A 72,089-nucleotide genomic window follows, 5' to 3' on the forward strand; every position below is an offset into this window, starting at 1 on the left:
AATGGGAGGAAATAACTGCTCTATACAGAGCTGAGAAGAACAGTGTATTCCCACCATATACCTCTCGGTGTGTCTGCCTCCGCTTCTGGTTTAGTCCAAGTCGTCATCATCATCAGTATTTGCAGCTGCTGTCTATCAGGTCTGCACGAGCCGCATTGGCGGAAACAAGTCTTCACTGTACTCGGTAAACGTTAGATCGCCTGACTCTCCGGGATCATACATAAGGGCATATGTAACTGGATTCTGTAGTGGAGCAAGAGGTGACTGGATCTGATACTGGGGCTGGATGGTGACTGACATAGTACTGGATCTGTGTGGTGACTGGACATAGTACTGGATCTGGGTGGTGACTGGATCTAGTAGTGGATCTGGGTGGTGACTGGACATAGTACTGGATCTGGGTGGTGACTGGATCTAGTAGTGGATCTGGGTGGTGACTGGACATAGTACTGGATCTGGGTGGTGACTGGATCTAGTAGTGGATCTGGGTGGTGACTGGACATAGTACTGGATCTGGGTGGTGACTGGACATAGTACTGGATCTGGGTGGTGACTGGATCTAGTACTGGATGTGTGTGGTGACTGGACATAGTACTGGATGTGTGTGGTGACTGGACATAGTACTGGATCTGGGTGGTGTCTGGATCTAGTACTGGATGTGTGTGGTGACTGGATCTAGTAGTGGATCTGGGTGGTGACTGGACATAGTACTGGATCTGGGTGGTGACTGGATCTAGTACTGGATGTGTGTGGTGACTGGACATAGTACTGGATCTCGGTGACTGGATCTAGTACTAGATCTGCATGGTGACTGGATCTAGTACTGGATCTGGGTGGTGACTGGATCTAGTACTGGATGTGTGTGGTGACTGGATCTAGTACTGGATCTGCATGGTGACTGGATCTAGTACTGGATCTGGGTGGTGACTGGATCTAGTACTGTATCTGGGTGGTGTCTGGATCTAGTACTGGATCTTGGTGGTGACTGGATCTAGTAGTGGATCTGGGTGGTGACTGGATCTAGTACTGGATCTGGGTGGTGACTGGATCTAGTACTGGATGTGTGTGGTGACTGGACATAGTACTGGATCTCGGTGACTGGATCTAGTACTAGATCTGCATGGTGACTGGATCTAGTACTGGATCTGGGTGGTGACTGGATCTAGTACTGGATGTGTGTGGTGACTGGATCTAGTACTGGATCTGCATGGTGACTGGATCTAGTACTGGATCTGGGTGGTGACTGGATCTAGTACTGTATCTGGGTGGTGTCTGGATCTAGTACTGGATCTGGGTGGTGACTGGATCTAGTACTGGATGTGTGTGGTGACTGGACATAGTACTGGATCTCGGTGACTGGATCTAGTACTAGATCTGCATGGTGACTGGATCTAGTACTGGATCTGGGTGGTGACTGGATCTAGTACTGGATGTGTGTGGTGACTGGATCTAGTACTGGATCTGCATGGTGACTGGATCTAGTACTGGATCTGGGTGGTGACTGGATCTAGTACTGTATCTGGGTGGTGTCTGGATCTAGTACTGGATCTTGGTGGTGACTGGATCTAGTAGTGGATCTGGGTGGTGACTGGATCTAGTAGTGGATCTGGGTGGTGACTGGATCTAGTAGTGGATCTGGGTGGTGACTGAAACTAGTACTGGATCTGCATGGTGACTAGATCTAGTACTGGATCTGGGTGGTGACTGGATCTAGTACTGTATCTGGGTGGTGTCTGGATCTAGTACTGGATCTTGGTGGTGACTGGATCTAGTAGTGGATCTGGGTGGTGACTGGATCTAGTACTGGATCTGGGTGGTGACTGAAACTAGTACTGGATCTGCATGGTGACTAGATCTAGTACTGGATCTGGGTGGTGACTGGATAAGGGTGGTGACTGGATCTAGCACTGGATCTGGGTGGTGACTGGATCTTGTGCTAAAGCTTGGGGTGAGGCTGCAACGTCAACAGCCCGGCTTGGATCCCCAACATTTGGTCTTCTTGAAAAAAAAGGTGTTTCCTATGGAATAATTGTCATTGTATCTCTGGAAACAGAGAGCGATCTCCCGGTCACACTCACAGGTCTGTCTGGCGCATCCACCGAGATCCGGATCAACTGTGGGGAAAAAAAAGAAAAACGTATGAGTCGGTTATTTAGATCTTCCAGCGCTCAGAAGGCGCCGAGTCATGTGCTGTACTTAGAGGACATGCTGGACAACGTGAGTAATGACCCCGTATAACGCACTATGAATAGAATATATATATACTTCCTGACACTTGATGAATAGGCCTCTCCGTGTGAAGGCCGTAGGGTTCTTTATCTTTTGATAAACAGTGTTAAATCTGTTAAAAGGTAAATAAAACTCTCCAACCCCGTTACCAGACACATTTTTTCTCACCAAAAATCCTGAAAATCAGTATGTTCTCCATAAACAAATGACAAGTACATTTTAGTTACACATCCCTCACCTGGTCTCTCTTATACAGGTCAGTTTATCTATAGGAAACCCCCGTAGATACCCCGGATTTAGTGCGTACGCATGAGCCGGCATCAACAAATGCGCAGTGTGACCCTGTACTGGCTGGCGATCTGTAAGACTCCTCCTACCGATGCCGGCCCTTAGCGCCAGGGAGCTGAGCATCGCTCGTCTGCCCATAGCTCCAGGGAGCTGAGCATCGCTCGTCTGCCCATAGCTCCAGGGAGCTGAGCATCGCTCGTCTGCCCATAGCTCCAGGGAGCTGAGCATCGCTCGTCTGCCCTTAGCGCCAGGGAGCTGAGCATCGCTCGTCTGCCCATAGCTCCAGGGAGCTGAGCATCGCTCGTCTGCCCATAGCTCCAGGGAGCTGAGCATCGCTCGTCTGCCCTTAGCGCCAGGGAGCTGAGCATCGCTCGTCTGCCCATAGCTCCAGCGAGCTGAGCATCGCTCGTCTGCCCTTAGCGCCAGGGAGCTGAGCATCGCTCGTCTGCCCATAGCTCCAGGGAGCTGAGCATCGCTCGTCTGCCCTTAGCGCCAGGGAGCTGAGCATCGCTCGTCTGCCCATAGCTCCAGGGAGCTGAGCATCGCTCGTCTGCCCATAGCTCCAGGGAGCTGAGCATCGCTCGTCTGCCCTTAGCGCCAGGGAGCTGAGCATCGCTCGTCTGCCCATAGCTCCAGGGAGCTGAGCATCGCTCGTCTGCCCATAGCTCCAGGGAGCTGAGCATCGCTCGTCTGCCCTTAGCGCCAGGGAGCTGAGCATTGCTCGTCTGCCCATAGCGCCAGGGAGCTGAGCATCGCTCGTCTGCCCTTAGCGCCAGGGAGCTGAGCATCGCTCGTCTGCCCATAGCTCCAGGGAGCTGAGCATCGCTCGTCTGCCCTTAGCGCCAGGGAGCTGAGCATCGCTCGTCTGCCCATAGCTCCAGGGAGCTGAGCATCGCTCGTCTGCCCTTAGCGCCAGGGAGCTGAGCATCGCTCGTCTGCCCATAGCTCCAGCGAGCTGAGCATCGCTCGTCTGCCCATAGCTCCAGGGAGCTGAGCATCGCTCGTCTGCCCATAGCTCCAGGGAGCTGAGCATCGCTCGTCTGCCCTGGCGATAATTTATTGATAAATCTGGTGGAAAACTAATTTTCTATCGCAGTGATAAACAATCTCGGTTATCACCCCAGCGCCATAAATTAGACCCTTCGTCTGTGTTGTTATCTGATCCTCTTATTGATCAACGTGTGGTGAGATTTTGTGTTTATAAGATTAATGTAGAATAATAGAGAAGCAGGCGGCATCCTGTATTATCTTTACACACTGATTGTAAGCTCTTGGGTACAGACTCTCCCTAGCACGTGATTGATCAGTATTACCGCATGTAAGGTTCCCGTTCCTGTAGGAGAAGCGATAGGGCACGATGATTGGCTTGCAGCCCATCGTGTACAGATTGTCGTAGCAGCAATCGTGAGTGTGACAGCACCTGGTGGGGGTCAGAGAACGATTTATATTACAACCGCAAAGGAAAATAGAGGATAAAAATACAGAATAATCTAAAGTGCCTTAAATGTGTCGCCCTAAAACACTCTAACCTTCAAAAGGGCCGAACGTTACCCTGAATCTCAGTAATACGATAAAACATTACATTTAATCAATGAAAGAGACACCTGTCTGTAATAACATATCATCAGCATTATAAACAAGTGTTACAGGCTACAACAAACAGCAGGAGGGAACTGGGGGCCACAGACGAAGGCTCGGAGGGCCGCATTCAGCCCCAGGGCCGCTAGTTGTCCATTACAGCATTAGACATACTGAGAAATCTTCCCTGGTGGCAGAAATGGATTAATATGAAAATAAAAGTATTTCGTCACAGAGGAAATAAAGATAAAGATCAGGAGGTAAAACGTCCGTTGTTCTGATCTACGTAATCCAACGAGAGGGTTTCCTCATATCCCAAATTTCTGTACTCACCAGTCAATGTCATCAATGGGCCAATCTCGGCCCCCGGGACCACAGTGACACCCGTAGTACAGATAGGATGTGAATGGTAATCTCCCCGTCACTCTATGTACCATGAACCCAAACTGCATAACGCCACCACGCGACACCGCCACCAACACTAGACAGGGAGAGGAGTGTCAGCTCTTGTGCTCAGTGACTCAGCAAAGGGCAGCAGGAGGATACAGTCCACAGACAGATAAGAACTAAAGCAAGAGACCAGGCAATGAATTTTGTAGGAAGTAAACTCAGTCGTAATCCGAGGAGTATAAATCCACAAACACATTTCTATGTATATAATGTATAACATGTGATATATCCGTGTACTTATTACATTCCTGGACTTACCTGTTCCGAGGAGGAGAAGCAGAATGGACGTCATGTTCCACTAATAACGGGAGATGGACAGTGCTGAGCTTCTCTGCAAGAAAAGGAAACTGTACATTGTTATTCTAGAAGTGTCTGGATCACGGCATATATCCGAAGACCTGCTCATCACAAGTCAACCTCTGTTACATATCGCAGAAAATAATAAAGATAAATTGTAAATATTGATGGTGTATTATTTCACATAGATTCCTGCAACGTCTTAATGCTCTGACACGGAGCAACTCTCCGTCCAATGCAGATATCGCTGTATTGTTATACAGGTAAATGGTGAAACGGACCCCAGAGACAGAATTATTCCTCACCTGAGCACTGTGAGAGATCCTGGCAGCTCATCCCCTGTTCTGGACGGATAATCCTGCAAAGTTATCAGTTTTCAGGTGGGTGGAGTTATCCTAAATGTCACAACTTCTCCCCAGAGTTACTAAACAGTCACTCCCTCTGTGTCCTGTGCTCTGTGAGACGGTCTTTAAACAGTAACATTGTGATGATTACTTTGATAAAACCAGGTAACGTCTCAGAAATGGACTCCGGGGGGTGAATGTATCAAGCTGCGATTTTTTTCAGCGATTTCAAATCACCGTTGATCCAAAGTCGCCGTATGTATTAACCTGCGATTTTGACATTCCAAAATCCAATCTCAGGCGATGTGTGCCGATGTTAAAACACCTATCCCACCGGCGGTTTAGTCAAACTCGCCCGAGATTTAACAGAAATTAAAAAAAGAATGCTGATAGAGATATCTGGACATTCTTAACATCATCATCAACATTTATTTATATAGCGCCAGCAGATTCCATAGCGCTGTACAATTAACATTACTGGAGACACAAGACAAGTTTTAATTACGAGGGTAATCATGATTTCTTGTTTACAGGGGTAAAAATTATTATTAATTATCTTACGGGGGCCAAATTATTTTATGAATAACTTAGTGGACCTAATTTCATTAAAGATTATATGAAAGAGATTTTAAATTTTATTATAGTGGCATAATATTCATTACAGTACGGTATAACCAGTGTTTTTTATGTCATATAACTCACCGGCACCTTTTTTCAACGGATTTTCCAAGTTTAAAAAATAATTTTTGAACATTTGATGTTTGGTCCACGTGGACTTGATTCGCCCTATCGGGCGTAGCAGGTTGGCGGAAAAATCATTAAAACGGTGCATGCGGGCTGCTTGTGTGTCGAGTCCGGTGCATGCGTGCTTCGTCCACGCTGGTTGGGATGGCGCTGCTCGACTTGCGGCGCTGCTCAGCTTGTGATTGGTCGTGTGGTCATGCGCTGAGAGCTTACTGCAGGCGGCGACCGTTTTGTTTCGTTACACAACTGACGTGTGTGTGTACAGTGATTGGCTACGTGATGTGCGTTCTGGCACCTTTTTTCGTGCAAAAAAAGCATAATATAACTGTATATTTTTTTACTGGTGTGGCAACACTTAATATTGCCAGATGGGAATACCATTTAAAGTACATACTTGTGGCACCACAAGTGGCAGCATGCACACCATAGAGTTTCCAATACAAACCAAGGCTAGTGAGGACTTCTGTACTAATTACAAAGTGTCACCCAAATAAAGTGCAGGCCGACTAAGCCCATTAAAAACATGTCTAGACGTAAACCCATCATGCAAAATAGCAAATGTAAATCATGTCACAAACAGATTAAGATGGACGGGACCGGCCAGTATTCAGAATATTATCTCAGTTAGAAAATCACAGTGATCACAAAATAAAGTATCAATGTCAGAAACTAAATGAACTAATATATTATTACAGCATTGTAGCAAGAGACCCACTCAGATGATTGGATAAGTAATAAACTAGTTCTCTGGAATGGTGACCAGCAAGGGCATGCACAGAAAAGTACACATTAGCTAAACAAACAGAGAGAAAGCAAACAATGCAACAAAAGACAAAAGGAGAAAGTGATTTCACTGTCTGAAGATGAATCCGAAACCATTATACCGGACAATGAGCTGGTGGGAAAGTTGCTGGAGTTTATCCGCTATAACAGACGAGCAGCATTGTCAGGAATATAGGAGAACAATGCACATTCTTAGATCACCCTGGGGGACTGGAATCAACAGGATCATTTAATTTTTAGCAAATCTGATATATCATTCAAGAGTCTGTGCATAGAATTATCAGACAAATCACATATCCAACAACACTACAATGTTTTCAGCTGATTATCAGGCCAATCACACAATAAAAAAAAACGTTCAGCCCTATATCACATACCGTATTTTTCGGTCCATAAGACGCACCTGACTATAAGACGTACCTAGTTTTTACAGGAGGAAAACAGGAAAAAAAACATTCTGGCATAAAGTGAAAAATATGTAGATAGTCCTCTTTTCCGGTAAACGGAGAATACTCAGGTGGTGTGCAATGTAGCCAACGTGTATCACCCCACTCAGCGGGGGCTTCCTCAGGGCATGTAATGAAAAAATGACGTATGGCGTGAAGTACACAGGGATCCTCTCACACTACCCTCCGATCCCAGTTTTCTCTGCACTCTCTGACAACCGTCACATTGATATACAGGGGTGTCCCGCCTTATAATGTTGGGTAACGGTGTGTCTGGAGGCACCTCGTAAGAAACATGTCGGTGGAACTGATCTTTATTTCCTTCCTGGAGTATCAAAAATCTTTGGACCCAGAGTACAAGATGCAGCTGAAGTCTTATAGATAAAGATGGCGACTTGGAGACAGACAGCCATTTGTCCTTCAGAGAGTCTTGTTCCGAGACGCAGTCGGATGTGGACGAGGATCTCTGTCGCGGGATTGGCGCCCAGCTGGCACAAATGGGTGACCATTTATTTATTTTTGCAGTATTCGCTCCATAAGACGCACACACTTTCCCCCCCACTTTTTTTGGGGGGGGGGGAAAGTGCGTCTTATGGAGCGAAAAATACAGTAAGTGTTTACACTGAAACAATGAACGATTATCATTCCAAAGCTCATCGTATCCTTTCATTTGATTTTATAAACGGACTAAAAATCTTGTTCAGCGATGGAACATGCTGGTAGGTTAATTGGCTGCTATCAAATTCACCCTAGTCTGTGTCTGTGTGTATGTAAATTTAGACTGTAAGCCCCAATGGGGCAGGGACTGATGTGAGTTCTCTGTACAGCGCTGCGGAATTAGTGGCGATATATAAATAACTGGTGATGATGATGATGATGGAACGATGTCGTCCCAATCCTGAAGTATGTAAGCACTCAGGACCAGCAGTGTCTATAGATCTCTATGGAGTGTGCAGAGTCAGGATCTTTTCAGCCGATGGTTATGACAGATGAAGATCACAGATCTGAAGGTAAAGCGTGTAAAACGTATATAGTGTGTACACAGGAATCGGCTGCTGATCAGGACTTTTTTTTTTCCAGTCGTTGGTAAAATTGTTACAGATGTCGCATTGAGAGAAATTTCCTGTAACGTGCACCCAGCCCAATTTAATTTAAGCTGTTTGGTTTCATCAGCTTAACTCTGCAAAATACTAATTCTTTTTATCTGTGCTGATGATATGTATATTTTAATGTCACGTTGGAGGGCTGGACAAAAAAATCTCAGATAAATGTACATCTACAAGACCCCAGAACGGATCAGGTATTCATTAAATAAACAACAACAAATGATTGATTTTATTTCTGAAGATTATTTTTTTTTATGTTGTTCTAGGGTGAAGTTTTCCCCTGAAGATGGATTATTTGGTAAGAAATATACATATAGGCACAGAAACGGATACAACTGCCATTGTACAACTAAAAAGCAAAGTACGAAATGTATCCAAGGCCCTATTTCGGGTGGAAACGGGTGTTTTTGATGGTGATAGCGCTTTTTGCTTAGCCCTATATATGTAGGTGGGTACTACAAGTGATAATCACGCAAAATCCTTTTATCTTCTGTCTTATAAACACTCGGGATGGCATTAACAGAAACTCTGGGCTGAAAAAAAAATATTTATTAATGGAATTGTTTTTTAAATGAATAATTTTATGGTCCTAAATATTATTTTCTTTAGGAAAAGGACAGATATAATGTAACTTATATATTGTATATACCATATAATTCTAAAAAAAATTAAAATAGTTTTTATGTATTTATTCATTTGTGCTTACAGTAGAAATTTGTGAACCGAGTGTCCCATTTTACGCATGCGCTGGGCCTCCGCACGCGCTCAGTGACGCTCCAGACAAACGTAACAAATTATCGTTCAGATACCAACCTGATAAAACAATATTACATCCTCGAGATTTTTTCTCGATCGTTTTTTTTTTACCGTTGCGATAAGTATTTATTCAAGAACAGACTCCAAAGTTCCAAACATTCAGTCTCTCTGTCCCCATCTTCATACATACCTTACAACATTGCTGATGGAAACGTTGGGACAAATTAGGTAGCACCGTGATTTGCTCTACTAAACCCCATTATATATATATATATATATATATATATATATATATGGTAAGTGACTGGAATGTGATAGTGTTACAATGTAGCAGTAGTAGAAGTGACGGTAAGACATACCCAATATAACTCAAACTTCCACCACTGTGCGTGTATATCTATATATATATATATGCTTTTGAAAATGAAAATTTGTTATTAATTTTTGGGAATGAGCTGTAGGCTTGAAGCCATTGGCAATTGAGAAAATGTATGGGCCCACATTCAATTTTTTTTTTTTGCAGCCTCATCCCCCGGAAAAGTGGTGCAGAAGATAGCAAAGATGGCACAGTGCCAGGGACGAACCCTTAAAACCTGGGACAGACACAGTTGCCAGCTGTGGATGAGGGGTGCAGTTCCAAAAGTAAACACTTGATGGCCCCAGTGTTTCAATGAAAGGAGAAAACAAATGCACAAGAACCTAATGGGTGTACTTATTAAAATGCCCTTGCTCCGGGCGCCATGGCTCCTAGCTACACATCTGGCTATAGGCGAAAACCTCCACTTTTCCCTTTTAGGAGTTATAGGTGACAGTATGCATTCAGAATCTGCTGTTTAGTGCAATTTGTACTATAAAAAATTAAAAGCGCACATTGTCCATAGGTCGCTGGTAACTGGTATTTTTTCTCCTTGTCTAGTGCTGATGAGACTTTAGATACTCTGGGTGCAGTGGTTTCGAAGTGGAAATTTAATTTATTTATTAATTTATTTTAAAATAACCTTTACATAAACAAAACATTCACCAAAACCCCTCGTTCATCACTAGATATAAAATAAAATATTTTTTTTCCTGTCTATTGAAATATCATGGGAATTCTTATAATCCAATGGGAAAACAATGTAAAATATAATACGCATAGATTAACTAGGAGCTAAGAGTCACAGTGTCAAACGATTGTGTCCTGAATTTCCTGGGAGTGTCATTAACGGCTCAGCCAATCACAAGCGGTTCACAATTCCAATGTACAGTTGTGCTTTAATCCCGGTGTCCCTGAATTTTTTTCCTACCCAAAGGTTGGCCAGCAGATTCAACAGAAATCAGTTCATTCTACCTGAGTAAGAATAACGGATACAATGTATTAAAATTTCTCCAATGCAAGCACAAAAGGAGGGATTGTATGGTAAATTGTATCACATTTTCGGACATTAAACCATACTTGCCAACTATTGCTCGTTGGCTTCAGGGAGATCCCTGGGGAGGTGGGTGTGCGGGGGCGGAGCTAGACGAATCACATCATTTTTGGCCCCGCCCCCAAACGGTTGTCACAGGGGTTAAGATGACGCAATATTTGCGTCATTAAGCCCCACCCCCACCACTTATCCATTGCGGGAGCGAGAACCGGGAGGTTGCCCTGCTCTCCCAGAAATGTGAGAGTATCCCGGACTTTCTGGGAGAGTAGGCAACTATGCGTTAAAGAAAAGCAACTAATGAATCTCTAGAGACTGAAGTGTCTTTTACATTTCTGTCTCCATTACTGAAGTCATGTTGTCTTACCTGTCAGTCTTTGATTAAATCTTGGTCTCCATTAAAATGGCCACCTCCATAGGCATCAATACATGGACATAGGACACAATTTGTGAACAGTGTCATCATGCCACAGATGGCGGAGCCAACCACGTCTTGTACTGGCTCAGTATCAGGGAGAATGCCAGACTCTTCAGGGAGTGAGGGAGATCATCCCTATTTCAGGGAGTCTCCCGGACATTCAGGGAGAGTTGGCAAGTATGCATTAAACATCATCACACATGAAAACATGGAATTGAATAAATCCCTTAAAATGTTGTAAAAAGAGTTTATTCAATTTCTGCCTGTACTCATTGCCCCCAGATACCAGCTGTGACCACCAAATCTGACTGAACGCTTCATATTTGGTTAAATTACATACAATCCTTGTTCCCCTGTGGAATTAGCGCACAGAACAGTAATTAATTCAGGTGCTACAATGACAGTTACAATGTTAGGTTTGATATTCAAATTACAGTTCAGATTCAATGGAGAATTTCTTGTACAAGGATTTGGTATTTGGCCAAATCCTATAATCTGGATTTTCTGAATCCACATGAAAAATAAGTATACTGTCCTTACAACTGAGGAACATGAATCCTATGTGGCTAATGGTAACGGAAAAAGTAACGCAACCGACAGTAGAGCGGATGGAAGGTGGATTAGCCTGTAGAGGGGGAGGTGGAGCTCCAGTTGTTGATCTGCCCTCTAGTGGTGACGCTTGCAGTGACAGGAGAGAGGGATAGATATTATAATTATTATTGTCTATTCACACAGCGCCAATCATATTACACAGCGCTGTACAGAGAATATGTAAACATTCACATCAATGGATGGACCAATGGAGCTTGCATTCTAAATTCCCTACAAAACACACACACTTGGGTCCATTTTGCCAGCAGCCAATTATCTTACCAGGTCTTTTGTTTTAATAGGTTACCAGGAAGTGAAGATAGAATCTGCTCTCATCCAGTAAATCAAGCGGTTCAAGTCACCGCAGGTTCAAGTCAAATACCCTATTTGCCTCTTTATTAAAACGTTTCCGAGTGTAGAAAAGAACCTGTTAACACCACGATCTCCAAACTCAACACTCAACACTCAAACTGAATGATACATTAGGTGAATACTGTTCTATTACGTTCAGGATAAAAATATTGGAACTCAGTAGAGGATTTATAGGGAGTGATGAAGTGAAAACAGTGAGTGGGATCTGGCTGTGAATAAATTGGTACTCGTGCGTCGTTATACTGTCTGGTAGCCGCAGGATACAGTGGTCTAATGGCCACACAGGGGTAATGGTGGTGGACTTTATCTTCACGTGGCGTAGGGGGTCCTGCGGGACTCTACTCCCAACCCACTAATTATGGTGCTATCTCCGCAGGAACACCCCCAAAGAGGAGAGGAAATGATTCCCCGAACAGTAAACAGTCAACAAAAGATTATAAGAAGAAAGTGGTTCAACATGAAAATATATCTATTTATTGTACTATTTCTCTGGTAATATTATGTTTAATAATCTGCTTCTCTCCAGCCAGGTTCCAAGTATACCAGCAAAGATATTAACAATTATGTATTAATTAACAATAAAATGATATAATGTAAATTCGTTTTAAACTAGGATTTCTTATAACTGCTTAATATTATTCACCAACTAATTACTTTTATGAAACAGGTTCTATCTTACTATTGATAGCATATTCCCTTATCATCATCATCTATTTATATAGTGCTACTAATTCCGCAGCGCTATACAGAGAACTCACTCACATCAGTCCCTGCCCCATAGGAGCTTACAGTCTAAATTCCCTAATATACACAGACTAGGGTCAATTTTGATAGCAACCAATTAACCTACCAGTATGTTATTGGAGTGTGGGAGGAAACCGGAGCACCCGGAGGAAACCCACGCAAGCACGGGGATACTGACGGAGGTGGATTTTGCACCTCTGCAGACCACAGCACTGTGTGTAAGGATCCCGTATGCCCTGCTGCCAGCTTTACTCTCACCCTGTTTCTGTATCCGGAGTATAATTACTTTGTTCGAATTCCATTCTGTAAGATAGATACTGTTGTACCTCACTACTCTCCTTGTCAGTGTGATCCAAGAACCCCTAAGGTACGGGGATTACTCTGTAAGTTTAGGCTCTAACATCCCCATATCCTGACAACTTTAATTATTTATTTATTTTATTTCAATTGTACGATAGTCAAGAAAAGGCCCCGGAAGTTCAGTTTGGATTTTTTAACATATAGAAGAATTACGCAGACATTTATGATGTTTGATCTCTTGGGTTATTTCTATGATATCTATAACAGTCCACAGGGACTTTTATAGACAGGAATTACAATCATCTATTTTTAAAAAGATGTGTATTGAACCCCGTAAAGTTATATTTATTCCCAGAATGTGATGCATTAAAATGCTCCCCGGACCTCCTGTTATTGTAAGAACTCCACCCTGTTATGTCAGGGATTGTGGTACAATTGTTCTTCATATCAACCTTCATTACTCTATCGGAAAACTTATCCTCGGTAATTCGAATTTTAAAAAATTTGATTAAGTACAGTACCCTATGGGGTCTGTCTCTCTAAGGACATTTTAAGAGATTTTGATTTCTGTGTTTGTTTGTTTTTACATTATTTAAGATAATTTACAATAATAATATATCGATATGGGTTTCAGGATACAATTGCATTGGATAGTGACATTTTATAACATTTTTAATTTGGGCAACCAATTTAATTTGTCTAATGAATGGTAATTTTAATAAATTTTTAGTTCCCTAAAACACCAGTTTCAACAGTTTAAATATCTCAACATCTGATCACACAGCCATGATAAGATCAATGTATGAGGACAAGATTAGACATATGTCAATCTTTTTATCAGAACGGAAGTATGAAGGGAAGCTGAAGTATAAACACATTCTTCTCTACTATGAGATACAATATTTAGCAGACGCAGAGGACACGTTATCCTGTAATATCTTCTACTGTGACACCATCTGCCGCAACAAACATATTCTAAAGTAAGAGACCCACAATATCCCATCCATAGACACTTATGGATCAATAGTATGAATATACATCACACCAATATATGTTAAAATGATAAGAAATCTTCGATTTAACATTTTCATTAATAAACTATTACATTGTAAGACATGTTGTAGTTTACTAAAATCTTTTTCAGCAGCAAATACATTGTATTTACAATTCATGTTTCATATATTTATGTATGGGTTGTAATATATCTGTAATATATCTGACACAAGACACTGCAAAAACATTAATTTATGCACTCATCATCTCCCGCATCGACTATTGGAATTCCCTCCTTACTGGTCTTCCCAAAGTCAGACTTGAACCCCTACAATCTATTTTGCACGCAGCGCCTAGTTTGATTTTCCTTACTAACCGTTATTCCTCTGCTGAGCCACTCGGTCAGGCTCTACATTGGCTGCCTGTATTTCAACGAATCCAATATAAAATTCTTCTACTAACCTACAAGGCCATCAACAAAATTGCACCGACATACATCTCCTCACTTATCTCAAAATATCTCCCAACTGGACACCTCCGTTCTGCACAAGATCTGCGTCTCTCTTCCACTCTCATCACATCCTCCCATTCTCAGTTACAGGACTTTTTTCCGGGCTGCACCCACTCTGTGTAATTCCCTCCCTCGCACAGTAAGACTTTCCTCTAGTCTTCAAACCTTCAAGCGTTCACTGAAAACCCACCTCTTCAGACAAGGTTATGATATTCCTCAACCACCATCTTAATCTCCCTAGGTTACCCTATTACCACCCTCTACACAGCTAACGCAAGACAACAACCCTCTGACCAACATTGCCACACACACAGCCCACTACACCTGGTGCAGTGATCCTTAGAAGTGCAAAATTGAGACCTAGTACTTGGTGAAGGCCTCTATCGGGATCTGTACTACCATTTTATGAACAGTTGCATTCTTTTAGTTTACGTTTTGGTTCTATATACATACAGTTTCACACCATTTGCTTCTCTTTTCCTTTAATGACATACATTGGAAAGAGAACAACAAGAAACTTGGAATGCATCACCACCATTGAATTTAAGTATAATCCAGTATTATTCTTATTTTGTTTATTGTTTTGCTTTTAGCGCAGAATTATTGACCTTTACTTGTATTATACATTGCAGCCACTGGTAGGGTGTCTCACAAACCACTGAGAAGGGAGGGGGACTGTAATAACATTATGTTTTGTCTGGAGTATCCCTTTAAACTGTAATAATATAATTTAGCGAAATACATATACATTGTTGGAGCGAAAACTATACTGTTTGCACTGCTAATTGTAGTTTTTATATGTTTGTTTATATATTGTATTATTCTGTTTATAGTGGAAAAGCAGCCATGCCGACCCCAGTGGATTATTGGACCTTATATACCAGTACAGCATATGACATGTAGGTTTTATCATTTTTCTTATATCTAGTTATAATGTTCAGTATTTGTTTCATCCTCTCTCCATGATGTACAAAAACCGCAATGAATCACACACATTGTCACATGGGTGGGTGGAGCCAGTCAAAGAGGTGTGGGAGTGGTCAGCATGAAAGGGCGTGGCTATCTCTTAAGACAGTGCTTAAAAAAAAAAAAGAATTTACATTTAAGGAGTAAGCCTCCCTCCTCTCAAACAGCCCTTAAAATAAATTCATAGTATTTAACATGAAACAAATAAATCTACTGCCCCCTAGTCAGCCCCATTATCAGGTTAATAGTATTCAAATTTCTCCCAATGAGACCCAACAGTAAATTATTATACCCCACATTTAATAAATTTAAAATTCCTACAATATATTAACCCCTTGAGGGCAAAGGATGATACATGGTCCTCAACATGACCCCCTAAAGAGCTTAGGAGGCGTCCTGCTCATCTCCAACATTTATTGGGTTAAGAAAACCCACAGCTCACTTTCCACCGCAATCTATGGGTTTTCTGATGCTGGAGGAGGAAAGAAACCTTTCTATCATTATAAACATCCCTGTGTGTGCACACACCCGCGTCACAAAAGAAAAGCCAGGGATAGGAGGAGACTCAGCACAGGGGTTAGAAAATCCTCACCAACTTTGGGGTTGGTAGCCCCCTCTAAACCACATTACATTAAAAGCTTCCAAATGTAATAAAGAGCCCCCACATTACATTAATGCCATTTTCCAGCTACCACATATCATTAATACCCCACACCAACTTACACATAATATTAAGAGCCTCCACCAGACCCAACATCTGTCTTTGTCCTGTATGGTATCTGCCCCATGGGTGCAATATATAAATATATATAGATATGCAATCTATAAAACATGAATCGTATTTCCATAACAGAACCTTTCTGCTAAAAATCAGCATTTTCTATACACATGAAAACAAAACCTCTGACTGTTTCTGTAACTCATGTCAATCCAGTGTGTGTATCTCTGAATTTGTCTTATGTAAAAAATAAAAATATGTTTTAGCCCCATTGTTGAGACTGTGTCTGATTTTATCTCTACCAGAGCAGAGAGAGAGAGAGAGAGAGGGAGGGAGAGGGAGAGGGAGAGAGAGAGAGAGAGGTACTAGCGTTTGTGTAAAGAATGAGAAATAGGAAAGCAATGAATGATGGGAATATAAAGATTTGAATACAAACATACATGCAGAAAGGGAGATTTTTACAACAAAATGACAGCTGGATTGGACTCTGACTCTATGGGGAAATGGCTGTATTCATTCCACTGCTCCCCTTAGCTATTTGCTAACTATGACCCCTCCCCATACTTGACTAGGGGGTCTTAACAGTGCAATCCAGTGTCGTCCGTCATTTGTTCATTAAGAACTCGGTATCTCATTGACTACATACCTTTTCAACGGACATTCCTAACTTATAATAGAGAAATGTAAAAAAGTAACTGTTGATGACTCGTCTGAGATACCTAAACGATATTTTGGAGCAAAGTATGTATATACTTCATTGTTGGATAATGATTCTCAGCCAAACAAATTATCATGAGACACTGCAGCCTAACAAAGAGTGTTCCATGTGTCTAGTGTTAATTAGTCTTTCAAGAGTAATTCTTCTATTTCTCTATCTCACCCCTTTTAAACACTAGTCTATACTTCTTTTGTCTGCCTTTATCTGTGAAGAAAAGACAAGATAGTTATCTTTAAACAACAAACAAACCAAACATTCTCATTCTTTACCATCGGCCAGCGATTAGGAAAACAAGCATTTGACAACATAAAACAAACAAACAAAATCAACAAAGATTACTTTTTAAACTCAGTTTCTTCCTAAAAGTACACACTAATACTTACCATAGATTAAATCCCCCCCTGGTTGTAGGACTGCAATGTCTGACCTGAACTCTAGAGTTGGTTATAGTTCTCCCCCAAAGTATTAGTTGTTACAGAGTGTGCAATCAATTGTAGGGGAACCTCTGAGAGAAGTGTACGCCTCTTTTGTGGATGTCTATGTGATTTCCAACCCAGGTATCCGTTCTTCTCTCTACACAGTTCCTACTCATGTGTCCCTTCTTACGGCAGTAGAAACACGTCCCTGTCATGTCTGCACACTTTTTTGCTAGGTGTCCTATTTTATTGCATTGAAAACACTTCCTCAACTCATGTTGTTTCTCTTCCTTTTTACAATCTCTTGCGAAATGGCATTCTTCGTTACACTTAAAACACCTGATTTTTCTATGTTTCTTATTATGTGGGTTGTATGCTGGTGGTCGGGTGTGCAGACCCTCTAATGCTGGGATACTTACCATCATTACCCTATCACTTAGTGTCTCTTTCTCTTTATTCATACTTCTATCATGTTCTATAGCTGACTCCCTGAGAACACTTACAGTACTTCCTCTCCAGTATGGTAATGAAGTTTGCACCCTTCTTTTCAAGTTTTCATTAGAACTTTAACAGCAACCTCTCTGTAGGGTACACTATCTTTTATGTCTGGTACCCCAGTATATTTGCCCATTTCTATTAGAGCTCTGCAAAAATAGTCTGTTGCATTTTCACTATCTTTTTGCTGGATAGTAAAAATTTTACTCCAGTCCACTATCACTGGGAAATATATGGCCAACCGTGTGATTATTTGTCTAATATTGTCTACTCGGTTAAGGATTCATCCTCCTCCAACATACAATCCTTAATGAACTTTTGTATATCAGTATTGAGAGGAAGACAGGTTTTCAATATTACTCGCCAATCGTTATTAGTTGGCTCATACACATTACCATAATATCTAATAAACTGCTGACATTTGGTCAAATCTTTCCTAGGATCAGGGAAATCAGACAAAATTGAAAATATTTCAGACCTAGGGCATGTATCATGCTTTGCTACATGTTTTAAGGGAACGTCACCATCTCTGTCCGCTTTCCCATTGGGAACTGTTGTAGTGCAGACAGGATGTAAGTCTACCAAATGACTATGTTCTGAACTAGTTGCTGAAATTGCTGCTGCAGTACAATGGATGTCTCCCCCTGTGTTAACCTTTTCATTATTCTCACCACTTTCAGCCGCTGCCCCTGCTGGTGGGACTGTCCCTCTTCTTTGTCCTGAAACATTACTTTTAACATTACTTAAAACAACATACAAGTTACTAGTTACAGTTTTTACATTTTTGGTATTGGCTGTACTTCCCTCCCTGACCGAATTTGTCGGGGGTGTGTTTGCGCTCAGTTCGCCACGCTTTGCAACGCACACTTCCGGAATGCTTGTTTCCGTTACGCTTACTTCCGCTGAACACGCGTTTTTCGCTACACTCACTTCCGCTGTGTGTTCGCTGCTTTGCCACGTGATACCTTCCATTTGACACGATTTTATACAATGATTATGTGCATTTCTTACTTTCGTTGACTTAATCAACCGTACTTTATCTTTTACGGTATTTAGTACCTCTGCATTAAAACTCCCTGTTGTTGGGAAAGGCCTATCACAATCTTTGGTCATTTCGACCCACGTGTCACAATACACAGTTGCGTATGCACCATATTTTTCACACATGAGAAATCTCGCTGACTCAATAAGACCTTCCTTAAGCAGTACAATGGCCATCTCTAGCGTATGCTTAGCACCCATGTTGAACAATATACCTTCTACCCGGAACACAGACACACCGCAATGCTCTGTTCCTTCCGGCCAACAATACCCTTTTATGTGGAATACAGACACACCGCAATGCTCTGTTCTTTCCACCCAACAATTTCAACTCTGTTGCTACAATCACGGCTAGAGATCTGTAATGCTCGGTGAACGTATTTCCTTTAGCCGCGTTCACTCGCTTTTCTCGCACCAGGCGAGGATCCTTAATACAGAAATATCACTGTGGGCCCCAAGGGCTATCAGCTCCTCGATACCCTGGCTCAACCACAAAAATCTGCTGAGTTTATTATAACTGGGAGAACAAAGTCGATACAATCAACCAGCCTTTCCAACATAATTCCTCCTAGCTGCTTCACCAATTCGCACTGATGGTTGTCATGCGGTTAGATCGCACAGCCTACCAATACTAATTATTAGCAAACCTTGCGATCTATTGGTAGCGCTTTGTGAAAACTCGGTTTTCGCATTCGGTATACCTGCCCTGTATACCGTCCTTCAGTTGGGCAATCCACCTCGTCAGACAGCAACTGAGTACAATGAATAATAACAGTGTATTTACGTTACAAAATCACACACTATACACCTTTTCTGCGCAGAAAATTGAAAGTTCCCAACAACAGTAATAATGTCTCAGAGGTTTTCACAAGTAATTATACTATGCACATATACTAACTATCAAGACGATTGTTTAACCACGTGGCAAATCTACCGGAAGTTTGCGTACGCACAGCCGGAAATACACATACGCTCAGCAATGCAATACACTTTAAAACGTAAAACAATAAAAAGAAACATTTTTCTTTCTTGTCCCTAGATTCTAATTAGCGTTCCTTCAGTCTATGCAACAACGGACATTCGGTCTCTCAACACAAAGTGAACCACAGGTCTTAAACACAATGCGTTCTTTCCTGCTATGCGACGCGTCCGTCAATCCACCCTTTGTTGAGGAACCGAATAACGTAAGCGTTGCATACCTGCCGGTAACGTGACTCAACTTCGAGCCCCCAAATTATTAAAGTAATTCTATCGTTTTAAAATAAGCATTGCCCAATCAATTGTATGTGTTTCCAAAGCACATGGTGCTTTATTTTAGCAGATGTAAATAATCAACAATTTAATACATTATTATATTGTGATAAAGTACAGTACAGCATAGCCAATACCAAAAGTTACATACATACATACCGCTGCAATCGCTGCGCTTCCATGGGTCCCAATGGAACAGTGTATCTGTTAGATAACTGTGGTCAGAGTTGACTGACCCTGGTGGGGGATGCAGCTAATATATACAGTCAGTGTTTCATTGTGAACAATAGAGATGACGTAGCTTGCTTCCATAGGTCCAGGCACAGGGTGGCTTCAGGGTAAACAGTTCATAGGCTGATTCAATCTAAGGAATCCAAAGGAGGGGGTCGTCTCTCCAGGGGGTCTGCTCCTTTCATAGCCAGCATCATACAAAGGTTTATTCCCTAATATCAATAACTAAAGTATGCAATGTGCGATCTCTTCGCCGACTGCACCGGACAGCTGCTGATGATTAGGGCTTCAATATAATAGCAGGCATGACACCTTTCCTATAACCTAAACCTTTAATAACACTAAAAGGTACATATAATCATTTTATATAAACTAATAATAAACCAAATGCTATCTGCTCATAAATTACAGTGTAACGGAACCAATATGAATTGTATAAATAACTAAATGTTGTAATGCTAGTGTGTGCGTGCGTATTTTACTGTGCGATCGCATCACGCCACGTGTTACGTGGCGTACGCTTCGCAATACGCACGGCAAACCAATATTAAACCAATATACTTTCGTTCATCCAATTATACGACTTCAACAATATCATATTCATTCTACTGGTGGTTTCTACATAGCACTCTTGTCCTGAAAAGTATATTATCTGAAAGAATAAATTGCAATATGATTTGGGTGATTTAATAACATCAGAGTGTGCCCAGCCACAGTAAATTGCTGTATCTAAATGTATTTTGTGCTACTATGACCTTTAACTAGCGCTGTGCTGTAAGGTATTGTACATTACACTTCAGTTGTGCTTTACATTGATGACACATTCGAACGTTACAGAGCATATTGTATTGTATCAGGTAGCTGAAAGTATAATGAATAACATTTTTAGATGGGTAAATTTAGAGAGAAACTGTACCCTGCTTATAAATATGTGAAATTAATACTTTGCTATCTAATAGAAAATTTACCAATGATTGTAATCTGTGCACCAACCATCTAATTGCTGTTGGATTTCCAGTAATATAGTGATTAAAAGTTCTGTTGAATATGTTTAAGAAAATAAATAATTAAATTGTTATTGATTCATTGTACAGATATTTAAGTAATAATAAAATCCAAAGTTATAAATCCAGTAAAAAAGGATAAAAGACCAGTAAATTATATGGGCAAACATATTTCTGCAAAGTGAACCTTATTATCATTATCTAAATGTTTAGATGAATTAAGTTGTATCATTAAAAGTAAATATATTGGTTGCCTAGGTTACTGCAGAGTGAACTGCGTCAGACTTGGGAGAACCGTTGTAATGATTTTTCAGCAAGAAAATATATATTGCTTATTAAAATGAGTAATATTTATGTTTTACTCTACCTAAAATACATTTGGATTTTGACCTGTAATAAATAAATTAAAAATAAATCCCATAATTTACAGTTTATATTTATTTTGTTATTTCTGCATTTATCCACTTTAATATTTTGGCCCCTGTAAACGTTGTGGGCCTGAGTCATCTTGGGACGCAAAGTGAACGCAATTTGCATTTTTTTAAAATTGGATGGAAATTGCACGTCCTGAGAACTTCAATTGCACAAAAAAATCCCTGGGCACCGAAAGTTCAGCTCGCAGTTTATAACATATAGAGGAATTACGCGGACATATAAGATCTTTAGGGTAATTTCTATGATATATATCAGTCCACAGGAACATTAAATCATCTGCTTTACAAAAGATGTGCATTGAATCATTAAAACAATCCCATCTAATCTTGCTATTGCAATAACTCTATCCTGCTATTTGGGATCCAAATATGTCAGGGTTCCTGGTAACATTATTCTGTATATCAGTCTACTCTACTCTATCCAAAAACGTATCCTATGTAATTCAATTTTTTTAAACAAACCTGTTTAAGTGCTGTATCCCTACTGGGTCTGTCTGTCATATATCAATTATGGGTTTATGGATATAATTGCATTGAATAGTGACGTTTTATAACATTTTTAATTTGGGCAACCAATTTAATTTGTTTAATGAATGATAATTTTAATCAATTTATAGTTCAACAAAAAAACCAGTTTCAACAGTTTGAATATCTCAACATCTAATCACTCAGCCTTAATAATATCAATGTATGAGGACAAGATTAGACCCATGTGAGTCTTTTTATCAGAACGGGCTGAAGTATAAACACGATTTTCTCAGCTCAGATACAATATTTAGCAGACGCAGAGGACACCAAAGGACGTGTTATCCTGTAATATCTTCTACTGTGACACCATCTGCTGCAACAAACATATTCTAAGGTAAGAGACCCACAATATCCCATCCATAGACACTTATGGATCAATATTATGAATAAGTATCACAACAATATATGTTGAAATGATAAGAAATCGTCCGTTTAACATTTTCATTAATAAACAATTAAATTATAAGACAGATTGTAGTTTACTAAAATCTCTTTCAGCAGCAAATACATTGTATTTACAAATCATGTTTCATATATTTCTGTATGAGTTGTAATATACTATCTGGTTGTGCATTTATGAGAAAAGTTACTTGTTGGATAATAAGACATCATGTAATAAAACCCAGAGACTTATCTTTCTATCACGTTTCATCTCTCCTGCAATAAATGACCTTGTGATTTACCATCAGTGTAATAGTTACATTGTATCCATCAGGGCCGGATTAAGGGGGGGGCACAGGGGGCATGTGCCCCGGGCCCCCCTCTCTCTGAGGGCCCCCCGCCGCCGCCGGCCACACGCTGATCGGATCACCTGTCAGTTGGTGATCCGATTCTTCTGCTTGTGCGCGCGGCTGTGGGGCCCCCCTGACGTAGGCGCAACCCCCCCCCCCTTCCCCCTCACCCCTCACAAAATGTGTCAGCTGGCCTGATGTACAAGCAGCACCGCGGCTGCTGTACATTCTAAAAGGGGCTGAAATGGAGCTGCTGCGCATGTGCAGCAGCAGCAGCTCCTAATCCCGGGACAGCTTCATAGATCAGAGAGCCGGCGGTGCCCCAGGGGCTGATCAAGGCGGCATGAAGAGTGGCCAGCTTAACCTGCCAGCCAGAGGCCTGACCAAAGGTGACTGAACATGGGGGGTCTGTGGGTGACAGGGGAGGGTCTGTGTGTCTGTGGGTGACAAGAGAGGGTCTGGGTGACAGGAGAGGGTCTGAGTGTCTGTGGGTAACAGGAGAGGGTCTGAGTGTCTGGGTGACAGGAGAGGGTCTGAGTGTCTGTGGGTGACAGGAGAGGGTCTGAGTGTCTGGGTGACAGGAGAGGGTCTGAGTGTCTGTGGGTAACAGGAGAGGGTCTGAGTGTCTGGGTGACAGGAGAGGGTCTGAGTGTCTGTGGGTGACAGGAGAGGGTTTGAGTGTCTGTGGGTGACAGGAGAGGGTCTGAGTGTCTGTGGGTGACAGGAGAGGGTCTGTGGGTGACAGGGGAGGGTCTGAGTGTCTGTGGGTGACAGGGGAGGGTCTGAGTGTCTGTGGGTGACAGGAGTGGGTCTGACTGTTTGTAGGTAATAGGAGTGGGTCTGAGTGTGACTGGGTGTCTGTGGGTGACAGGAGTGGGTCTGGGTCATAATCCTTAATCATCTAATCATTATTAGAGAATATATATATATATATATATATATATATATTATATACACATACATACACACACACACACACACACACACACTCACATATATAGCAATGATACCGCACATTCAAAAAAAAGAAACCATGATAACATGACACCAATTTTGATATATATATATATGTCAAAACTGATGTCATTTTATCAGTGCTTCTTTATTTTTAATGTGCAGTATCAATGCTAATTTCAGGGATGGGCTGGGACAGAGAGCTGGGGGGCATATGCCCGCTGGGCCGGACAGAAAAAAAGAGACTATTTTGGGCAGGTCCCTGCACTGGCCCAAGTCTCTATTACTTCTATCATTGGCCGCGGATCCTTACTATACGTTCCCCCCCTTACCCTATGTGTGGCTGCTATTGGTGTCACATGGGACGTGCACCACATGACAGGTGCCGTCCCATGTGTGAAGAGAACAAGGTCATACAGTGCATGGATAGAACAAAGTTTGTGGGTGTAGTATGTAAATATAATGTGTGTGTGTGAGGGGGGTAGTATGTTAATAAAATGTGTGAGGGAGAGGGGGTAGTATGTTAATAAAATGTGTGAGGGAGAGGGGGTAGTATGTTAATAAAAAGTATGAGGGAAGGGGGGTTCTTAATATATTGTGGGAGGTAGGTTATTAATTTAATCTTGGATTGCAGGTGGATGCTAATTATTTAATGGGTGCTATTTTATTGTGGGGTGATGGTGGGGCAATTTAATTTAATAGTGGGGTCTATCAATTTAAGATGGGGTGATTGGACCTTAAAAGTTAATGCTAGGGTGGTTTGGAAGTTCAAAAATGAATGTTGGTCTGTTTTGGGGAAAATTAGGTCTTTTTATTAAATGTGGATATGAATTATTTAATGCCGTGGATGTGGGAAATGGTTATATTTTTTAAACGCCATTTAATTTATTGCTGAGGCTGTTTGGAGGAAGGGAAATTTGTTTATATATTAAATAGGAATACTATTGTGGTAATAATGCTGGGGCTGGTTGGAATTTTCTAAAATTTCATGTACCCATTTTTTTTTCCATATAGGGCCTCCAACATTCCAGAATCCAGACAAGCAGCAACTGAGCTAAAGTCACCAGCAGCCACAGGTGGGGTCAGTGATAAGAACAGGTAAGAGAGCAGGACAGTCTGCCAACTGTCCTGAATCTGGTCGGGCAGTCCTGAATTTGGGTGACTGTCTCGTGTAGTCAGGATTGGGTCCGACTACAAGGACAGTTGGGAGGTATGTCCCGTTTCACACTGTACTGCTGGTGAAGGCAGAGCTGTGTGCAATTAACAGTAGTGCACACTGTATTGCCTGTGCATTTGTATAAAATGATAACCATGTTACATCATAGGGGCCCCCCTGTCTAAAGTGCCCCGGGCCCCCCAGAGCCTTAATCCAGCTCTGGTATCCATCCAACCTTTGTACTAAATAATCTTTTACCTAGAGAACGTGTTTGAGCAATTAGAATAGACAATATGCAATATCAATACTGAGAACAATTGAAACCAATTGCTCAACCTTACTTGAAAGGGAAGATCAGCTCATATTCAGTATTAAATATTGAATCAATTCAAATTTTAAGTGAGACAAAACAGTTTCTCAAATCCTTTTTTTACTGCAGTCTCACCCTGTATTGACAACATGTGATCTGTCTATATTATCATAAAATGTGTCTATTTGTCAATGTTTGCTTGTTACAGAAATGTTTTAATATGTATCTCGAGAATTTATTGGATATTAGTTGACAAATTCTCTTACATATACATATGAATGGTTATGTAAGAGAATTTGTTAACCAATTAGCTAATATTTGTTTGTTAGATTTATGTTTGTAATAGAAACACATTCAATTCTCTTACAGATACATCCTTAACGATCAATGTCCAGTAAAATCTTACATTGTGAGACATAACATGATATAAAATGAAAAGTAAATAAAAGTTGCACAAATCGACCTAAACTGGACATTTGTATTATTATTATCATTTATTTGTTGGGCACCACAGGGTTTTCGCAGCGCCGTACATAATACGAACAGTAGACCATACAGGGTAAAACATCACAGAACAATAAACACTAAGTACCAATGCTTCGGAAACTCCGGGCAGACATATGGAGTGAGGGCGGAGCAGAAGAGTCGGTATGAAGACAGGGGGGGAGAGGGGACCTGCTCATGCGAGCTTACATCCTAAGGGAGGGTGGACAAAACAGGCACGAAGGGAGGTAGTGATGCAAGGGAGAAAAAGGGACCAGGGGAGAGGAGGGAGAACAAGCAGAGTGGATGAGGGGTTAAGTGGATGGTTAGTAGGCTTTCAGGAACAGGTGAGTTTTGAGTGCTCGTTTGAAGGAGCTCAGATCGGGAGCGAGACGGATGGAGCGAGCGAGGTCATTCCAGTGCAGGGGGGCAGCTCGGGAGAAGTCTTGGACTCGGGAGTGGGAAGAGGTAATAAGAGTAGTGGAGAGGCGACGGTCGTTTGCCGAGCGCAGGGATCTAGCGGGAGTATAAATGGTAAGGAGGTTAGAGATGTAGGGAGCAGTAGACTGGGAGAGAGCTTTGTAAGTGGTAGTAAGGAGTTTAAAGAGGATTCTGTAAGGGAAAGGGAGCCAGTGTAAGGCCTGGTAGAGAGAGAAGGCAGAGTAGGAGCGACGTCAGAGAAAGATAAGTCTGGCAGCTGCATTGAGTACAGATCGGAGCGGGGCGAGATGGGAGAGAGGGAGGCCAGTGAGGAGGAGGTTGCAGTAGTCCAGGTGGGAGATGATGAGTGCATGGATGATGGTTTTGGTGGCGTCTAGTGAGAGGAAGGGTCGGATGCGGGCGATGTTGCGCAGTTGGAAGCGACAGGCTTGAGCAAGGGATTGGACGTGGGGGGCAAAAGAGAGAGAGGAGTCAAGAGTGACACCCAGGCAACGGAGTTGGGTGACAGATGAGATGGTGGTGTTGTTAACAACGATAGAGAGGTTGTGGTGAGAGGGGAGTCTGGAAGGAGGAGAGACTATGAGTTCCGTTTTGGAGATGTTAATTTTGAGAAAGCGTGAGGACATCCAGGAGGAGATGGCAGAGAGGCAGTCAGATACACGAGAGAGGAGGGTGGACGAGAGATCAGGAGAGGAGATGTAGAGTTGAATGTCGTCAGCATAAAGGTGATACTGAAGACCAAAGGAGGAGATGAGCGCACCAAGTGAGGAAGTGTAGAGTGAAAAGAGAAGGGGGCCGAGAACAGAGCCCTGGGGGATTCCTACTTGGAGGGGTATGGGGGTGGTGGAAGAGCTGGACGGTTTGCAAGGTAAGAGCAGAACCAGGCGTGGACAGAACCAGAGAGGCCTAGAGAGAGAAGAGTTTGCAGAAGGAGGGGGTGGTCCACGGTGTCAAAGCCCGCGGAGAGGTCGAGGAGGATAAGTAAGGAGAAGTGACCCCTGGATTTGGCTGATAGGAGGTCATTGGTGACTTTAGCCAGGGCAGTTTCAGTGGAGTGGAGGGGGCGGTAACCAGATTGGAGAGGGTCAAGGAGGGAATTGTCGGAGGAATTGTCATTTGTATGAATTTAGGAACCTATAAGGGATCATACACACGGACATTGAGGAAAGTAGAGACAAAACCTTGTACTTGTTCTCGCTGTTAACAGAGCATTAGAGGTATGTTCTGAATACCTCTCTGCAGCATAGTGTATTATGTATAATTATGTATTATGGAGAACCAAGGGAGTCTCACACTTGGTATAATCAGGTCATGGGACTACTCCCCCAATCAGTGTCTACAACAGATAAATCTCCTGGTGAACTCCTATCATTGTCTGTCTGACAGCCGGGCACATCACTGTATGTACTCACAATCTTCAAGGCTATTATGCATCGCAGGGTGTCACACAAACCATTGATTGAGAAGGTGGAGGGGCTGTTATAACATTGTGTGTTGTCTGGACTCTCCCTTTAAACTGTAATAATATAATATAGCAAAATACATATAGATCATTGAAATGTTTACTATACTACTGTATTTGCACTGCAAACTGTAGTTTGTATATGTTTATTAATATATTGTATTATTCTATTATAGTGGAAAAGCAGCCATGTCGACTCCCTCTGTGGATAATTGGACCTTATATAAAAGTACAGTAGATTATGACCTGTAGGTTATATCACTTTTCTTATAGTTGCTGCTTAAGCTATCAAAAGTATATAATGAAATGTTTACATAGAAATTGTTGAAAAGTTACCTATATATTTTGCACTGATAATTTTAGATTTTAATATGTTTATTTATATATAGTATCATTGTCTTTACAGTGAGACACCAGTCATGCCGATCTCTTCCTTGGATAATTGGACCTTATATAACAGTACAGCGGATTATGAGGAGTAGGTATTTTCATTATAATGTTCAGTATTTGTTTCATACTCTCTCCATGATGTACAGAAACCGCAATGAATGGCCACACACATTGTCACATGGGTGAGTGGAGCCAGTCAAATAGGTGTGGGAGTGGTCATCATGAAAGGGCGTGGCTATCTCTTAAGACAGTGCTTGAAAAAAAAAAAAAAAAGAATTTACATTTAATGGAGTAAGCCTCCCTCCTCCCAATCAGTCCCAAAAATAAATTCATAGTATTTAACATAACGCAAATAAATCTACTGCCCCCATGTCAGCTGCATTATCAGGTTAATAGTATTCAGATTTCTCCCAATGAGACCCAACAGTAAATTATTATACCCCACATTTAATAAATTTACAATTCCTACAACATATTAACCTCTTGAGGGCAAAGGATGATATATGGTCCTCAACATGACCCCCTAAAGAGCTAAAGGGGCGTCCTCCTTATCGCCAAGATTTATTGGGTTAAGAAAACCCACAGATCACTTTCCACTGAAATCTATGGGATTTCTGATGCTGGCAGAGGAAAGAAACCTTTCTATCATTATAAACATCCCTGTGTGTGCACACACCCACGTCACAAAGTGCACATACGCACACAAAGTCCATTGAAGTCTATGAGAAATGCCAGGGATAGGAGGAGACTAAGCACAGGGGTTAGAAAATCCTCACCAACTTTGGGGTTGGTAGCTCCCTCTAACCCACATTACATTAAAAGCTTCCAAATGTAATAAAGAGCCCCCACATTACATTAATGCCATTTTCCAGCTACCACATATCATTAATACCCCACACCAACTTACACATAATATTAAGAGCCTTCACCAGTCCCACATCTGTCTGTGTCCTGTATAATGACTGCTCCTACCCCATGTGTGCAGAGGGGAGGGGGGTATATAAAGAATGAAGGGATGTGGGAGAAATGAGGAGAGGGAAGGGGAGGAAGAAAGGAAGGATGGATCACTGATCCACAGCACATATATGAATAAGTAAATAACATACATAACAAGAAAAAACAACAACACACAATCGCTTTCAACAAATCTTTTTCTCAAGCTCAGATAACTATTTTGGAAAGCACAAAATAATAGCTTTATAATGACCATTTATTTATGTTTTATTATTATTTTAATACAGTATTAAGTAATCTATGACATTATTTTTGTAGGTTCAGCACCACCTCGGACTACGACACTTACTATTGGGAAACTTTAGACATTATACGGATATTTTCCATCATCTGGTACAGCGTAGTCTTAATTTTGGGGATAATTGGGAACGGTTTAGTCATCTGGATCGCCGGCTACAAGATGAAGACGGTCAGTGCCGTATGGTACCTTCACTTGGCTATCGCTGACTTTGTTACCTGCATCTCTCTCCCTCTACGGATTTCTGAGTGGGCTTTGTTTTGGGTTATTACATATGATCATTTCTTATGTAAGGCTGGGATCACGGTTCTCTTTATAAACATGCTAAGTAGCGTCTATTTCATGACCGTCATCAGCATTGACCGCTGTGTCTCTATTTTTTGGCCAGTTTGGACCAATATTCACCGGACACCCAGGTTAGCCACCATCATTGCGCTATGTGTGTGGTTATTGTGCTTAATAACCAGCATCCCTCACGTGGTGTTTAACCATGGGTTTGAGTGGGTCACCGAGTGTTATCCTAAATATTCTGATTTCTTTGATAGCGATGAGGAGAAGAAGAGATTTGCAATGTTTATCACAAGAAACGTCTGCATGTTTGCATTCCCTTTCACCATTATCCTCATATCATATGTCCTGGTTTTCTGTAAGTTACGAGCAATGAGGAAACCGAATAGGTCTCACAGACCATTTAAAATCATCACCGGTGTCATAGTATGCTTCTTCCTCTGCTGGTTTCCATATAACACTTGGCCATTAATAACTCTCCATAGGAAATTCCGCACAATTGATGCAGTTATTACAGAATCTACGGTCTGCTTGGCTTACTTCAGCAGCTGCATTAACCCCTTGCTCTATGTTTTCTTTTGCCACGATTTCAAGAAAAGCTTCTTAAGGTCCATACCGGCCGCACTGGAAAAAGTTTTTAATGAGCGGTCTGACCTTAACTGTATGGACAGCGCAACCAACACAATTACAATTGTAAACCTGAATTCTTCATGCTTATCAAGACTTAAGAACACTTAAACAGAGCCTTACCATCGATTAGGAAGGGGAGGAAGAAAGGTGGAGAAGAAAGTAAGGACGGATTACCGATCCACAGCACATATATGCCTGCCTTAGGCCCAGTGGACATTGAGACGCTCTGATTACCCTAACTCATAGTTAATGTGTACCACCACGTTTAAAGCTGTAAACGGGGAGTCTTTAATCTTAAGAATACTTAAGAACACTTAAACAGAGCCCTATCATTCATTATGTAATCTAGGCTCCTGCCTAAGGCTCAGTGGACACTGAGGGGCTCTTAATACCCTAACCGGCTTATGTGTTGATTTTTCTATAAATTGAGTGGGCAAGAAAGGAGCCCCCAAAAAAATATCTTGCCTAGGGCCTCATTGGGTCTTAATCAGTCTGTGCACTTAAATGTAAAAGGGAAGCTGTTCTTAAAAACTGAAACATATACATAAAATAATATCTTATAACATGTTGTATGTTGGTTGGAATATATCATATTCATCCTACTGGTGGCTTGTACATAGCACTCTTGTCATGAAAAGTGTATTATCTCAAAGAATAAATTGCAATATAATTTGGGTGATATGATAACATCAGAGTGTGCCCAGCCACAGATAATTGCTGTATATAAATGTATTTTGTGCTACTATGACCATTTACCTACGTTGTGCTATAAGGTATTGTACATTACACTTCAGTTGTGCTTTACATTGATGACACATTCAAACGTAACAGAGCATATTGTATTGTATCAGGTAGCTGAAAGTATAATGAACACATTTTTAGATGGGTAAATTTAGAGAGAAACTGTACCCTGCTTATAAATATGTGAAATTAATACATTGCTATCTAGTAGTAAACTTACCAATGATTGTAATCTGTGCACCAAGATCTAATTACTGTTGGATTTCCTGTAATATAGAGATAAAAGTTCTGCTGAATACATTTAATAAAAAAAATAATTAAATTGTTATTGATTCATTGTACAGATATTTAAGTAAAACAATAATAAAATCCAAAGTTATAAATCCGGTAAAAGAAGAAAAAAGACCAGTAATTATATGGGCAAACATATTTCTGCACAGTGAACCTTATTATTATTATTATCTAAATGTTTAGATGAATTAAGTTGTATCATTAAAAGTAAATACATTGGTTGCCTAGGTTACTGCAGAGTGAACTGCGTCAGCCATGGGAGAACTGTTGTAATGATTTTTCAGCAAGAAAATATATATTGCTTATTAAAATGAGTAATACTTGTGTTTTACTCTACCTAAAATACATTTGGATTTTGAGCTGTAATAAATACATTTTTAAAAAAATCCCATAATTTTCAGTTTATATTTATTTGTTATTTCTCAGATTATCCACTTTAAAATGTTGGCCTCTGTAAACGTTGTGGGTCTGAGTCATCTTGGGACGGAAAGTGAACACAATTTGCATTTTTTAAAATTGATTGGAAATTCCACGTCCTGAGAACTTCAATTGCACAAGAAAATCCCTGGGCACCGAAAGTTCAGCTTGGTGTTTACAACATATAGAAGAATTCCGTGGACATATAAGATGTTTGATCTTTGGGTAAATTTCTATGATATATAACAGTCCACAGGAACATTTAATCATCTGCTTTACAAAACATGTGTATTGAATCATTAAAATAATCCCATCGAATCTTGTTATTGCACTAAATCTATTCTGTTATTTAGGATCAAAGAATGTCAGGGTTCCTGGTAACATTAGTCTGTATATCAGCCTACACTACTCTATCCAAAAACATATCCTATGTAATTCAAATTTTTTAAACAAACCTGTTTAAGTTCTGTACCCCTACTGGGTCTGTCTGTCTGAAGATATTTTAGTTGATTTTATATATTCATAAAGTCACGTCTGTGGGGATTTTTCTATATTATTTAAGATAATAAACTTTTAATAATATATCAATATGGGTTTCTGGATATAATCGCATTTGATATATAATAATTTTAATTTAGGCAATCCATTTAATTTGTCTAATGAATGGTAATTATAATCAATTTATAGTTCTCTAAAACGCCAGTTTCAACAGTTTAAATATCTCAACATTTAATCACTCAGCCATGATAATATCAATGTATGAGGACAAGATTAGACCCATGTGAGTCTTTTTAACAGAACGGGCTGAAGTATAAACACGATTTTCTCAGCTCAGATACAATATTTAGCAGACGCAGAGGACACCAAAGGACGTGTTATCCTGTAATATCTTCTACTGTGACACCATCTGCCGCAACAAACATATTCTAAGGTAAGAGACCCACAATATCCCATCCATAGACACTTATGGATCAATATTATGAATAAGTATCACAACAATGTATGTTGAAATGATAGGAAATCGTCCATTTAACATTTTCATTAATAAACTATTAAATTATAAGACAGATTGTAGTTTACTAAAATCTCTTTCAGCAGCAAATACATTATATTTACAAATCATGTTTCATATATTTCTGTATGGGTTGTAATATACTATCTGGTTGTGCATTTATGAGAAAAGTTACTTGTTGGTTACATTGTATCCATACAACTTTAGTACTGAATAATCTTTCACCTACAGAATATGTTTGAGTAATTGGAATAGACAATATGCAATATCAATACTGAGAACAATTGAAACCAATCGCGCTACCTTACTTGAAAGGGAAGATCAGTTCATATTCGGTATTAAATATTGAATCAATGCAAATTTTAAGCTACACAAAACAGTTTCTCAATTCTTTTTTTTCAGTGCAGTCTCACCCTGTATTGACAACATGTGATTTGTCTATATTATCATAGAATGTGTCTATTTGTTAATATTTGCTTGTTACTTAAATGTTTTAATACATATCTAGAGAATTTATTAGATATTAGTTGACAAATATTCTTACATATACATATGAATGGTTATGTCAGAGAATTTGTTAACCAATTAGCCAATATTTGTTTGTTAGATTTATCCTTGTAATAGAAATTCATTAAATTCTCTTACATATACATTCTTAGAGATGAATGTCCAGTAAAATCTTACATTGTGAGACATAACATAATATAAAATGAAAAGCAAATAAAAGTTGCATAAATCGACCTAAACTGGACATTTGTATGAATTTAGGAACCTATAAGGGATCGTACACACGGACATTGAGGAAAGTAGAGACAAAACCTTGTCCTTGTTCTCGCTGTTAGCAGAGCATTAGAGGTATGTTCTGAATACTTTTCTGCAGCATAGTGTATAATGTATAATTATGTATTATGGAGAACCAAGGGAGTCTCACACTTGGTATAATCACATCATGGGACTACTCCCTCAATCAGTGTCTACAACAGATAAATCTCCTGGTGAACTCCTATCATTGTCTGTCTGACAGCCGGGCACATCACTGTATGTACTCACAATTTTCAAGGCAATTATGCATTGCAGGGGGTCTCATGAACCATTAATTGAGAAGGTGGAGCAGGGGCGCACGCAGGATTTTTAGGGGGGGTTACCCCCCACACCCAAAAGCAGCTCCGTTTCGGCAGCACTGTACTATATAGCAGCCGCGGCGCTGTCAAAGAAGTGTCCGCGGTAGGGCACTTTGTTAGCGGAGGGGATGGGTTTCTGGAGAGCCAGAAACCCCCCCTGCGTGCGCCCCTGTGGAGGAGCTATTATAACATTGTGTTTTATGTCTGGACTCTCCCTTTAAACCATGGTTGTCCAACCCGCGGGCCGCATGCGGCCCAGCACGCGTGTAAATGTGGCCCAGAAGGAGTTTTGGTTGTGGCAAGGGGGCAGCACTGTTAATGGAAAAAAAAATCCTGCAAAAAAAAGAAAAGAAAATACTTACCTTGCGGTCACGCGATCACGTCAGCTGGTACTCCGGCTCCCTCCCTTGTCTCCTCCTCCGTGCGGTGCTCGCAGTGAATGTTGGGTGTGTTATCATCACGCCCAACATTCATTGCGGAGCGCAGCACAGAGGAGACACCCGCGCGAGAAGAACAATCAGCAGCACAGAATTGGAGAAAAGAAGAGAAGAGGACAGGAGAACAAGCCGATTAAAAGGTAAGTTAAGGGGGATTGTTTTATTATTATTTCAAGGGACGCTGACCAGTGAATAAAAGTCACCTGGTCCTGGAGCATCATGGACCTTATCTCCCTGCTACATACTTCTACTTGTAATACTAATGGGGCATTATATATTATTCTCTTTGGCCCATTATAAGTTGTTATCCCTTAACTAACATAGTGGTGTAATTAGCAAAACAGGTCACAATCTGGGGTCACAGTGGTGTATATGTCAGGTACCGCAGGCCTGGTCAGGGCACCCTGATATACAATGCCTGGCTTAAATGCACTTTATGTTTTCTATGGTTTTTTGGATGATCAGCTATCGTTAGTGTATCTTATGTGCGGCCCAAACCAACTCGTCGTCTTCCAATGTGGCCCAGGGAAGCTAAAAGGTTGGACACCCCTGCTTTAAACTGTAATAATATAATATAGCAAAACACATATAGATTGTTTAAATGTTTACTATACAACTGTAATTGCACTGCAAACTGTAGTTTATATATGTTTAATAATATATTGTATTATTCTATTATAGTGGAAAAGCAGCCATGTCGACTCCCTCTGTGGATTGGACCTTATATAACAGTACAGCGGATTATGACCTGTAGGTTATATCATTTTTCTCATATCTAGTTATAATGTTCAGTATCTGTTTCATATTATCTTCATGATGTACAGAAACTGCAATGCACAGTCACAGACACTGTCCCATTACTTGGTAAGGGGGTGTTCTCCTTATAACATTAGGTTTTGCTGGAGTTTCCCTTTAGATTGTACTAATCTGCAAACTGAAATAATCTGTGAACATTTTGCATTAAACTATCATATAATAAATGTATATAATGAAATGCTAACATATAGATTTTTGAAAAGATTCCTCTACTATTTGTTGCTATTTGTAGTTTTTAATATGATTATTGATACTGTATATTGTAACTTTGTTTATAGTGGTAAAGCAGTCACGCAGAATCGTTCTGTGGATAATTGGACCTTATTTGACAATGCAGCATATTTTGACCTGTAGGTTTTATCATCGGGTTTATATCTAGTGATAGTGTTCAGCATTTGTTTCATAATCTTTTCATTTTCCGCAACTAAACTTCTGCAGTCATCCAATGCTATGGGCTGTCATGATGTACAGAAACTGCAATGATTGGCCACACACATTGTCACATGGGTGGGTGGAGCCAGTCATATAGGTATGAGCAGGGCCGGATTGAGACTTAAAATCAGCCCTGGCATTTAAAGCACACAGGCCCACGTGTTGTGGGCTCCATGCACTATATTGTTGCACACTGATGCTGGCGCAGTACAACATGATGTAGTATGAGTGTGAGTGTGTGTGTGTGTGTGTGTGTGGGGGGGGGGGGTATTTATTTCTCCTAATATCCCTCCACATTATATTGTTAGCACCCATATTACATCAATAAATACCATGACAATACATTATTAGTACCCAAATTACAGCAATAAATAACCCCCCACACAACACTCCTACTACATCGATACCCACCCACATTACAGCAACCCGCATCACCCCCACATTACAGCAATACCCTATCATACTTATTAGCAATACTAAGCCCCAAACACACTACAACATTGCCACCAGCACGCCACCCCTTACTACAGCAATACCACCAATTATACAGACGCCACTGTAGGAAACCAATGTTTTGCTTTTTTCAAATCTCCCACAAAATAGCAACAACGAACAGAGTACTTACACACATATAGATAGCAGGAACCCTTTTCCCTCAATTAAATAGTAATGGCAGAATTTTCATGAATCATTCCACATGAAATAAAACTCAGAAAAAACATAACTATTGAATGATCATTTGAACCCACGCGGCCGCATTAAAAGTATTTCCATCTACAGAAAAATGTCAGAGAAATTTTTTTATACTACAGTAACTGGATATGCGTCTTTTCTATTCATTTTAAATAACACAGTATATTAATTAAGGGGGATAGAGGAGGCGGGTGAGAGATAATTGGATGTGATCCATCAGTTTGGTTAGATAGGAAACATTTAGATTATTTACCTGGAGACATCTACCCCCTTGACTCACAGGCAGGGCTGACAAGAGGAATTTTGGGCCCCGATACAGCAACTTCTTTGGGCTCCCATCATATTCAACAATGAGAGCCTTGCCTTTGGCAGAAGTTCATATTATGCCACACCGTAGTGCGCCCAGTTCATATTATGCTACACCGTAGTGCGCCCAGTTCATATTATACCACACCGTAGTGCCACCAAGTCATATTATGCCACATAATATTACCCTCAATTCATATTTGGCAATGCAGTAGTGCCCACAAATCATATACCATAAAATAGTGCCCCCAAATCATATTATGCCACAATAGTGCCCCCAAATAACATTATGCCATACAGTAGTGCCCAGACAAAAAAACTCATTCACAAATAAAAATTGGTACAGCATATCAGAGTGTCTGTCCCAGGAGCAACTTAATACACGATTGCAGAAGGGATCTGCAGCTGTCAGCTCACACAGCCAGTCGGGAGCAAGGGCCGAGGGCAGTGGTCAAAGTGGAAATTTAGAAGTGGGTGTATGGAAAATATAAGTGAATGGAGTATGAAGGCTTGCTTTTTTATTTTCTTTTAACACTTGTCCCTTCTGTGCATTCCCATTCTTCATTACTACTTGTGTTTTATGATGGCTGCTTCCTTGACATTCCCATTCTTAAGATGTCTCTCCCTTTACATTTTCTTTTACCTATGCCCTTGCACCATCTTCTCCTTTGTCCCTCTCACTTTACCCTCTTTCCCCCTGGCTCTCACCTCTCTTCCTGCACCCCTTCCCCCGTGGCTCTCTCACCCCTCTTCCAGCACCCCCTTCCCCCCTGGCTCTCTCACCCCCTTCCAGCACCCCCTTCCCCCCTGACTCTCTCACCCGTCTTCCAGCACCCCCTTCCCCCCTGGCTCTCTCACCCCTCTTTAAGCACCCCCTTCCCTCCTGCTCTCACCCCTCTTCCAGCACCCCCTTCCCTCCTGGCTCTCACCACTCTTCCAGCACCCCCTTCCCTCCCGGCTCTCACTACTCTTCCAGCACCCCCTTCCCTCCATGCTCTCACCCCTCTTCCAGCACCCCCTTTCCTCCTGGCTGTCACTCCTCTTCCAGCACTCCCTTCCCTCCTGGCTCTCAACCCTCTTCCAGCACCCCCTTCCCTCCTGGCTCTCACCCCTCTTCCAGCAACCCCTTCCCTCCTGGCTCTCACCACTCTTCCAGCACCCCCTTTCCTCCTGGTTCTCACCCCCTTCCAGCACCCCCTACCCCCCTGGCTCTCTTACCCCTCTTCCAGCACCTCCTTCCCTCCTGGCTCTCACTCCTCTTCCAGCACCCCCTTCCCTCCTGGCTCTCACTCCTCTTCCAGCACCCCCTTCCCTCCTGGCTCTCACTCCTCTTCCAGTACCACCTTCACCCCCTGGCTGTCACTCCTCTTCCAGTACCCCCTTCCCTCCTGGCTCTCACTCCTCTTCCAGCACCCCCTTCCCCCCTGGCTCTCCCACACTAGTGAAAACCCTGCCCCCCCTCCCGCAAAAATCACGGCGACCCGCGTGGGAATATTGGGGGCCCCCCCCGTGCAAAAATCACGGCAACCCCCCCTCCCGCGAAAATCGTGGCTACCCCCGCGACCCCCTTGCAAAAATCGCGGCACCCCCCTCCCACGATCCCCTCCCTATTCAGAAAAAAAAATACAAACTGTGTCCAAAGTGCACAGGATAAGGGGGAGGGAGCAGAGGAGCCCTCGTCCGTCGCGCAACAGAGGTGGCTGGCTCCTGCCCAAGAACCAGCCACCTCTGCCCAGGAATCCAACAAGTGTTGGCCGGCCCATCTAGCCCTCGGCCCTTCTGGCATTTGCCAGAAGTGCCCGATGGCCAGTCCAGCCCTGGGTTTGAGTGACAGAGACGGAGATGGGGCACAGATAGAAACACATGGAGCAGACTTTGTTGCAGTTTATACTGTGCACCATTGTGTGGGTTTGGTCAGCATGAAAGGGCGTGGCTATCTCTTAAGACGGTTCTAAAAAAAACAGATGGCACATACCCAGTATCTGCAGTCTGGAAAAAGCACGGGACACTGAAGCAAAATCGGGACTGTCCCACCAAAATAGGAACAGTCGGCAAACTGCTGCTCTCTCCTAACTCTGATCCTGCAGCTGCTGCTGCCGGGGTCTGAACCTCAGTTGCTGCTTAAGCTATTAAAAGTATATAATGAAATGCTTACATATAAATTGTCCAAAAATTACCTATATTTTTTTGCACTGCTAATTTTAGATTTTAATATGTTTATTTATATATAGTATCATTGTCTTTACAGTGAGACACCAGTCATGCCGATCTCTTCCTTGGACATCAAAGTAGCAGATGATGGGGAGTAGGTCTTTTCATTTTTGCAGATCTAGCTATAATGTTCAGTATCTGTTCCATCCTCTCTCCATGATGTACAGAAACTGCCATGAATGGCCACACACATTGTCACATGGGTGGGTGGAGCCAGTCAAATAGGTGTGGGAGTGGTCAGCATGAAAGGGCGTGGCTATCTCTCAAGACAGTGCTTAAAAAAAAGAATTTACATTTAATGAGTAAGCCTCCCTCCTCCCAAACAGCCCACAAAATAATTTCATAGTATTTAACATGTAGCAAATAAATCTACTGCCCCCTAGTCAGCCCCATTATCAGGTTAATAGTATTCAAATTTCTCCCAGTGAGACCCAACAGTAAATTATTATACCCCACATTTAATAAATTCACAATTCCTACATTATAGTAACCTGCTAAGGGCAAAGGATGATACATGGTCCTCAACATGACCCCCTAAATGTTAGGAACCCCCCAGCCAGTACGGCAAAAAACCCGGAGTCTACTCCAAATGCCTGGTGTTCACTGTTGCCCCTAGTGGTGGGGACAAGCTTGGCTGCAGACAAACAGAGGGTCGTGAGATGTGCACTGGCTGGGGACAACCTAGGAATAGAGTTACCGAGAACGTAGAGTAGGAAGTGCAGGGTTGAGTATCCATATAACGGTTTAGGGTAAGCAGGAGAGCTGAAAATCACGCCGGAGCCATGCTCGGGAGCACGACTTTACCGGGGTCCAGGAGATAGCTGACTGGAACAGGTGAGTAGATCGCAGAATAGTCAGGAATAGAATCAGGTCTGGCACACGGGAGATCGATACAGGAGAAGCGTCAAAACAGAGCCGAGTTGGTACACAGGGAAATCCAATAACGTAGACAGGAATGGCACCAGTCAGGTACACAGGGATACACTAAGCCGGCAGGAGACAACAGGAACAGGTAACAGGGATAACACAAGGGAGCATAACACTAAGGTAGACGTATTACCGGCAATCCTGCAGAGGATTAGCCGGCGATTTAAGGAGAGCAGAACCAATAGGCTGCAGGTGATAATGAGGAGCCAGGTGAGTGAGCTCAGAGAAACAGACTGGCCAGGTGAAGCATAATATAGAAATGACAGCACGAATGAGGGCAGATTCTGAGAGAGAACAGACCTAACTGACCCTATCTAAGACCTATCTAATCTACTTAAATTAATCTATCTAATCTATCTATGAACTAAACTAACTACCTATCTAAACACCCAGTGGCTATCTAATATCTACCCAACTACCTACCTACCCCTAACTAACTATCTATCTACCAATCTAGCTATCTAGTTACTCTGACAGAGAGCCCCACGAGCCATAACACTAAAGAGTTAAGGAGGAGTCCCACTTATCTCCTACATTTATTGGGTTAAGAAAACACAGATCACTTTCCACCGCAATCTATGGGATTTCTGATGCTGGCGGAGGAAAAAACCTTTCTATCATTAGAAACGTCCCTGTGTGTGCACACACCCACGTCACAACGTGCACAGGGGTGAGACAATCCTCAGAAACTCTGGGGTTAGTAGCCTCCTATAACCCACATTACATTAAAAGCTTCCACATGTAATAAAGAGCCCCCACATTACATTAATGCAATTTTCCAGCTACCACATATCATTAATACCCTACACCAACTTACACATAATATTAAGAGCTTCCACCAAACCCCACATTACAACACCCCCCACCAGTCCCACATCTGTCTGTATCCTGTATGGTATCTGCCCCATGTGTGCAGAGGGGAGGGGGGGTATATAGAGAATGAAGGGATGTGGGAGAAATGAGTAGAGGGAAGGGGAGGAAGAAAGGTGGAGAAGAAAGGAAGGATGGATCATTGATTCAAAGCACATATATGAATAAATAAATAACATATATTAAAATTAAATAAAACACACAATCACTTTCAACAAATCTTTTTCTCAAGCTCAGATAACTATTTTGGAAAGCACAAAATAATAGCGTTATGATGACCATTTATTTATGTTTTATTATTATATTAATACAGTATTAAGTAATATATGACATTATTTTTGTAGGTTCAGCACCACCTCGGACTACGACACTTACTATGCGGAAACTTTAGACAATATACGGATATTTTCCATCATCTGGTACAGCATAGTCTTATTTTTAGGTATAATTGGGAACGGTTTAGTGATCTGGATCGCCGGCTACAAGATGAAGACGGTCAGTGCCGTATGGTATCTTCACTTGGCTATCGCTGACTTTGTTACCTGCATCTCTCCCTCTACGGATTTCTGAGTGGGATTTGTATTGGGACACTCAATATGATAATCCCTTGTGTAAGGCTGGGATCACGGTTCTCTTTATAAACATGCTAAGTAGCGTCTATTTCATGACCGTCATCAGCATTGACCGATGTGTCTCCATTTTTTTGCCAGTTTGGACCAAAATTCACCGGACACCCAGGTTAGCCACCATCATTGTGTTATGTGTGTGGTTATTGTCCCTAATAACCAGCATCCCTCACGTGGTGTTTAACCATTGGTTTGAGTTGGTCACCGAGTGTTATCCTAAATATGTTGATATATTTGATAGCGATGAGGAGAAGAAGAGATTTGCAATGTTTATCACAAGAAACGTCTGCATGTTTGCATTCCCTTTCACCATTATCCTCATATCATATGTCCTGGTTTTCTGTAAGTTACGAGCAATGAGGAAACCGAATAGGTCTCACAGACCTTTCCAAATCATCACCGGTGTCATAGTATGCTTCTTCCTCTGCTGGTTTCCATATAGCACTTGGCCATTAATAACTCTCCATAGGAAATCCCGCACAATTGATGCAGTTATTACAGAATCTACGGTCTGCTTGGCTTACTTCAGCAGCTGCATTAACCCCTTGCTCTATGTTTACTTTTGCCACGATTTCAAGAAAAACTTCTTGAGGTCCATACCGGCCGCACTGGAAAATGTTTTGAATGAACGGTCCGACCTTAACTGTTTGGACAGTGCTAACAACACAATTCCAACTGTAAACTTGAATTCTGCATGCTTATCAAGACTTAAGAACACTTAAACAGAGCCTTACCATCGATTAGGAAGGGGAGGAAGAAAGGTGGATAAGAAAGGAAGGATGGATTACCGATCCACAGCACATATATGCCTGCCTTAGGCCCAGTGGACATTGAGAAGCTCTGATTACCCTAACCCATAGTTAATGTGTACCACCACTTTTAAAACTGTAAACGAGAAGTCTTCAATCTTAAGAACACTTAAACAGAGCCCTATCATCCATTAGGTAATCTAGGCCCCTGCCTAAGGCTCAGTAGACACAGAGGGGCCCTTAATACCCTAACCCGCTTATGTGCATATTATAGAGATAAAAGTTCTGTTGAATATGTTTAAGAAAAAAATAATTAAATTGTTATTCATTGTACATATATTTAAGAAACCAAAAAGAAAGTCCAAAGTTATAAATCCAGTAAAAAAGGATAAAAGACAAGTAATTTATATGGGCAAACATATTTCTGCAAAGTGAACCTTATTATTATTATCTAAATGTTTAGTTGAATTAAGTTGTATCATTAAAAGTAAATACATTGGTTGCCTAGGTTACTGCAGAGTGAACTGCGTCAGTCTTGGGAGAACCGTTGTAATGATTTTTCAGCAAGAAAATATATATTGCTAATTAAAATGAGCAATGAGTAATATTTGAGTTTTACTCTACCTAAAATACATTTGGATTTTGAGCTGTAATAAATAAATTAAAAAAAATCCCATAATTTTCAGTTTATATTTATTTTGTTATTTCTGCGTTTATCCACTTTAATATTTTGGCCCATGTAAACGTTGTGGGCCTGAGTCATCTTGGGACGCAAAGTGAACGCAATCTGCATTTTTTAAAATTGGATGTAAATTCCACGTCCTCAGAACTTCAATTGCACAAGAAAATCCCTGGGCACCGAAAGTTCAGCTTGGTGTTTACAACATATAGAAGAATTACGTGGACATATAAGATCTTTTGGATAATTTCTATGATATATAACAGTCCACAGGAACATTAAATCATCTGCTTTACAAAAGATGTGTATTGAATCGTTATAATAATCCCATCTAATCTTGTTATTACTATAACTCTATCTAGGATCCAAGAATGTCAGGGTTCCTGGTAACATTAGTCTGTATATCAGCCTACACTACTCTATCCAAAAAAGTATCCTATGTAATTCAAATTTTTTAAACAAACCTGTTTAAGTGCTGTACCCCTACTGGGTCTGTCTGGAGACATTTTAGTAGATTTTGTTTTATATATTCATAAAGTCACGTCTGTGGGGATTTTTCTATATTATTTAAGATAATAAACTTTTAATAATTTATCAATACTGGTTTCTGGATATAATTGCATTGGATTTTGACTTTCTATAATAATTTTAAATTAGGCAATCAATTTAATTTGTCTAATGAATGGTAATTTTAATCAATTTATAGTTCTCCAAAACACCAGTTTCAACAGTTTGAATATCTCAACATCTAATCACTCAGCCATGATAATATCAATGTATGAGGACAAGATTAGACCCATGTGAGTCTTGCTGAAGTATAAACACGATTTTCTCAGCTATGAGATACAATATTTAGCAGACGCAGAGGACACCAAAGGACGTGTTATCCTGTAATATCTTCTACTGTGACACCATCTGCCGCAACAAACATATTCTAAGGTAAGAGACCCACAATATCCCATCCATAGACACTTATGGATCAATATTATGAATAAGTATCACAACAATGTATGTTGAAATGATAGGAAATCGTCCATTTAACATTTTCATTAATAAACTATTAAATTATAAGACAGATTGTACTTTATTAAAAGCTCTTTCAGCAGCAAATACATTATATTTACAATTCATGTTTCATATATTTCTGTATGGGTTGTAATATACTATCTGCTTGTGCATTTATGAGAAAAGTTACTTGTTGGATAATAAGACATCATGTAATAAGACCCAGAGACTTATCTGTCTATCACGTTTCATTTCTCCTACAAAAAAAAAACCTGTGATTTACCAGCATTGTAATAGTTACATTGTATCTATAAAACTTTAGTACTAAATAATCTTCTACCTAGAGAATGTGTTTGAGCAATTAGAATAGACGAAATGCAATATCAATACTGAGAACAATTGAAACCAATCGCTCAACCTTACTTGAAAGGGAAGATCAGCTCATATTCGGTATTAGATATTGAATCAATGCAAATTTTAAGCTACACAAAACAGTTTCTCAATTTTTATTTTCAGTGCAGTATCACCCTGTATTGACAACATGTGATCTGTCTATATTATGATAGAATGTGTCTATTGGTTAATATTTGCTTGTTACAGAAATGTTTTAATAGGTATCTCGAGAATTTATTAGATACTAGTTGACAAATATTCTTATATATACATATGAATGGTTATGTAAGAGAATTTGTTAACCAATTAGCCAATATTTGTTTGCTAGATTTATGTTTGTATTAGAAATACATTCAATTCTCTTACAGATACATTCTTAGAGATGAATGTCCAGTAAAATCTTACATTGTGAGACATAACATGATATAAAATGAAAAGCAAATAAAAGTTGCACAAATCGACCTAAACTGGACATTTGTATGAATTTAGGAACCTATAAGGGACCGTACACACGGACATTGAGGAAAGTAGAGACAAAACCTTGTAATTGTTCTCGTTGTTAGCAGAACATTGTGTGTTGTCTGGACTCTCCCTTTAAACTGTAATAATATAATATAGCAAAATACATATAGATTGTTGAAATGTTTACTATACTACTGTAACTGCACTGCAAACTGTAGTTTGTATATGTTTATTAATATATTGTATTATTCTATTATATTGGAAAAGCAGCCATGTAAATAATGTTTATTTATTTTTTGCACCGTATTATTGTCTTTACAGTGGAAAAGCAGCCATGCAGAACTCTTCTGTGGATGACTGGACCTTATATAACAGTACAGCGGATTATGACCTGTAGGTTATATCATTTTTCTCATATCTAGTTATAATGTTGGTATCTGTTTCATATTATCTTCATGATGTACAGAAACTGCAATGATTGGCCACACGTTGTCACATGGGTGGGTGGAATAAAATTGGTACGAATGATAGAGAGGGAGATGGGGCACAGGCAGAAACACATGGAGCAGACTTTGTTGCAGTTTATGCTGTGCACCATTGTGTGGGTGTGGTCAGCATGAAAGGGCGTGGCTATCTCTTAAGACAGTGCTACAAAAACCAAATGACATATTGTTAGCATCTGCGGCGGCCGCGGGCACCGCTGTGACTCTCTGTCTCCTGTTGGTGGCGTCCCGGCTGTCTCCATAACGACCAGAGCGTCACTTCCGGCTCCCTCATCCCGGTTGCCTAGGCAACAACCGGGACGCTTGAGGCTCCCTGCCGCTGCGCCTGGCCAGCTGTCAAACAACCGGGCGCGCGCACTAATTATGCAGCTGAAGACTGCATCCTCATTGGCTACCAGCGCTACTAATTAACTAGGCTAGTCCTGGGGATACTTGCAGGGCTTTGTCCTGATTGACTCTTAGTATTATTTAAGGCAGTGAGGACTGAGCCTCACTGCCGGTTTTAGCATTCTGTTCCAGTTTGCTACCTGCCTCTGTGATGTGTTGGCGTTAACCTTTGATTGCTTTCCTTGTGTATGACCTCTGCCTGTTCCTGGACTCTGAACCTTTGTCTGTGACCCTGACCTTCTGCCTGTACCCGGACTCTGAACCTTTGTCTGTGGCCCTGATCTTCTGCTTGTAGCTGGACTCTGAACCTTTGCCTGTGGCCCTGATCTTCTGCTTGTACCCGGACTATGTACCTTTGCCTGTGACCCTGACCTTCTGCCTGTACCCGGACTCTGAACCTTTGCCTGTGACCCTGACCTTCTGCCTGTACCCGCACTCTGAACCTTTGCCTGTGACCCTGACCTTCTGCCTGTACCCGGACTCTGTACCTTTGCCTGTGACCCTGACCTTCTGCCTGTACCCGGAATCTGAACATTTGCCTGTGACCCTGACCTTCTGCCTGTACCCAGACTCTGAACCTTTGCCTGTGGTCCTGACCCTGCTTGTACCAGACATCTCCATCGGCGCTCTATCAGCCCAGCCAGGCTTTACCTTCGTTGCCCTGTCTGCAGACCTCTGGCCTGACCCTACTCCGTGTATTACCTCCTGTTCCTGAGTGCTGCTGTGTGACCATAAACTTGTACTACACTGAGTTTAAGACCTGTGAGCGCAACCAGTCTCTACAGTAAAAGGCGGCTGCTATAGGTGAAGACCTCTTCTACTAGTTCTACATGTTTATGCCGCACTGGCGCCATAACACATATACCCAGTCTCTGCAATCTGGAAAAAGTCCTGAAAGCACGGGACACGGAAGCAAAATTGGGACTGTCGGCCAACTGCTGCTCTCTCCTAACTGATCCTGCAGCTGCTGCTGCCGGGGTCTGAACCTCAGTTGCTGCTTAAGCTATCAAAAGTATATAATGAAATGCTTACATATAAATTGTCAAAAAGTTACCTATATTTTTTGCACTGATAATTTCAGATTTTAATATGTTTATTTATATATAAATATATAGTATCATTCTCTTTACAGTGAGACACCAGTCATAACGATCTCTTCCTTGGATAATTGGACCTTATACATCGGAGTAGCAGATCATGGGGAGTAGGTCTGATCATTTTTGCAGATCTAGCTATAATGTTCAGTATCTGTTCCATCCTCTCTTTATGATGTACAGAAACTGCCATGAATGGCCACACACATTGTCACATGGGAAAGTGGAGCCAGTGAAATAGGTGTGGGAGTGGTCATCATGAAAGGGCGTGGCTATCTCTTAAGACAGTGCTTGAAAATAAAGATTTTACATTTAATGAGTAAGCCTCCTTCCTCCCAAATTAATTTCATAGTATTTAACATGAAGGAAATAAATCTACTCCCCCTAGTCAGCCCCATTATCAGGTTAATAGTATTCAAATTTCTCCCAGTGAGACCCAACAGTAAATTATTATACCCCACATTTAATAAATTCACAATTCCTACATTATATTAACCTGCTAAGGGCAAAGGATGATACATGGTCCTCAACATGACCCCCTAAATGTTAGGAACCCCCCAGCCAGTACGGCAAAACCCGGAGTCTACTCCAAACGCCTGGTGTTCACTGTTGCCCCTAGTGGTGGGGACAAGCTTGGCTGCAGACAAACAGAGGGTCGTGAGATGTGCACTGGCTGGGGACAACCTAGGAATAGAGTTACCGAGAACGTAGAGTAGGAAGTGCAGGGTTGAGTCTCCATATAACAGTTTAGGATAAGCAGGAGAGCTGAAAATCACGCCAGAGCCATGCTCGGGAGCACGACTTTACCGGGGTCCAGGAGATAGCTGACTGGAACAGGTGAGTAGATTGCAGAATAGTCAGGAATAGAATCAGGTCTGGCACACGGGAGATCGGTACAGGAGAAGCATCAAAACAGAGCCGAGTCGGTACACAGAGAAATGCAATAACGTAGACGGGAATGGAACCAGTCAGGTACACAGGGATACAACTAGCCAGCAGTAGACAACAGGAACAGGTAACAGGGATAACACAAGGGAGCAGAACACTAAGGTAGACGTATTACCGACAATCCTGCAGAGGATTAGCCGGCTATCTAAGGAGAGCAGAACCAATAGGCTGCAGGTGATAATGAGGAGCCAGGTGAGTGAGCTCAGAGAAACAGACTGGCCAGGTGAGGCATAATATAGAAATGACAGCACGAATGAGGGCAGATTCTGAGAGAGAACAGACCTAACTGACCCTATCTAAGACCTATCTAATCTATCTGCCTATCTGATCTACCTAAACTATCTATCTAATCTATCTAAGAACTAAACTAATTACCTATCTGAACACCCAGTGGCTATCTAATTTCTACCTAACTACCTACCTATCCCTAACTAACTATCTATCTATCTAGTTACTCTGACAGAGAGCCCGGCGAGTCATAACACTAAAGAGTTAAGGAGGAGTCCCACTTATTTCCTACATTTATTGGGTTAAGAAAACCCACATATCACTTTCCACTGCAATCTACATTATAAACATCCCTATGTCTGCACACACCCGCATCACAAAGTGCATTGAAGTCTATGAGAAATGCCAGGGATAGGAGGAGACTCAGCACAGGGCTGAGACAATCCTCAGAAACTCTGGGGTTGGTAGCCCCCTCTAACCCACATTACATTAAAAGCTTCCACATTAAATAAAGAGCCCCTACATTACATTAATGCCATTTTCCAGCTACCACATATCATTAATACCCCACACCAACTCACACATAATATTAAGAGCCTCCATCAGTCCCACATCTGTCTGTATCCTGTATGGTATCTGCTCCTGCCCCATGTGTGCAGAGGGGAGGAGGGATGAAGGGATGTGGGAGAAATGAGGAGAGGAAAAAGGAGGAAGAAAGGTGGAGAAGAAAGGAAGGATGGATCACTGATCCACAGCACATATATGAATAAGTAAATAACATATATTAAAAATAAATAAAACACACAATCACTTTCCACAAATCTTTTTCTCAAGCTCAGATAACTATTTTGGAAAGCACAAAATAATAGCGTTATGATGACCATTTATTTATGTTTTATTATTATTTTAATACAGTATTAAGTAATCTATGACATTATTTTTGTAGGTTCAGCTCCACCTCGAACTACGACACTTACTATAGAGAAATTTTCAACATTATACGGATATTTTCCATCATCTGGTACAGCGTAGTCTTATTTTTAGGTATAATTGGGAACGGTTTAGTGATCTGGATCGCCGGCTACAAGATGAAGACGGTCAGTGCCGTATGGTACCTTCACTTGGCTATCGCTGACTTTGTTACCTGCATCTCTCTCCCTCTACGGATTTCTGAGTGGGCTTTGTATTGGGACACTCAATATAATAATCCCTTGTGTAAGGCTGGAATAACAGCTCTATTTATAAACATGCTAAGTAGCGTCTATTTCATGACCGTCATCAGCATTGACCGATGTGTCTCCATTTTTTGGCCAGTTTGGACCAAAATTCACCGGACACCCAGGTTAGCCACCATCATTGCGCTATGTGTGTGGTTATTCTGCCTAATAACCAGCATCCCTCACGTGGTGTTTAACCATGGGCTTGAGTGGGTCACCGAGTGTTATCCTAAATATGTTGATTTCTTTGATAGGGATGAGGAGAAGAAGAGATTTGCAATGTTTATGACAAGAAACGTCTGCATGTTTGCATTCCCTTTCACCATTATCCTCATATCATATGTCCTGGTTTTCTGTAAGTTACGAGCAATTAGGAAACCGAATAGGTCTCACAGACCATTTAAAATCATCACTGTTGTCATAGTATGCTTCTTCATCTGCTGGTTTCCATATAACACTTGGCCATTAATAACTCTCCATAGGAAATACTATGAAATTGATGCAATCATTACAGAAGCTACGGTCTGCTTGGCTTACTTCAGCAGCTGCATTAACCCCTTCCTCTATGTTTTCTTTAGCCATGATTTCAAGAAAAATTTCTTAAGGTCCATACCGGCAGCGCTGGAAAATGTTTTTAATGAACGGTCTGACCTTAACTGTGTGGATAGCGCTACCCACACAATTCCAGCTGCAAACATGAATTCTTCATGCTTATGAATACTTAACAACACTTAAACAGAGCGTTAACATCGATTAGGCAATCTAGGCTCCTGCCTTAGGCCCAGTGGACACTGAGAGTCTCTGATTACCCTAAGCATTTTATGTGGGTTCTTTTTTTTTTTTACAAATAGAGGGGGCTAGAAAGGTGCTCGAACGAAATATCCTACATAGGGCCCCATAGGATCTTAATCGGTCTCTGCATTTAAATGTTAAAGGGATTCTGTTTTTCAAAACTGAAACATATACATAAAATAATATCTTATAACACACTGTATGTTGGAATATATCATATTCGTCCTACTGGTGGCTTGTACTTAGCACTCTGTCGCTCTACAATTTCCTCCTGGCTATTCGCGGTTTGTCCGTGCAGGTGTTATGATATAAATAACATTGTCATAATCAGATGTTGAACTCCTCCTGTCCGCCCTGAAAAGTATATTATGTCAAAGAATAAATTACATGATGATTTGGGTGATTTGCTAATATCAGCGCGTGCCCAGCCACATATAACTAAATGTATTATGTGCTACTATGACCATTAACCAGCGCTGTGCCGCAAGGTATTGCAAATTACACTTCATTTGTGCTTTGCATTGATAACAAATTCAAGTGTTACATACAGTGCATATTGTATTGTATCAGGTAGCTGTAACTATAAACAAAACATTTTTAGATGGGTAAATTTAGAGAGAAACGGTACAGTGCTTATAAATATGTGAAATTAATACTTTGCTATCTAATAGCAAACTTACCAATGATTGTAATCTGTGCACCAACCATTTAATTGCGGTTACATTTCCTGTAATATAGAGATAAAAGTTCTGCTGAATACATTTAATAAAAAAAATAATTAAATTGTTATTGATTCATTGTACAGATATTTAAGTAAAACAATAATAAAATCCAAAGTTATAAATCGGGAAAAAGGGATTAAAGGCCAGTACAACATATGGATAATCATATATCTGCAAAGTGAACCTTATTATCATTATCTAAATGTTTAGATGAATTAAGTTGTATCATTAAAAGTAAATACATTGGTTGCCTAGGTTACTGCAGAGTGAACTGCGTCAAACATGGGAGAAATGTTGTAATGATTTTTCAGCAAGAAAATATATATTACTTATTAAAATGAGTCATATTTGTGTTTTACTCTACCTAAAATAGATAATGGATATGACTTGTAATAAATAAATAAATTTAAATAAACCCCACATAATTTACAGTTTATATTTATTCTGTTATTTCTGCGCTTATCCACTTTAATATTTTGGCCCCTGTAAACATTGTGGGCTCCATTCATCTTGGGACACAAAGTTAATGCAACTTTTTTTTGTAAATTGGACAGAAATTGCACCCGTACGGCCGTATTCAAGTACAAGCGGATTTCAAGAAAGTACGCTCTGGCTATACGTTACTTGCCGTATCCAACACACTGCAGGATACACGTAATACATATGTGCAATATAAAGTACCAGCAGAATGGATGGAAAAATAAAAAAGTTAAATACATTAACTCTTAATACTATGATCATTAATAAAAATACATTTCATTTTTTTTTTTATATGAAATACATATTTCATGATGTTCTTCATGCATAAAATAATTATTTACAGCTTCTCTTACTCGCAAACACATGTTCTAGCATATATACATCACTATTAGTCGGCACTAACACCCTGTAGCTGGTGCAAGTGATACGGCTAAAAATCATGTACCTGAGAAATACCCAGAGCTTGAATCGGATGAATGTGGGTGCGATTGAGCTCGTCACGCCCTTACTGTACATTGTCAACGTGCGTCCGCCCCTTCTCCTCCCCCAGTTCCACCCTTTAAATCATAGACAATCAGAAGTGTCGTTTGCATTTGAACTTGAATTGGTGTAAAGTCGGTTTCGGAGCATGCGCGGAGCGATTTACCACTAGATATGGCATGCAACGGGACTTGCGTCTGAAGATGAGTCAGGCTGGGTATCGTCATTGGCTGATCCTCTCTATGAGCATGTGCATCATTAGCAAAATTTGCCGTTTAGAAAAAAGAGGTGACGGATCAGAACATAACACATATATACAGTATATAGGGGGGACATGCTGTACAGCTACAACAGGCGGTGTTTACACGTTTATCATCAACCAAGTAGCAGGAACACAACCTGGCACAGGAAACTTTATCATATTAAACACAAATTATAGTTCAATTATGCTTCATCGAAATACTAACAAATATATGTAGCTGGATCACTTATAAATAACTTATTGCATAAATATATTTCAATTATTAGCACAGTGTGCCAATTTACCCCATGGCTCCATACTGCCAGTGCCCTGGGGGTGTGGCTACTGACATCCTGATGTAACATGGCCACACCCCCGTCTAACATGGCCACACCCCTATCCAGCATGGCCACACCTCCTTGACCAGTCTGGCCCGATTTAAAGAGCTGCAGATTTGGGAGGCCATTGGAGTAACACAATATAACTGTCTGCCTCTGTGACAAGAATGAGCAGGGAGAGGGAGCGTACCAAGAGGTACACCCTCTGTACCTCTTGGCTGCTTCTCTAACCCCGTTTTCTTGAGCTCAGGCCTGCGTCACGTTGACTTTCCCATCACTCTCACTCACTGTCCCGTAAATAATGTGATCTGCATTACCATGTTATCTGTATACTTGTTTATTCAGTAGATGTCTGGTCTTTGTATGTTGCTCTTCATGTATCATGTAACGTGTTATGGATCACTGCGTTCTGTATAGGTCACGTACAGCGCGACGCTGCGGATCTTTTGTGGCGCCTTATAAATAAAAGATAATAATAACGCACAAGATAGAAAAGTGTATTTAAAGTGAGTATCGTTTAGTGAAAATTTTGACGTTGGCATTACATAAGTTAGACACAGTTTTAAAATAATGTAAGTAAAACTGGGTACACAATACAGGTTTTTCACCCAACTATTGTGCCCATCACACGATAAACAACCATTTGGTCAGATATTGCATTAGTGTGTACGCTGCCACAGTCATGTTTTATTGTACAAAACACATCACATCTGTTGATTTGGTTTTATAAACTTCCTAAACATCAGGATCAATATTAGAAAGATGTCGGGCAAATATGGCAGTGTGCACGCACTCACCACCAGCAGTGCAGGCAGATATCTGTACAGTGTCACGATCTTTTCAGCTGATGGTTATGACAGATGAAGATCACAGATCTGACAGTATATCGTGTAGGTGTGTACACAGGAATCGGCTGCTCATCGGGACTTTCAGTCGTTGGTGAAATCATTACAGAAATTGCATCTTCAGTGATTTTCTGTAGTGTGTACCCAGCTTAAATGTCAGATACACAAAACAACACAGGGAAAAACCAGACTTGAAAAACCCCTAAAATTGCAGGGGTGGCGATGTGAAAGTGGTATGAGAAGTGTCCGCTGGCTGACCGTATACTTACACCGCATGTTGAGTTGACCTAACCCTAGCCATTAAATGCCCCACACATAATTGTGCTGTATACTTAAGATACGTACCCCTCAAAATACACACGTATGGCCACAATTTTTGTGCCCACATTTTTACTGGATACAGACAAGGAACGTGTGACAGACATATCTCACACAAAGTAGTAAAGAAGGATTATTAGGTAACGAAAGTAGATTATACGTGTGTTCCACATCGTTATATAACTCTTCTAGTTTGTCTAGTTTATAACTGCTAAAATATAAGACAGTAAAACATTTAGTGATCTCATACTGGGGATTGAGCCACTTTTAAAAATAAAATAAAATAGATTTTCTATCTTAAAGTCTAACCACAAAATGTTACATAGTTATTATCCTGAAGTGTTTGTGTGGGGAAATACAGAGAGATTGGGTGGCAGATATCTCCACATCTAATCGCCCAGCCAGGATAGTACAAATGTATGAGGACAAGATAAGACCCATGTGAATCTTTTTATCAGAACTAGATGAAATATTAACATGATGTTCTCAGCTATAAGATACAGTATTTAGCAGACGCAGAGGACATCAAAGGACGTATTTTGTGGTATTATCTTCTACTGTGACACCATCTGCCACAACAAACATATTCTAAGGTAAGAGACCCACAATATCCCATCCATAGACACTTATGGATCTATATTATGAATATGCATCACACCAATATATTTTAAAATGATTAAGAAATCGTCCGTTTACCATATCCATTAAAAATTATTAAATTGAAGGTCATGTTGTAGTTTACTAAAATCTCTTTCAGCAGCAAATACATTATATTTACAATTCATGTTTCATATATTTATGTATGGGTTGTAATATACTATCTGGTTGTGCATTTATGAGAAAATTTACTTGTTGGATAATAAGACATCATGTAATAACAGCCAGAGAATGATCTTTCCATCTACAGAAAATGATCCTGTGATTCCCCAGCATTGTAATAATTACATTGTATCCATCCACCTCTAGTACTAAATAATGTTTCACCTAGAGAACGTGTTTGGGCAATAGGAATAGACAATATGCAATATGCAATATAAATACTGAGAATTGAAACCAACGGCTCAACTCTACTTGGATGGGAAGATCAGCTCACACTTTGGTATTAAATATTGAATCAATGCAAATTTTGCAACATAAATTGTCTACAATTAAGCTGAGATCTAAGTTGGACATTAGTATGAAATTGGGAATGTTTTATGAAACGACTTGCAAACACAGGCCTTGATTTTAGAGAGACAATAGACGTATTGAATACCTCCCTGCAGCATAGTGCACTATGTACTTAATAAGCTCTGCCATAAAACTCCATTGCTGTGGCGAGAATTAATGCTTGTGAATGCCGCAGACAACACTGAAATTGGCGCAAAAAAAAAAAATCAAACACGTACCAGTTTGCTCACTTTATTTTTTGACTATTAGTATTAAGGTTTGTTTACCAGGATTAAACGCCTGTGTGTACATTACATAGCCTTATTTTATTGGTGGTTGTTATATATTGTATATGTGGTTGATATTTCCTATTGTATTTTTTATTGTTCTTAGATATCTTAGATGAGCAATGTCATTACAGGAATGTTAAAGACATTTATAATGCTGTTGTTTGCTCGGCATTTAGAAACGGACATAACATTTGGCAACACAGCTCTTACCGATTCGCCTTTAAAAATATGTTTTAAAATTGGTCAGGGAAATGGAAGTAGGTACCGTATATTGGCAGGTAACCGCCCACAGTCCTTAAACTAATTAACGTCCAATGGACGGTGGGTTTCCTAAAGAAAACAATGAGAAATACAGAAAGAGACTGTTATGACGTGACATTCAACTTCTACACTGATACGAAATGATTAGTTTAATGTTTTAACAAACTATTATTGTGCTTCAATAAACAGAGAATTTCAGAATGCATGTCAGGCATTGGGGAGCATTATCCCTGTCTTTATTGAAAGAATATTAGAGGTCCATTTTAACATACAATCAAGCAGAAAGAAGGGCAATAGTCAGTATATTGAAGACAATATACTCACTACTCAGAACAATGTTTCCTAGCAGTCGCCCCCGTGAGTCACATAAAATAGTTAATAAAACATGTTTTCCATGAGCCATAGAAGTCATTGCTTCACTGTTAAATATTCCTAAACTGGACAAATAATGACATTAAAGAAAACACCAGACAGCTGACTTATCCCTGTGGATTGCCTAAAGTTATGGATAGTGGTTACTGTGTTCTAGGGCTTGAATAAAAGGTGTATGAGATGGAAACTATACCAGGAAAAAATTATATAATCACCAGTTGCCAAAATTCTATGGTTTTACAATAAGGTTTTACAAACAGCAATCCCAAAATCAGGTGTTTTCTGTCACATAAATCACTGTAGCAGGCTACAAGAAGAAAGTTGGTATTTATAATTTTACCGTGTTTTTCTTCAGTTTACTACTAATGATTGATTAATCTGGATTACCATGGCAACCACAGTCACATGGCAAATTATATAGCGAGCAGAAGGGCGTTGGAACACCCCCTCTGAGCTCTGTCTGCACTGTGTCAGCCTCTTACTCCCCACTCTGCCATCACATGACATGCTGAGAGCTGCGGGTCTGTGTCTGGCAGCCATTTGTGGTTGCCAACCAGAGAGTTTTTGAAAAGGAGAAAATAGTATGTAGGAGAAGAGCTAATAAAAATTACTATATGATGCATGTATATGATGCATGTTTAAAAGTTTAATTAACAATTTAAACAAGAAAAAAAATATTCTAGGTGGGATTGCTGCTTTAAGCTTGATTACCTACCTCCTTCACTCAACTAGGAGAATCACAGCAGTCTCACACCTGGGATAACCTGGTTATGGTTCTACTCCCCCCATCAGTGGATACAGCAGATAAATCTCGTGGTGTATTCTGAATGCACGTTGGATTGTGTGAGGTTGTCAGACAGCTGCAGCTTGTCCCATCACTGTCTGTCTGACAACTGTGCGACAACCAGGCACATCACTGTGTGTATTCACAATCCTACATATAGTGCAATGATTACATATAGAATGTAGAAAAAGTTTCCTATACTATTTGCACTGCTAATTTTAGATTTAGAATTTTAGATTTACAAATTATTATTCCTAGTGAATTCAGGACACGGCAATAGCAGTACAAAAACCAAGTGTCTTTATTTAGGCAAAATATGTGAAGAAGGATGGAGTTTGTGGAATATGCAGATTTCAGGTAGCAGAATAAACAGGTATACTGCAATACACAGATATGAACAGGTGTGATGAATGGCAGGAATAGTCCACAGAGGCAACAGGTTCCAAGCAATGACAAATACAGTTAAAATGCAGGGAAAAGTATAATGAGTTACCAAATTGCAAGGAGGCACGAGGCTCCAGACTAAGGAGGCAGGGGTCAGGATTCCAGATTGCCAGAGGGACGAGGCACTCCAGGGAAGCAGAAAGACTAGTTGAGTCCAGTGACCAGGCAAAGGTCAGGGCAACAAGTTCACGCAGAACCCAGTGGCCAGGCAGAGGTCAGGGTCACAAGCACACAAGCATAATTTAGTAATCAGGCAGAGGTCAGGGCAACAGGCAAACAAGCAGGGTCGAGTAATCAGGCAGAGGGTCACAACAGGAGATCAGACAGCAGCAAAGCAAAACTGGAGCAGAGATAAACAGAAGACAAGCAGCAGCCAGGTATAAACAATGAACTGCCCAGAGCACAGACTGAGGCAGGCATTAGAATCTGTGAGACAGGTGCAGTTCTAATCAGGTAAGGAGATTAACTCTTACAGGCATGGTGTAAAGTTCAGGGGCAGAACAGCAGCACCTCTGTTGGATTTGAGGTACTGCTGCCACATACAAAGTATAGGCAGAGTCATAACACTTACTAGGACAAATGTGAAGTAAACTGTTACCATAAGTGTGACAACAAGTAACACGAAATAAAATGAAAAGTTGCACAGCTTGTCCTATCACTGTCTGTCCGACAACTGTCTGACAACCGGACACATCATTGTGTATAGTCACAATCCTCCAGGCTATTATGCATTATATTATTATGCATTGCAGCCACTGGTGGATCAGCTTATAGCATTACCTTTATCCTGGAGTTTCCATTTAGATTGTATTAATATGCACACTGAATTAATCTGTGTAGGTTTTGTATTAAACTATCATATGACAAATCTATAAAGTGAAATGCTTACATATAGACTGATATATTATTTGCTGCCAATTGTAGTTTTTAATATGATTATTAATATATTGTATTACTCTGTTTATAGTGGTAAAGCAGTCATGCAGAACCGTTCCGTGGATAATTGGAACTTTTGGGACCATGCAGTAAATTTTAATGTGTAGGTTTTATAATTTTTTTCATATCTAGTGATAATGTTCAGTATTTGTTGCATACTCTTTTCAGTCATACAATCCAACTGATGTACAGAAACTGCAATGAATGGTCACACACATTGTCACATGGGTGGGTGGAGCCCGTCAATTGATAGACCGGGACATGGGGCATAGGCAGAAGACTTTTGTGGCTGTGTGGGTGTGGTCAAGATGAAAGGGTGTGGCTATTTTTTAAGAGCGTGCTAAGGACAAATCTCATTTGTCCGCTGCATTTAAGGGGTTGAGAATACCCACAGATCACTTCTAACCCTTGTCTGTGGGCTTTCTGATACTGGCAGAGGAAAGGAAACTTTACCCCATTAGAAACGCTCACAGTCTATTGAAGACTATGGGAATTTCCTGGGATTGGGGGTTCTCTTGTACAGCCTCTTTTTTTCTATCCTTGGCAGAAAAGAAGGGATGCCCTTTCATGCTGACCACACAGACACAGTGGTGCACTGCATAAATTACAACAAATGTCACTGTTTATTTATTGCCTGATAATTATTTGTGGTCAGAAGGCATTAAACATACATGTGACAAGCCCAAAAGTGCTCAGCATAGTGGGGAGAAAAGCCTCAGCGACTAAACCCCACATTACATTAAGAGCCCGCACATTACATTAATGTCCTTTAACATCCACAACATATTATTAACAACCCATATCAGCTCACACATGAAATGAATACCATTCACCAGTCCCCACATCTGTCTGTATCTTGGGAGGTAACTGCTTCAGCCCCACGTGTACGGAGGGGAGGGATGTATGTAGGGAATGATCTGAGGTGGGAGTTGAGGAAAGGATAGGGGACACAATGGGAGGCAGAGAGGTGGAGAAGGAATGAGGGAATGGATCACTGAACCGCAGCACATACAATATGGTGACTGAGGGCTGGTGATTGGGGGTCTATTCAAGTAAGGAAATGTCTAAAAGATGAAATCACCAATATTCAGTCATTCAATGTGCTGATTACTATAATCTCATTCAAATGGCACAGATTTGGCATCATGGAAATAAATTGGTAATTGCGAACCTCACACTGGCAGCGATTATTGGAATTATTAACTTTTTTTTTAAAACATTTAAATGAACCCTCACTCATTTGCATATAGTGCTCATAGGATTTCATGCAAAAAAAAAAAATCATAGACGGAAAAATAAAATGTTGTTTTATACAATGTGGATATTGTTGCAGAATTCTCAGTTTATGTTTAAGAAACACAAATGCAGCCCCAGTGGGTATGTTGCTTATTTAGTGGTTTAAAAATAAACAAATAAAATACAGAAACAGGAACAAGATAATAGCTGCATGTTTACCATTTATTTGGTTTTTATTATTAAACACAATATTAAGTAATCTAAGACATTATCTTTGTAGGTCGGATTTCTTCACGAAATACATGAATGATTACTATTGGGAAGCATTAGGAATTGTGCAAAAATTGTCCATCATCTGGTACAGCGTAGTCTTAATTTTGGGGATAATTGGGAACGGTTTAGTCATCTGGATCGCCGGCTACAAGATGAAGACGGTCAGTGCTGTATGGTACCTTCACTTGGCTATCGCTGACTTTGTTACCTGCATCTCTCTCCCTCTACGGATTTCCGAGTGGGCTTTGTATTGGGATAGTGACTATAATAATCCCTTGTGTAAGGCTGGGATCACGGTTCTCTTTATAAACATGCTCAGTAGCGTCTATTTCATGACCGTCATCAGCATTGACCGATGTGTCTGCATTTTTTGGCCAATTTGGACCAAAATTCACCGGACACCCAGGTTAGCCACCATCATTGTGTTATGTGTGTGGTTATTGTGCCTAATTACCAGCATCCCTCATGTGGTGTTTAACCATGGGTTTGAGTGGGTCACCGAGTGTTATCCTAAATATTCTAGATTTTCTGGAATCGATGATGAGAAGAAGAGATTTGCAATGTTTATGACAAGAAACGTCTGCATGTTTGCATTCCCTTTCACCATTATCCTCATAACATATGTCCTGGTTTTTTGTAAGTTACGAGCAATTAGGAAACCGAATAGGTCTCACAGACCTTTCCAAATCATCACCGTTGTCATAGTGTGCTTCTTCCTATGCTGGTTTCCATATAACACTTGGCCATTAATAGCTACAGATTGGCATTCTCGCGGAACTGATGCAATCATTACAGAAGTGACGGTCTGCTTGGCTTACTTCAGCAGCTGCGTTAACCCCTTGCTCTATGTCTTGTTTTGCCACGATTTCAAGAAAAATTTCTTAAGGTCCATACCAGCAACGCTGGAAAGTGTTTTTAAAGAACGGTCCGACCTTAAATGTTTGGACAACGCTACCGAGACAATTCCAGCTGTAAAAATGGAGTCTTCACTCCTATGAATATTTTTGAGGGAGAACATTAGGCTACATAGGCTTCTGCCTAGGGCTCCAACAAGTTTCCAAGCCAAATTTTAAGCTCCACCTCTATATATCCAAGACAGTCCAAGCATGTTATGTATGTGAATCGGGCCCCCAATGTCCAAAGCACAATAGCGTTATAAAGGTTGTATTTGTCAAATCTGCGCTCACAATATACTGGCAGTCGCTACCGTCCTTATTGTCCGGGTTAGTATGTTGGGAATTAGAATTCACAAAGTGTTATAGTTTCATTGTACAATAGTAAAATTCATCTTTACAAAAGAGGGGAAAAAAGAGCAGTAAACATCAGCAAAACTATTTTACATTAATATTTATATAAGTAGATGAATGGAGTCTTTTTTTTTTTTTTTTTTTAAAGCAAATCTATTAGTTGTCTCGGTTAAGCTCAGTTCACTTGTCAGACACGGGAAATCTGTTATGATTATTCAGCAAGAAAATATATACCGATTGTTAAATTGTGCAATATTCCTGTTTAATTCACCCTTAAATATATTTGTATTTTAATTATTTAAACACAAAACAAAAAAAATATATCTTCAATTTATGTTTTTTTTTTCTGTTGTTTTTGTGTTTCTCCACTTTAATATTTTGCTCTCTCTAAATATTATGGACTTCTGCGAGTTTCCGGCAGGTTTGAAAAGTGGAGACGTTGCCTATAGCAACCAATGAGATTCTAGTTATCATTTATTTAGTACATTCTACAAAATGACGGCTAGATTCTGATTGGTTGATATAGGCATCATCTCCACTTTTCAAACCCGACGCTTGATACATTTACCCCTAAATCTGTCTGCATATTTTAAATCCCCTCTTACTCCCCTGCAGGGCAACATGGTTTTGCCACGTTGTAAATTTGCTCCTGTAAATGAACTGTAAATGAAAACCCAGTATCACCTCTGACATATGCAGGATTACCCAGTATTGTCTTATCAGCGTTTGTTCCCAATTGTAAAGCGCTACGGAATTTGCTGGCGCTATATAAATAAATGTTGATGATGATGTTGATGATGAATATAATAAAAAATAAATAAAGATGAATGAGAACATACCACATATACTGTATATGTGGTATGTTCTCATTCATCTTTATTTATGTATTTGAAATACACAGTATATAAAGGAGAATTTCTTTACCACTAATACAGGCGTTAACCCATTTATTCTCAAGCAAGTAGCAGGAACACACAGCCAGACACAAGCAACATTTTTCATATTAAACAAATAAAAATTAAATTATCTTTCCATCCAAATAATGAAAATATACATTATTCATTGTGTCCTTAACGGTTTACAGACTGAGATTATTTTATACCGTGGTGACTGGCGCAACTTCCAGCATTTTTCTGAGTTGACTAAATCGATATTTTTTTTTATAATTGCTATGTTTGTATAATTAAATGCTACAGGGTGGTATCCGGACAGACAGAGCTTTCTATTAACGGCTCACCATGGGGTGAGTGCCATTCAGCGCGAGGTGTCGCTGAACATCGCCTCCATGTTTAGATGCCCATATTTCCGCTTATTACTTGTAAGAAATCTCTTCATTTTTCTGCGCACTTCTATGGGAATAAGCGGAGATTTAAGTCTGAACATCGAGGTGAAAACATCTATTACGGAGACACATCGCGCTTCATTGAATCTCCCTCTATGACTTGTGTACAACGCCTTAACTTGCTAAAATACCATAAACAAAAAAAACATTTAAAGAACATTTAGAATAGTAGACACCACAATGTATGTTTATGCCAAAACGTTTTTAAAATGTTTTTTTCCTTTAAATAAAATATGTTTCGCTCTTGTTATGTTTTAGTGTTTTTTGTTGTCTTCATGATTAGATGAAATTACCATGGCTCTATACTGTCATAACGATCCGTCTGGCCCTGCTCTATGGTGGGAGGGACAGAGCAGGAGGCAAACGGTGAACCGCCTCGCCGTGAGCTTGTAGCGACAGGCCGGTCGTAGCGACAACGGCAGGAACAGGAGAGTGCGCCACGTTCCACGGTGGACGTAAATGTATCGCCTGGTGGGCAGAAATGTCAACTAAAAACCTTCTTACGTTTACAAATGAAAGTAAAATGTTTTTCTGTCTTATAGTCTCACCACAAATTGTTACATTGTTATTCTCCAGAAGTATTTGTGTCTGGGGAAATAGAGAGATGAGCAGATATTGGTCTTGTAACATGTAAGCCACAATATACTGAACAATCGCTATCAGAAGATTGTGATCTGAGACATCAGTAAGTTTCCTGGCACACATCTTCTAAGTGATTCAGAAAGAGAACGACATGAGGCAGCTAAGTTAATAATGTAAATGAATGTGTTATATACTATAATAAAGGTATTTCCATGTTTCCAAGTGGCGGGGGGGGGGGGGGGGTACAGGATTACCATGACACCCTGTGCATCACACAACCATTACTGTAACATGACGCACACAGCGTGTTCCCGTGACTATGTACACACCACCTCTTCATCAGAAGACACGTAACCTCCCAGGATGTTATTGGACTGTGGAGCACCAGGAGGAAACCCAAACACGGGTAGAACATACACACAGATAGTGCCCAGGCCTGAATCCAACTCATGGTCCCAGCACTGTGAGACATATATAAAAATGTATTTAGTTATAAACCCCAATACCAAATGATGAAATAACAAAAAAGAAGAAGAAAAACTACTATTTAAAAAAACAACAGTAACACAACTTGATAAAACATCACAGCTTCCCAATGTAATTGGTTTTGGTAACAAGCAACTGCTTGGAGACGCTATTTTAGACATATGTGTTCCTGATATATACGCACCTCCCAACTGTCCCGAATTCAGTGGGACAGTCCCGAAATTAGGGCTTATACCTGCTGTCCCACCAGGGCACATGTTTGAAAAAGGGAGACAGCAAATGGGCTAATGAGCCAGTTTGAATTATTCAACCATCTCTAGTGATCAATATATCACTTCTATACAATGCAGGTAGCATTCTAGTGACCATTGTATAATACAGAGAGCATTCTAGTCACCATTGTATAATACAGAGAGCATTCTAGTGACCACTGTATAATACAGAGAGCATTCTAGTGACCATTGAACAACACAGAGAGCATTCTAGTGACCATTGTATTATATAGAGATCATTCTAGTGACCATTGTATAATATAGAGCATTCTATTGTACAATACAGATGGAATCCTAGTGACTACTGCATACTAGAGAGCATTCTAGTGACCACTGTTCAATACAGAGAGCATTCCAGTGATCATTGTACAACAGAAAGCATTCTAGTGACCATTGTACAACACATAGAGCAATCTAGTGACCATTGTATAATACACAGAGTATTCCATTGACCATTGTACAATAAATAGATAATTCTAGTGACCACTGTATAATACAAAAAGCATTCTCGTGATTATTGCATAATATAGAAGAAATTCTAGTACCTTTGCGCAAAACAGCGAGCATTTAGTGACATTGTACAACACAGTGAGCATTCTAGTGTCCATTGTTCAATACAGAGAGCATTTTAGTGACCATTGTATAATAGAGATCATTCTAGTGACCACTGTATAATATAGAGATCATTCCATTGACCATTGTACAACACAGAGAGCATTCTAGTGACCGCTGTATAATACAGAGAGCATTCTAGTGACCATTATGCAACACAGAGATCATTCTAGTGACCATTGTTCAATACATAGAGCATTCTAGTGACAATTGTATAATACAGAGCATTCCAGTGACCACTGTATAATATAGAAAGCATTTTAGTGATTATTGCATAATACAGAAGAAATTCTAGTGACCACTGCTCAATAGAGAGCATTTTAGTGATCATTTCATAACACAGAGAGCATTCCAGTGACCATTGTATAATAGAAGGCATTCTATTGAACATTGCACAATACAGAAGGAATTCTAGTGACCATTGTTCAATACAGAGAGCATTCTAGTTACCATTGTTCAATACAGAAAGCATTCTAGTGACCACTGTATAATAGAGAGCATTCTAGTGACCACTGTATAATAGAGATCATTCTAGTGACCACTGTATAATACAAAAATCATTCTCGTGATTATTGCATAATATAGAAGAAATGCTAGTACCTTTGCGCAAAACAGCGAGCATTCTAGTGACCATTGTACAACACAGAGAGCATTCTAGTGACCATTGTATAATAGAGATCATTCTATTGAACACTGCACAATACAGAGGGAATTCTACTGACCATTGTTCAATACAGAGAGCATTCTAGTGATTATAGCATAATATAAAAGGAATCCTAGTGAACTTTGTGCTATACAGTGAGCATTTTAGTGACCATTGTATAATACAGAGATCATTCTAGTGACCACTGTATAATAGAAGGCATTCTATTGAACATTGCACAATACAGAGAGCATTCTAGTGATCATTACATAACAGACAGCATTCTAGTGACCATTGTTCAATACAGAGATCATTCTAGTGACCACTGTATAATACAGAGAGCATTCTCGTGATTAGAGCTTAATATAGAAGAAATTCTAGTATCTTTGCGCAAAAGAGCGAGCATTTTAGTGACCATTGTATAATACAGAAGGAATTCTAGTGACCACTGAATAATAGAAATCATTCTATCCAACATTACACAATACAGAGGGAATTCTAGTGACCATTGTTCAATACAGAGAGCATTCTAGTGACCACTGTATAATAGAGATCATTCTAGTGACCACTGTATAATACAGAGAGCATTCTCGTGATTATTGCATAATATAGAAGAAATTCTAGTACCTGTGCGCAAAACAGCGAGCATTTTAGTGACCATTGTATAATATAGAGATCATTCTAGTGACCATTGTATAATATAGAGATCATTCTAGTGACCATTGTATAATATAGAGATCATTCTAGTGACCATTGTACAATACAGAGGGCAGTCTAGTGACTACTGCATAATAGACAGCATTCTAGTGACCACTATTCAGAACATAGAACATTCTAGTGTCCATTGTTCAATGTAGAGAGCATTCTAGTGACCACTGTATAATACAGAGATCATTCTAGTGACCATTGTATAATATAAAGATCATTCCATTGACCATTGTACAGTACAGAAAGCATTCTAGTGACCATTATAGAACTGAGAGCATTCTATTGTCCATTGTTCAATACAGAGAGCATTCTAGTGGCCATTGTATAACACAGAGAGCATTCTAGTGACCACTGTATAATACAGAGATCATTTTAGTGACCATTGTATAATATAAAGATCATTCCATTGACCATTGTACAGTACAGAAAGCATTCTAGTCACCATTGTACAGTACAGAAAGCATTCTAGTGACCATTATAGAACTGAGAGCATTCCACTGACCATTGTTCAATACAGAGAGCATTCCAGTGACCACTGTATAATACAGAAAGCATTTTAGTGATTATTGCATAATACAGAAGGAAGTCTAGTGACCACTGAATAATAGAAATCATTCTATCCAACATTACACAATACAGAGGGAATTCTAGTGACCATTGTTCAATACAGAGAACATTCTAGTGACCACTGTATAATAGAGATCATTCTAGTGATCACTGTATAATACAGAGAGCATTCTCGTGATTATTGCATAATATAGAAGAAATTCTAGTACCTTTGCGCAAAACTGAGCATTTTAGTGACCATTGTATAATATAGAGATCATTCTAGTGACCAATGTATAATATAGAGATCATTCTAGTGACCATTGTACAATACAGAGGGCAGTCTAGTGACTACTGCATAATAGAGAGCATTCTAGTGACCACTATTCAGAACATAGAACATTCTAGTGTCCATTGTTCAATGTAGAGAGCATTCTAGTGACCATTGTACAACACAGAGAGCATTCTAGTGACCACTGTATAATACAGAGATCATTCTAGTGACCATTGTATAATATAAAGATCATTCCATTGACCATTGTACAGTACAGAAAGCATTCTAGTCACCATTGTACAATACAGAAAGCATTCTAGTGACCATTATAGAACTGAGAGCATTCTACTGACCATTGTTCAATACAGAGAGCATTCCAGTGACCAGTATAATACAGAAAACATTTTAGTGATTATTGCATAATACAGAAGAAATTCTAGTGACCACTGAATAATAGAAATCATTCTATCCAACATTACACAATACAGAGGGAATTCTAGTGACCATTGTTCAATACAGAGAACAGTCTAGTGACCACTGTATAATAGAGATCATTCTAGTGACCACTGTATAATACAGAGAGCATTCTCGTGATTATTGCATAATATAGAAGAAATTCTAGTACCTTTGCGCAAAACAGCGAGCATTTTAGTGACCATTGTATAATATAGAGATCATTCTAGTGACCATTGTATAATATAGAGATCATTCTAGTGACCATTGTATAATATAGAGATCATTCTAGTGACCATTGTACAATACAGAGGGCAGTCTAGTGACTACTGCATAATAGAGAGCATTCTAGTGACCACTATTCAGAACATAGAACATTCTAGTGTCCATTGTTCAATGTAGAGAGCATTCTAGTGACCACTGTATAATACAGAGATCATTCTAGTGACCATTGTATAATATAAAGATCATTCCATTGACCATTGTACAGTACAGAAAGCATTCTAGTGACCATTATAGAACTGAGAGCATTCTATTGTCCATTGTTCAATACAGAGAGCATTCTAGTGACCATTGTATAACACAGAGAGCATTCTAGTGACCACTGTATAATACAGAGATCATTTTAGTGACCATTGTATAATATAAAGATCATTCCATTGACCATTGTACAGTACAGAAAGCATTCTAGTCACCATTGTACAGTACAGAAAGCATTCTAGTGACCATTATAGAACTGAGAGCATTCCACTGACCATTGTTCAATACAGAGAGCATTCCAGTGACCACTGTATAATACAGAAAGCATTTTAGTGATTATTGCATAATACAGAAGGAAGTCTAGTGACCACTGAATAATAGAAATCATTCTATCCAAAATTACACAATACAGAGGGAATTCTAGTGACCATTGTTCAATACAGAGAACATTCTAGTGACCACTGTATAATAGAGATCATTCTAGTGACCACTGTATAATACAGAGAGCATTCTCGTGATTATTGCATAATATAGAAGAAATTCTAGTACCTTTGCGCAAAACAGCGAGCATTGCGCAAAACAGCGAGCATTTTAGTGACCATTGTATAATATAGAGATCATTCTAGTGACCATTGTATAATATAGAGATCATTCTAGTGACCATTGTACAATACAGAGGGCAGTCTAGTGACTACTGCATAATAGAGAGCATTCTAGTGACCACTATTCAGAACATAGAACATTCTAGTGTCCATTGTTCAATGTAGAGAGCATTCTAGTGACCATTGTACAACACAGAGAGCATTCTAGTGACCACTGTATAATACAGAGATCATTCTAGTGACCATTGTATAATATAAAGATCATTCCATTGACCATTGTACAGTACAGAAAGCATTCTAGTCACCATTGTACAGTACAGAAAGCATTCTAGTGACCATTATAGAACTGAGAGCATTCTACTGACCATTGTTCAATACAGAGAGCATTCCAGTGACCACTGTATAATACAGAAAACATTTTAGTGATTATTGCATAATACAGAAGGAATTCTAGTGACCACTGAATAATAGAAATCATTCTATCCAACATTACACAATACAGAGGGAATTCTAGTGACCATTGTTCAATACAGAGAACATTCTAGTGACCACTGTATAATAGAGATCATTCTAGTGACCACTGTATAATACAGAGAGCATTCTCGTGATTATTGCATAATATAGAAGAAATTCTAGTACCTTTGCGCAAAACAGCGAGCATTTTAATGACCATTGTATAATATAGAGATCATTCTAGTGACCATTGTATAATATAGAGATCATTCTAGTGACCATTGTATAATATAGAGATCATTCTAGTGACCATTGTACAATACAGAGGGCAGTCTAGTGACTACTGCATAATAGAGAGCATTCTAGTGACCACTATTCAGAACATAGAACATTCTAGTGTCCATTGTTCAATGTAGAGAGCATTCTAGTGACCACTGTATAATACAGAGATCATTCTAGTGACCATTGTATAATATAAAGATCATTCCATTGACCATTGTACAGTACAGAAAGCATTCTAGTGACCATTATAGAACTGAGAGCATTCTATTGTCCATTGTTCAATACAGAGAGCATTCTAGTGACCATTGTATAACACAGAGAGCATTCTAGTGACCACTGTATAATACAGAGATCATTTTAGTGACCATTGTATAATATAAAGATCATTCCATTGACCATTGTACAGTACAGAAAGCATTCTAGTCACCATTGTACAGTACAGAAAGCATTCTAGTGACCATTATAGAACTGAGAGCATTCCACTGACCATTGTTCAATACAGAGAGCATTCCAGTGACCACTGTATAATACAGAAAGCATTTTAGTGATTATTGCATAATACAGAAGGAAGTCTAGTGACCACTGAATAATAGAAATCATTCTATCCAACATTACACAATACAGAGGGAATTCTAGTGACCATTGTTCAATACAGAGAACATTCTAGTGACCACTGTATAATAGAGATCATTCTAGTGACCACTGTATAATACAGAGAGCATTCTCGTGATTATTGCATAATATAGAAGAAATTCTAGTACCTTTGCGCAAAACAGCGAGCATTGCGCAAAACAGCGAGCATTTTAGTGACCATTGTATAATATAGAGATCATTCTAGTGACCATTGTATAATATAGAGATCATTCTAGTGACCATTGTACAATACAGAGGGCAGTCTAGTGACTACTGCATAATAGAGAGCATTCTAGTGACCACTATTCAGAACATAGAACATTCTAGTGTCCATTGTTCAATGTAGAGAGCATTCTAGTGACCATTGTACAACACAGAGAGCATTCTAGTGACCACTGTATAATACAGAGATCATTCTAGTGACCATTGTATAATATAAAGATCATTCCATTGACCATTGTACAGTACAGAAAGCATTCTAGTCACCATTGTACAGTACAGAAAGCATTCTAGTGACCATTATAGAACTGAGAGCATTCTACTGACCATTGTTCAATACAGAGAGCATTCCAGTGACCACTGTATAATACAGAAAACATTTTAGTGATTATTGCATAATACAGAAGGAATTCTAGTGACCACTGAATAATAGAAATCATTCTATCCAACATTACACAATACAGAGGGAATTCTAGTGACCATTGTTCAATACAGAGAACATTCTAGTGACCACTGTATAATATAGATCATTCTAGTGACCACTGTATAATACAGAGAGCATTCTCGCGATTATTGCATAATATAGAAGAAATTCTAGTACCTTTGCGCAAAACAGCGAGCATTTTAGTGACCATTGTATAATATAGAGATCATTCTAGTGACCATTGTATAATATAGAGATCATTCTAGTGACCATTGTACAATACAGAGGGCAGTCTAGTGACTACTGCATAATAGAGAGCATTCTAGTGACCACTATTCAGAACATAGAACATTCTAGTGTCCATTGTTCAATGTAGAGAGCATACTAGTGACCATTGTACAACACAGAGAGCATTCTAGTGACCACTGTATAATACAGAGATCATTCTAGTGACCATTGTATAATATAAAGATCATTCCATTGACCATTGAACAGTACAGAAAGCATTCTAGTCACCATTGTACAGTACAGAAAGCATTCTAGTGACCATTATAGAACTGAGAGCATTCTACTGACCATTGTTCAATACAGAGAGCATTCCAGTGACCACTGTATAATACAGAAAGCATTTTAGTGATTATTGCATAATACAGAAGGAATTCTAGTGACCACTGAATAATAGAAATCATTCTATCCAACATTACACAATACAGAGGGAATTCTAGTGACCATTGTTCAATACAGAGAGCATTCTAGTGACCACTGTATAATAGAGATCATTCTAGTGATCACTGTATAATACAGAGAGCATTCTCGTGATTATTGCATAATATAGAAGAAATTCTAGTACCTTTGCGCAAAACAGCGAGCATTTTAGTGACCATTGTACAACACAGAGAGAATTCTAGTGACCCTTATACAATGCAGATGGCATTCTAGTGACCATTGTATAATATAGAGATCATTCCATTGACCATCGTACAATACAGAGATCATTCTAGTGGCTGCTTTATAATACAGAGAGCATTCCAGTGACCACTGTATAATATAGAAAGCATTTTAGTGATTATTGCATAATACAGAAGGAATTCAAGTGACCACTGCTCAATAAAGAGAGCATTCTAGTGATCATTGCATAACACAGAGAGCATTCTAGTGACCATTGTATAATACAGAGTAAATTATACTGATGAATTCTTATGCAAAGAGCATTCGAGTAATGACTGCAAACTACAGAGCGAGTTCTAGTGACCACTGTACAATATAGAAAGCACTATAGTGATTACTGCATAGTACAGAGGGTGTTCTAGTGACCATTATTCAATAAATAGAGCATTCTAGTGGCCATTGTATAATGCAGGGAACATTCTAATGACCAATGTGCAACAGAAACAGATTTGTACCTACCACTGTAAGAATGAAGGGAGTATCCCTCTGGTGGCTATACATTGCTTATGTTAGATCTCTGGTGGCGACACAATGTATACACAATACACAATATATACAAAGATACAAAGTGATACAGAGAAATAGAATAACCTGGATTAATATTTTTATATTTTACGTTAGCTTATACAATATATTAATGAAGGGTGAATGTGTAATGTCATTAAGAATGCTTAAAATTTAATAACCTTGTGTGCATATATGTATATATGTGTGCAGATTACTGATCCACAAGTCCATTTGTGTACAGTATATATTGTATATAACCATTTACTGAAATGCACATTATAAATGAAAGCAACAGCACCATCTAGAGGATTGTAACCTACAATGTAACCAAAACATAACTTGATTGCTTAACGCATAGAGCTTCCGTCTATATATCGTTTCTCAAACCAGTTCATTCACTCGCTACGGAAAATTAAAAATTTGATTATCTCTTGAATTTTTTTTTATTGATTAGTAGAAAAATATAAAGCTAAATTCAAGAAAATCAAACAGTGTTGACCGTAGACGAATACTTTTTCATTTCAAATATTATTTAAATAGTGTTTGAAAAGAAAAATATTTCAACACAAACAATGAACCATGAAAGCAATTCTCAGAAGTGAACGGTAGACACAATCTGCAAACTTTGAACCCCAAATCAGGGTCAGTTGGCGATTGTACTGCGAATGAGGAGGGAGATGACCTAATTTACTGACAGATGCAAAATTCATTATATTTTATTTGGCTGCAATTTATATTTACTGTTGCTTGACAAGTCCGCAATCCAGCCAAGGCTGCAGAGTTAAAATGCAGTTTGATTCCAAGAGTAATGTGCTACACTGATGTACATTATTTAAATGGTGCTTACATGGTAAAATATTTAAAAACAATAATTTTAAAGTGAACCACAAAGTTACATTTTTCTCTATTTATAACACAATATAATGACTAAGTAACTTTCCTAGCGTGTTTATATATGCAGCGAGATTTACTAAGTGTTTTTTTTACCTTTTTAAAGTGGACACTGCCTAAATCTTTATCTATAATTGCCTAAAGTGAGGAGTAATCCTCGATTGACAAGGAGATGTACATAATCATGATTATAGCCCCAAACATATACCAGTTTTATGCAAGGCTATCTAACACTAGTGTTTTAGACGTGGTGTGAACGGCTGGACAACAGAATATCAGTTTTGAAGTTTCAATTAGCAAATGATTGTTTGCTACATTCTATTTATCTGCATATGTAAATGCCTGTACATCTGATTATTCTCATATATGATGAAATTGTTACATTAGTTCTGGATTTTTAATTTAGTTTTTTTAAATAACCTATTTTAAATTGAAATCTATTATTAGAACTGTTTATTATAGCTAATGAATCTGGCATATTTATAATCAACATTATATTTATATTATAAGATCTTTCTAGATTGTCTGATTACGATACTCTATACTGCTCGGTGTTTCTATTTTAGGTGATTTTCAATGATTATAAGGGTAGGCATCTCTTGGTTTTTGTAAGAGATGACAAGCAATGAGAGCGTTTAAATTTTTATATTTAAAGCGTTGTCATTGTATTTAATCTAAATAAATGAGAATCAGCAATTTAGGAA

General features: G+C 39.9%; 4 protein-coding genes and 1 long non-coding RNA gene across 7 annotated transcripts in view; 4 read left to right on the plus strand and 1 right to left on the minus strand.

Annotated features, from left to right (window-relative positions):
* The window catches only part of LOC142106594 (phospholipase A2-like), a 5,652-nt gene extending 412 nt beyond the window's left edge, over positions 1-5,240 (minus strand). Inside the window, exons 1-6 of one of the 2 annotated variants that reach the window (XR_012679746.1) lie at positions 5,148-5,240; positions 4,804-4,876; positions 4,429-4,576; positions 3,831-3,937; positions 1,677-2,114; positions 1-1,519 (exon numbers count right to left, since the gene is read on the minus strand). The exon at positions 1-1,519 is cut by the window's left edge and continues 412 nt beyond it. Coding sequence is in view for 1 of the 2 variants with exons in the window: in XM_075189598.1 (XP_075045699.1) it covers positions 1,963-2,114; positions 3,831-3,937; positions 4,429-4,576; positions 4,804-4,837 (441 nt within the window). In the remaining variant the exon portion in view is untranslated. Of the gene's footprint in view, positions 2,115-3,830; positions 3,938-4,428; positions 4,577-4,803; positions 4,877-5,147 lie in introns of both variants that reach the window. The other variant, XM_075189598.1, reaches the window with a different exon arrangement.
* A 17,163-nt stretch (positions 5,241-22,403) lies between these two features.
* LOC142107721 (formyl peptide receptor 2-like) lies at positions 22,404-31,667 on the plus strand. Its single transcript, XM_075191309.1, has 4 exons — positions 22,404-22,492; positions 27,872-27,943; positions 28,102-28,173; positions 29,358-31,667. Exons 2-4 carry the CDS (start codon positions 27,885-27,887, stop codon positions 30,361-30,363), a joined length of 1,137 nt encoding a protein of 378 aa, XP_075047410.1. The 5' UTR covers positions 22,404-22,492; positions 27,872-27,884; the 3' UTR covers positions 30,364-31,667.
* An 852-nt stretch (positions 31,668-32,519) lies between these two features.
* Positions 32,520-38,802, plus strand: LOC142106598 (uncharacterized). Of its 2 annotated transcripts, XR_012679748.1 has the most exons (4): positions 32,520-32,635; positions 33,485-33,571; positions 34,956-35,024; positions 38,770-38,802. It is a non-coding gene; the product is annotated as an uncharacterized LOC142106598 (long non-coding RNA). The 2 variants fall into 2 exon arrangements; XR_012679747.1 differs by lacking the exon at positions 33,485-33,571.
* Positions 38,803-43,449: 4,647 nt separating this feature from the next.
* Positions 43,450-50,399, plus strand: LOC142107671 (formyl peptide receptor 2-like). Its single transcript, XM_075191242.1, has 4 exons — positions 43,450-43,522; positions 44,765-44,836; positions 46,466-46,537; positions 48,550-50,399. The coding sequence occupies exons 2-4, from the start codon at positions 44,778-44,780 to the stop codon at positions 49,535-49,537; spliced, it is 1,119 nt and encodes a 372-aa protein (XP_075047343.1). The 5' UTR covers positions 43,450-43,522; positions 44,765-44,777; the 3' UTR covers positions 49,538-50,399.
* A 3,155-nt stretch (positions 50,400-53,554) lies between these two features.
* LOC142107733 (formyl peptide receptor 2-like) lies at positions 53,555-60,093 on the plus strand. The gene is made up of 3 exons (XM_075191321.1): positions 53,555-53,629; positions 57,304-57,375; positions 58,789-60,093. The coding sequence occupies exons 2-3, from the start codon at positions 57,317-57,319 to the stop codon at positions 59,777-59,779; spliced, it is 1,050 nt and encodes a 349-aa protein (XP_075047422.1). The 5' UTR covers positions 53,555-53,629; positions 57,304-57,316; the 3' UTR covers positions 59,780-60,093.
* The last annotated feature ends 11,996 nt before the right edge of the window (positions 60,094-72,089 follow it).

The sequence above is a fragment of the Mixophyes fleayi genome, chromosome 11, assembly GCF_038048845.1.
Source record: "Mixophyes fleayi isolate aMixFle1 chromosome 11, aMixFle1.hap1, whole genome shotgun sequence".
NCBI lineage: Eukaryota > Metazoa > Chordata > Amphibia > Anura > Limnodynastidae > Mixophyes > Mixophyes fleayi.

Coding starts and splice junctions, on each gene's coding strand:
- LOC142107721 (XM_075191309.1), top strand. CDS start 27,885: ATGTCGACTCCCTCTGTGGATAATTGGACCTTATATAAAAGTACAGTA. Junction 27,944..28,101: donor AGTACAGTAGATTATGACCT/GTAGGTTATATC, acceptor TTGTCTTTACAG/TGAGACACCAGTCATGCCGA. Junction 28,174..29,357: donor AGTACAGCGGATTATGAGGA/GTAGGTATTTTC, acceptor TTATTTTTGTAG/GTTCAGCACCACCTCGGACT.
- LOC142107671 (XM_075191242.1), top strand. CDS start 44,778: ATGCAGAACTCTTCTGTGGATGACTGGACCTTATATAACAGTACAGCG. Junction 44,837..46,465: donor AGTACAGCGGATTATGACCT/GTAGGTTATATC, acceptor TTCTCTTTACAG/TGAGACACCAGTCATAACGA. Junction 46,538..48,549: donor GGAGTAGCAGATCATGGGGA/GTAGGTCTGATC, acceptor TTATTTTTGTAG/GTTCAGCTCCACCTCGAACT.
- LOC142107733 (XM_075191321.1), top strand. CDS start 57,317: ATGCAGAACCGTTCCGTGGATAATTGGAACTTTTGGGACCATGCAGTA. Junction 57,376..58,788: donor CATGCAGTAAATTTTAATGT/GTAGGTTTTATA, acceptor TTATCTTTGTAG/GTCGGATTTCTTCACGAAAT.